Source organism: Cricetulus griseus (genome assembly GCF_003668045.3).
Source record: "Cricetulus griseus strain 17A/GY chromosome 1 unlocalized genomic scaffold, alternate assembly CriGri-PICRH-1.0 chr1_1, whole genome shotgun sequence".
In the NCBI taxonomy this organism is placed as follows: domain Eukaryota; kingdom Metazoa; phylum Chordata; class Mammalia; order Rodentia; family Cricetidae; genus Cricetulus; species Cricetulus griseus.
Genome location: NW_023276807.1, coordinates 154,376,360 through 154,446,734, shown reverse-complemented (window position 1 = coordinate 154,446,734; position 70,375 = coordinate 154,376,360). Strand labels below are relative to the sequence as shown.

Here is a 70,375-nt window from a genome sequence, read left to right as displayed (position 1 = left end):
TGGTTGTGGGAAGAATTTTGATCCCACTCTTTTAAAAATATCTTCTCTAGCGAGTAACCCAGGCAGACATTCACTGGATATTAACAACAGAATACAGTGTGGTGGTCTTCAGCAATCTCTGATATGGCCAAGACAGAAGCAGCCATAGGTGGGATACCGCATTGTATCCCATTGTGGTGCTCTTCAGTTTTTTTCGTAATAGTAATAAACCAGGAGAGCCACTTTCTAAGAGAGTGCTGACCAGAGACTGCATCAAGGAACAGACATAAAATGTCAGAATAATAAACAATCTGCTATTTACCTGTCCTGGAACTATCAGGGATGGAGAACCATAGGAAGTCTGGAAGCAAGTGGCCGGGAGCTCAGTCAGTAGACAGTGTGATGCCCGAAAGAGGGCCGTGTGCAATCCCTCAGACTTGGCATAATCAACCCATCTGAGGCAAAGCTTATTTATTTGACTCTGGTGTTGACTATTAAGTTGTATTGAGGTCCAGCTGGGGCATGTGCTGCTGGCTCTGGGCCAGGGAGATGAAGAACACGTGGCTCCCTGGGGAGTGAGCAGGGAAAGGTAGAGGGTGCTGTGCTTTCTCATTCAAAGACTACCCGAGAGAGGGTGGGTGGTATGCACTTGCAATTCCAGCACTCCTGTTCTGAGAACTCCTATGAGGAGCAATGTCACGTTGCCAGCACACATCCCACTGTGAAGGCTCAGATCTCCAGGAAATAACTTGCAGTTTTCAAGACCATTAGTCACGGACCACAACATAGTCTTCCCCTTGGGGACCAGACTGAATGGTGCTTCCTTTTTCTAGATTACTAGAGTTTGGTTTCTTTGAGGAGAGGTCTGTTATTTAGCTATCATGATTTTGATTCTTGTCTACATACTCACATTCCCTGGAAATTAGGTAAAAAGACCAATGTTAGAAGAGAAATTCTGAGCACCAAGCCCAGGCATCAGAGTTTCTTTAAACACTCTGAAGGGATTAACACACAGCTCTAGGTAAGAATCATTTCTTCAGGAAAAACACTGGAAAAAAAAACAAGCCTATCAAGACAGAGAGAGCTCATTACAATGCATAGGGTTAGGTTCACAGCCCTGAACTGTTACTGAGCACTGTGGTCAGTGCTCCAAAATTGGAGATGTTTTGGAATTTCTAATGAAGGGTGGCTTACTTACTCTCTTTGGCCAAAATCAAGGAAGTGCAAATCTTAGGAACACTCCCTCCCAACTTTCCCATTCCCTCCCTTCTCCCATTCTCTCACCCCTTCTCCTATTTTCTCTACCCCTCCCATCTGCATCCTCTTATCTCCTCCTCTCATTCTCTCTCAGGCCCTTTCCATCCTCCCCAATGGTCCTTAAGTACCAACAATTTCTGTGGGGAGAAGTACTGAGCTTTCTGTCTCTGTTCTGGTGGCTTCAAGTGGAGCTCAACAGGCCTGACAGGCAAATGGGTAAGTTCTGGGAGGTGTATGCTGTGGGGGGAAAGGGAGGGGCAGACACAGAAGGCTCAAGTCTCTCTTTTATTCTAGTAAGGAAATTTCTCTTCTGTTTTCTTTCAGCCTCATGGATGCCCTTTCATCTGAAAGGTATATTTCAGTTGGATGGGAAAAAAGAAAAAGAAGAAATCAATTTATTTTGTTCAACATCTTTGTTGGCATACAGGTTATAAAGCACAGGCCATTGCCAAAGCCCAATTGTGTACCAGATAAGTGTCTTTACAACTCACAGGGAACACTGTAGACAAGCTTTTAAGTGCTAGGCCTTCTGGGGTCAGCAGCCTAGCTTTGCTACTGTGAGCTCATAATTTCAAGTCTTTTCTTTCTCTTACATACTTGCCTTGGGTGAAATCAGAGCCCTTCCTTCTGTGCGACCAGAGACTATATTCTTTTGTGGTTTTATGTCTATTTAATTGAACCCTACACAATTTCAAGGTTCCATTCCATAGGGAATCTGATTCTCATTTCCCCTCTCATATAAGTATGGGCATTAAAAACTAAAAGGCTATCCCAAGAAGACTATACACAGAGAGGTTTGACTTTATGTGATTTGATCAGATTTGATCTGATCTCAGCTGTTGCTCATAACTCAATTCAGCCCAGGTTGCTTCTCTATTTCGTGCTCAGTATGGGGTTAGTTGGTGAGTGAAGGCCATCCAAGTTGTTACTCCATACATATTAAATCAACAAGCTTACCATTTCTCTGGAGAAAATGAGAAAAATCCATGGCACGATTAAGAAACAAGACATGGCAGCAGATAGTACAATCTTAATCTGCCTGCATTCACAAAACACAAGTTTGTGTCTAGAGGGAGACAAGACTCAGCTGGAATTTGAGCGTAGATGTGATTAGGCAAGAGAACCGGCAGGATGCTTCAAAAGGGACTTGTGAACCCACAGAGTATGTGCTCAGTGTGCACTAAGTTTAACCTTACAACAAGAATTAGGTTCCAAGCAAAGGGACACTCTCTTAGGGTATGTCATGGAAACCTAACAGCACTCACTAGATTAGTGAAGGGAAACTGCAGGGAAACACATTTTTTTTTTTCTGGAGATAAAGGACAGCAACTAAAAGGCAGTCCTGGCATCCTCTAACTGGTAGACACAGATGAAAATGCACTCACTACATGCAGCAAAGGCAATTTTCAGTGCTTTTACAAAAGAATTCAATACCAATATTAGTCTGTCTTTCAAAGCCCCAGAGGTCTGGCTTCACTCTAGACTGATAGGACACCCTGTCTACTCCACAATGACCTTCAGTCTAATTGTTTTCCTTTAATTGATTACACAGTACTTTCTGACAAAATGACTTTTTTTTATTTGCTTCCAGGGCAGAGCTTTGCACGATAGAATCTAAATCATGTCCTTCTGAAAATTAAAATGAACAGCTGAAGCTGTCTGTAGTGCCGCCCTGGAGTACCTTCCAATGTGGGAGATGACTGAGATAGCCCAGCTAGAAAGGGTGTAACCTACCACTCTCCTGCAGGCTTACTGTATTCACAGTAGAAGGGAACCCCAAATGCACATTCTTTGTAAACAAGGGCAGGGCAGCCATCTGGGCTTCCAAGAAAATACAATACTCTCTTTCCATTGAATTTATCACCAGAAGCACCCTGGCCCACAGTTACATTAAATGTGTTACTGTTTTGACTGTGAGATTTCTTTTTCTAAAAAATTCTTTGCTCAGAACATTGTTTTTAAAGGTTAAACTTTATATTTTATATAATGAAGCATTTCTAAAAATGTCTCAAGTCATTCAGAGGACGTATTCATATTTGCCTTACTTTTTTAAAGTCTCAATTTAAATATTTTCAGTCATTTACTTTTCTTTACCTTTCAACCTCCAAACCTTAAGTACTTCTCCTGCAGTTCAAGTGTGGCCTCTTTATTTGAATGATACCCACCCTACAGCAGTCACGAACTTCTTCCTTTATCCTGTACTGGTTCTTTGTCTGTAGCTTCTCTATTCAAGCTCTCATGACTGATCAGATGCTCACTCACTTTGACCAGAGCTCTGTAGAGGTAGTGGTCCCCACAAACCAAAGACTCATAAAGAACACCAGGAGGAGATGAAGCCCTGACTCCTGTTTAAAAACAAAACATAAAAACAAAAAAATAAACAACAATAACAACAACAACAACAAAAAACCCCAACTCCTGAGGATTTAGCTATAAGGTAAAACAGAAGAATTGGAAAGAAAGGGGAGAGGTCATGAACACATTTCTGTTTGTTTTTAGAGTTGTGAATTTTATGACATGCTCAGGACATACATAGTCCAATAAAGAACAGGGTAGGGAAAATCTAAGGGAGAGGAGTAAGTCCCAGAGGTAAAGTTCTCATAGAGCTAGTGAAGAGTTAATGACCCAAAATTCTCAAGCAAGCTGAGAAGCTCTCAATAGGAAAGTTTACATGCTGCTAACATCTGCAGGCTATTAGGAACTGATAGCCCCTGTCAAGAAAGTCAACATACTAAGTAGAATCCCTCTAGGTCTCTACAGCCCCCATCTCCCACCCCATCCCCTACTGCTGGGAACAATCTACAGATAGAGTTTTCCACCCCAAAAGTTTCCCTTTCTGTTTTATAAAGCTCTCACAGCCCTGACCTTGGTGCACATATTATTACATGTACAATCCAACTGATAGTCACAAATGAAAGCGTTCATATGAACAGTATGTAGGTAAGGAAATGGGATCCTACCAGTTTTCAGGAACCTCTCTGCACTTCCATAGTCATTTCTCAGTGCTTCTTCACCCAGTAACAGCCATTAAGGCGTCATTTCAGAATCACTTCCGCTTTTTAAATTCTTTTTAAATTGTAAACTAATGGACCTAAACACCTTACAGTTTTGCTTCATATTTCTGGATTAATCTAAAGATTGTGAGGGTTTGTTTTTATAATGTATGTAGCTACAATTCTTTCATTTTTTTCACTTCTACAAAGCAGAGTCAAGCAAGCTTTTTCTTTAAAGGGGCAGAGAGTGTGTATACTGCATTGTCTGGCACATACAGTCTCTCTAGCGACTATTCAACTCTCTCCTCCAGTATAAAAGCAATACTATACAATATAAAAAACAGTGAGTGGGCTGTATTCTGATAAAATTCATTTGAAAAAGCAGTCCATGGACTGAGTTGGGCCTGCTGGGTATTACCCTACATCTTTTTCATGAGGTATTTCTGTGGTGACACACTGGATCTATGGTAGGATTTGCTTTATTCTGATTTATTGGTTATTTCAAAGAAGGAAAGAAGTCTACTATGCATATTTTGTACGGTTTTGATGCACAAACACATATGTGTGTTGGACTTGAATCCAGGCATAAAATTGTTTGATTATAGTATAACTTTTAGTAAATACGACCAATTTTCACATATAACATTCCCATCATTCATCAATGACTGAGTAGTCTAGACATTCCATGTTCACTTCACACTTGTATCTTGAGACGTTAACATTCTGGTGAGTAGGCCATGGCAGCTTCTTAACTTGATTTTCTATGATCATGAATGAATTTTAGAATTGATCATTTGCATATTCTCTTCCAGTTTACGCTTCTCATTGCAGATCATCTTCCTTTTAACATCCATTTTGTTAACTTCTTTGTTCAGGTTGAAAGCCTTCCTTAGCTGGGCAGTGGTGGCACACGCCTTTCATTCCAGCACTCGGGAGGCAGAGGCAGGCAGACCTCTGAGTTTGCAGCCAGCCTGGCCCACAGAGCAAGTTCCAGGACAGCCAGAGCTATTCGGAGAAACCAAACCAAACAACAAAAATAAACAAAACAAAATAAAAGCTTTCCTTGTATATATGCAAATATCTTCTTCCTAAGAGTTTCTAAGTAATTTCTGGTTTTTTTTTTTTCCTTTTATAAATTCTCTGCTCAGCAGAGCATTTCAAGGGAAGGCTCCCTTTGGTGATTTGAATGCAAATTTGTGCCCCTGTATTTAATTGAAAGTGTAGAGTATTAAATTAGATTTCTGGTACTAATCCTTTGATAGATTGGCATGGAGTGATGAGGTTACCAAATGACAATGTTAAAAAAAAAACTATAGGTCATCTAAAAATCTGTGAATATAATTTTCTTTTATAAAACTATCATTAGAATATTTAAAATTTGTATGTAGAAGAAAATCTTGGTCTGTGCTGTTTATTTATTTATTCAACAAATACCCACTGCAAGTTGACTTTGGTGGCACTACTGAAGAAGTCCCATGATGGATGGATGTGTAAACAGAAGATTGACAACTGGGACTCTGGATGGATAATTAGTTCCTAGACCACACTTACAAGAGTGTTCACTCAAGTTTAGTAAAGGGCTGACCTACCAGTGTCCTGCAGAGACTGTACCTCCTCAGCATCTTAGATGATTAGGAAGACAGTAATGATGCAGAATCCAGCTTGATAATATCTGGGAAGGAGCTTTTGTAAGTGGAAACCTTCATAGAAGCATGGAGCAAGCCATGAAGCTCAGGGAGAGGCTTGGTGAAGACGAGAGTGGGGACGTGGAATTTTTCTTTCTTTCTAGAATGTCTTCTTAGCCAATAAGTAAACATTTTTGGATGCAAGCTTTGTGTGAGGGGAAATTATTAGGATTTGACTCTGTCAAGAGTCACTGATTGGAATCATGCTAAAGAGGACACCTAACCAGGAACCAAGGGATCTCAGAATATTAGGCTGGGGTGGAGGATCACAGGTTTAAGTGAGGTAGAATGAGAATGACCTAAGGGACAAGGGCCTCACTTTAGTCAGGGAGGGACAACTTGTATGCTATTGAGCATGAGTTAGCCAGGGACAGTCTAGCCATCTTAAGACTAGATTACAGTATCATCCAATAAGAAATTTCTTCTTTGCCACGAGATGTTCATACCTTTAATCCCAGAACTCTGGAGGCAGAAATCAGGCATAATTTTGTGAGTTCAAGGCTAGCCTGGTCTATACAAAGAAACCCTGTCTTGAAAAATTAATTAATCAAACAAACAAACAAACAAACAAAAACAAGGAGAGAGACAGAGACAGAGACAGAGAGACAGACAGACAGACAGAGAGAAAATGAAAAGAAGTAAGTTTTCTCATGTCTTTTGTATCATTAACAAGCCCCTCTTGACACTTGACCTTTTAATGAGCCTCAATTGCCAACCAGAGGAAAAACTGAGGGGCTTACCAGGCATCTTTGGCTACTGATTTCTCTGCCTTTATTACATCTGTGCAAGAAAAGCAGTGATTTTAATTTCAAAGCCATTTACATTTATATACCTCATACCCCAAATTACAGGTAATTTGTTATCTGAGAACCTGCTAGAGGGAACAGTTCACCTCTTAGAGACATTGCCAGCATAGAGGGCCTACAGGCTGAGTCAAGGCAACACTGGAAAAGCAAGTAGGATTCCTCTTCTTTGCATCCTGCTAAGCCCGCTCAGTAATTAAAGTTGCTTTCTTCTGACTGTCACTACTTGGTATGAATGCTGGTGATCATCTCTATAATGGGATGAGTCACAAAGTCCAAAAGAGAATCGTCAACGGTGGCTGGGCAAAGGCAGAAAGGGCTTTTACTTAATCAAACCCGTTTTCAACACAAAATGGAGTCCTGTGAACACTGACACTAAGCTTTTCCCTGGAAAGGTCTCAAGAGGAAGAGACAGGAAGGAGGCAGGAGGTAAAGCACATAGGATATATAAGAATAAATTAGTAATACAAAGATTAGAACAATACAGTTATATCAGGAAAATCTATACCTTTTAAAGGAGGTTACAAAAGACCACTCTGTTATGACTCTAACTTCCTTGCTTATGCTAATTTATCCATCTTCTTGACACAATCAACTCTCTCTTTTTTCCTGTTTTCTGTGTTACGTCATTGCTTACCATGGTCTCTGCAAACACTGCATCTCTCAGTGTGCTGATGGTTAAGCTTCAATGTCAGTTTGACTGTTTTTGAATCATCTAGGAGATACACTTCTGGGTGTACCTAGGAGGTTGTTTCCAGAGAGCTGCAATTTTGAGGGGAGACCCACCCTGAATGAGTGTGACACTGCCCCGTGGGTTGGAGTCTGAACCTGAATAAAAAGGAAAGATGCAAACAGAAAGTAATAGGAGAACCACCATTTATGTCTCTGCTTCCTGACCATGGGTGTATAGTGAGTGACCAGCCACTTGAGGCTCCTGCAGCCATGTGTCTCACCATTATCCACTGTATCCTGTCTTAAATCCCAAACCAGAATAAATCCTATTTCCTTGGGTTTGCATATGCCAAAATCTTTCTCACAGTGATGAGAAATATGACCGACATTCTCTGCCTCCACTACTGCCTTTAATGTTTAGGTTACCTGTCTCATTTTTGAAAACATTTGCAAGGGTGTTTCATGACTAGCGATGCAGAAATAACAGTACTGATGAAATCAATCTCCCTGTATATAATGGAAAACCATGTATTTCCAAATCATGGAAAATTCATATGGATACCTATCCTGCAACCAAGTTAAAAAAAATACAAGTTTTCTAATCTCCCTGGTGTTGATTATTCCTTTCTTATCCCACTCCTCTGCCCCACATTCTATCCCTTTTTACCACTGGAATGTCTCTCCCCATTGTCCCCATTTCCCCATCATATGACCTGTGTTCTAATAGCCCCCTTTCTTAAATTGTATGCCTACTCCTGACTCTGCCAGATTTTTAATGGATAATTATAACCCAAAGGTCACAAAGATGACCCTGGTTAAACTAAATGGGTCACAAGTCATGAATCTAGGAAAGGGATGGAGAGGTGGGGGTGGGGATAGGAGGGCAAAGACTTGAGGCAGATAAGAGAGAATGGGAAGACAGAGTAATCAAAATGGGTTACATAATGTGTGAAATTGTCCAAGAACAAACATCATCAAAAAAATCTAATTTTTAGAACATTCTCTTTAGGGGAATACTTTCAGACTTCCACTTTTTACTTTTCCCTCTTCCCATTTTTACTACAGGATTCATCTTTCTCTATCACTGTTTTTCTTGCTTTAAAATCAGAAATATTTTCCCCAAAGGATATAGATGCTTTAATTAGTGATAATAAAAAAATGCTACAAATATACCACTGTGCTGTGGGAAAGTAATTATGTTTAGAACTGTGGTCTTTGAGAATGAAGTACAAGTTAGTTATTTTCTTTTTAAAAACTGGGAATACTTACTTGTAACAGGAGTTCTAATAGGTCTAATGGTAATAATAAAAGCCTGGAGTCAGGTATATGGGTAAAAGCCGAAAGATCAGAGAGATGAAGGAGCAAGCCACGGACACACTTTACTTTGCTAGCTTCCCAAGTGACAAGAGAGTGAGTTCCTGTTTCCTCCTGCTATTTCCTCTCTCCACCCAGCCATCGCTCTTCCTGTCTGTCTATTAGCTAGTGGCAAGCTCTATCCTCTGATCTTCAGACATGCTTTATTTGTACAAACAAGGTATCTACCACACTTACTTGGGGCTGATTGCTTTAAAAACAAATTTGTTAAATTCCATCAGACACTGGGGTTTTGTCTGATTATGCGTAACTCTGGCAAGTGTACCTAAAGAACCAAATAAATCTGTCAAAAATTACAAAATTATCCGGACAACACTGAACTCTGAAGTCATAGATTTACTATGACATAATTTATCCTTAGCATATCATGAGAGACATTGTTGACATTTCTATTGTTCAGACCATTTTACTCAAATTTTTTCTAGTTATTCTGCATTTTGGTAAACAATGATCTAATCACTTTTTTAAATTAAAAAATTTATGTTTCCACATACATCTGACATTTAAAATGACATTTTTCCATAAAGAAATGTAAACACTTAAAATAAGACAATTATTAAACTTACTGAAAATAAATACCAATAAGGTTTATCCATTGTGAACTCTATGATGGCATGTTCAGTCTTTGAATGGTTGAATTAAGTTTGATTTCACCTAGCTGCTCTGAGAGGTGAATGTCTTCACATTTTCTAATTTTAGGAGCAATATCTTTTCCCTTAAAAATACTATGGGTTTTTACTATTTCAGAATTCTGAGTTCTAATAGTTTTTATAGTTTTATTTCTGATAGTTAAAGTTGGGCTGTGGTGGCACACCCCTTTAATCCCATCACTCAGGAGGCAGAGCCAGGCAGATCTCTGTTGAGTTCCAGGTCAGCCTGGTCTACAAAGCTACACAGAAAAACCCTATCTCAAAAAAAAAAAAAAAAGAAGAAGAAGAAGAAGAAGAAGAAGAAGAAGAAGAAGAAGAAATTAAATTTGATATTAAAGTATTTCCATAGTACTTATTTACTCGAAGAGTAATATTCAGCCTTTAGTAGAGCTGGCTTCATAAAGAATATTTATCAAATGACATAATTTTATAGTTTATGATAGAAATCTCAAGGTAACAATGGAATATAATATACTCTGTCCAAAGAAAACAAAGGATCAGCCAGTTATACAATGAGTCATTTCTTTTAGGAACCTGAAATTATATATCTAGGAAGGAAAAGATTTTCTATGCATAATTACTAAATTTCATGACCCTGCTCCAAATGTTATGACAGACTTTGAATATCCCCCCTGGAAGGGCTCACTCTCCTTGGGGAGCAGAAAGGGGATGGAATATGTGTTAGGTGGGGGGCAGGGGAGGAGGAGAGGGAGCGGGAACTGGAATTGACATGTGAAACAAGCTTGTTTCTAATTTAAATTAAAAAATTACTGAAAAAAGAAAGGTATAGGTCATAGACACTTAAACTTATTAAGGATTAAATGTACAAGGAATGTGAAATACTCATCACAGTGTGTTCTCATAGTAAGATCTTAATTCCTTAAAGTTATACTTCATATCAAGATGTGTTCTCTGAATGGTTTGAGCTAGAATCTTGGTGTGATGATAGGAGCCTGAATGACTTGATTGCATTGTTCTCTTCAGGAAGTACAAATCAGTTAATCTGAGCCACTTTGTGCATAATTAGGCCTTGTCTGTTATTTTAGATTTGGCTATTCTTATGTTGTAAGAATGTGCTGTTCTGAATTCTATTCCCTTTTTTCTTCAAATCTGTATGCTTTGGGAAAGAGCAAAATCAGATTATATACACTTATCCACTGCCCAGGGCATCAAAATCATCACTCCTGTTGGAAATGTGAAACCAGACAGGTGTGTTTTCATTAAGAACTATATCACTGGTGAGGTTATCATCCTTGTTTAAGTATCTGGATGATAAAATACAACATGGTTTGTGAGTAAATGCCTGTATGGAAACAAACAATACTATTTTACATAGTAGATTATTATGTACCAGTTTTACCTTCATCCACAATCTGTTATTATTCTAATGGGGGAATCACACTGAAAAAGCTGTATGTTAAAGACATCACTCATTTGCTCCTTCTCAGCATAAACTTTAACACCTAGTTTCCTACAAGTAAGACAACAGATTTGATGTGTGTTTATGTAATTTTATTTTAAGGTTGTGCAATAGATGTGGGAATATGAAGAATTAGGATGAAGCTATGTTCTGGGTTGTCAATATATTTTATCTCCTTAGAGAAGCTAATTTATCATAAGAAGTGTATGCACCTGGATTCAGTACAATAAGCTCCAATGTTCAGATTCCTATTAAAACTTTGAAGATGTATGGGCAGGAAAGTCTAAAACTAAAGACCCTTCAAAAAGGCATGGAAACCTACTATTATAGAAACTTACATACATTCGCACGGCACACACACACGAGAGAGAGAGAGAGAGAGAGAGAGAGAGAGAGAGAGAGAGAGAGAGAGAGATTTAAAATGGACTTACTTTATAACAGGGTAATGAAGCTCCTTCTCGAAAACAAACAAACAAACAAAAACAAAAAACACCAGTGCATGGAATTGGTTACCTCTTTTAAAGATATTATTAAGTGAAATCCCATAGACCTCCACACAAGAGAGGTTATTATTGCTCTTGGTTACCATCCAGAACTTGATGGTAAAAACTTATTACTGAATACACCACACACTTGAGTCATAGAATATGGTAAAATGAAACTGCTATGGACCTAGAAGCTTCACAACTTCTGCCTAGCTTTCATGGTGTCAGAAGGTTCTGTCATTACTGTCAGAGGAGAAAAATAATCATCAATACTACCAAGATGTGAACTCTGCAAGCTCCAATAAATCCTTGCCTAGCAAGACATACCCACTAGTGCAATAGTGGCATAAACATCATGGGAGTAACCAACGATTTTCTGATTAGATTTAATTCCTGTTACACAAGGTGAAACCTATATCTGGCACCATTATTGAGCCAAGCACCTATGGCTAGATAGGTCATGGGCCTAGAAGAAAACCTACTACTATTATTCTACTAAATAGACATAATATTAAACCAATTTATAATGGCTTATTATTATCTACATTGATCAATGCAACTTTCAACCCTTACCCGAGAAGCTTCTACTGTTTGCAGTAGATGGTGATTAACACAGACCAACAACAAGCCAAGGCACAAAGAGTAAAAACCTGTAGAAGCTCAACCACAAAAGGTTGTCCTTACCAGGACACAGGGGTCATGTGGAAAAGGGAGAAGAAAGAATATAAGAACCAGAAGTGGTAGATGACTACAAGGAAACATTATCTTCTGTACACAGTCAACAACATGCACAAACTTGTACAAATCCAAGCCAGATCAAATCCCAGCATGAGGATGGAAATTGGACACACAATCCCACCTAAGCTATGGAGCCATTGAAAAATGTTAGCTGCTGGGAGGAAAAAAGACAGTCTTTTCTAAGAGTGTAGACCCTGGTAAGTTGACCATTCTCCAGAGGTAGGTCACATATCCAAGAATATTTGAACAGCCCAAATTGTCCTTGAAGAGTTAAACAATAACAACAAAAAATCCAAAGTTGGATAGTAGGACTGGGGATGGATGTGGGAAAAGCTGGTAGAGGGAGGGTGAATATGAAAAAAAAAAACATGCTATACCAAACTTTCATAGAACTAATAAAAATATTAAAGCAAGAAAATCTATTAGGAAAATATGCTAAATTCCTTTTGAAGCTTTTAGGATAGGAATCATAGATTTTACAAGAGATTGTACCTGGGAATTCAGACTACCCAGGGGAAACTAGAGTCAAGAGATTGAAGAAGGCAGAATCCAATTCTTAAGTACTTGGGTAGAGTCATACCTCAGTTTCCTAACAGAGACTACTTAGGCTATATGAATTAATAACTGTGTTCATATAAAAAGCAAGTATGGAATGGAGACATAGCTCAGAGGGTAAGAGGACCCAGAATTGGTCCCTACCACCCACATGACTACTAGCAATTAACTGTAAGTCAGGTTCCAATGATCCAATACCTGGTTCTGGCCTTCACGGGCATTTCACTCACATGGTACACTTACACACATGAAGCAAAACATCCATACATGTAAAGTTAAAAATAGTTTTTAAAAGTAAGTTAAATTCAGATCCTATCTCTTGCAACCTAAAGAGGTGCAGCTGGGAAATATATTGGCAGGAGTGAGGTGTTGAAAAGAGTTCATTGAGCTCAGAGATAGCATAGAAAGAGATGAAAGGCCCAAGAATCTTGATTTGGAATACCTAAAGTTTTGGTAACTAGTGTGTGGAGTTTAAGGATATGAGTAGATAAAAACCTCATGTCAAATAAAGAGAGGCCAGAAATTGCTACTGACAGACATAATTTTCTGTTAGTTTCCCCAGCCATGTGGACAAGAGTTGAGCCATTTTCTTCACATACCCCCTTAATAAGTAAAATTCTCCAGATTTGCTAGAGATTACAGGGAAGACCAGAGATCATTGTATACCTTTTTGCCTTATCCATATGACAGTTTTGTTACAGTGATGTGTTTCTGTGTTTTCTGTTTGGAGAATGATTCAAGTTATCACTTGTCATGGTTATACACCACAAAGATGGATTTATCACACTTAGTAACATCACTGTGAGAGGACCTGGTAGTCAAATCATCAGCCTAGCATTGTAGGAGAAAACGCAGGTATGCCCTGGCAGCCAGTCTACTTAGCACACTGCACTTCTAAATAAGAGTAGATGGCTCACTATGGCCCTGAAGTCAGAACACTGAACTCTGAAGTAGCATGAGTAGAAGGTAGCTGCCTACAAATGAGTCTGTACTCTCCATCTCTCCTTTCACGTGCCTCTTCTGCATAGAAACCTGGTGGTCTGAGTCTTCACTGTCCAATCCAAGGTAATGTGCTACTCAATCACAGTTGGTAGGCTTCCACTATGCAAGTGGTTGCTCATGTGCAATAAAGCAGATGGTGTTCCTGACCCTGTCTCCAGAGTGGCTTATTCCCATGCCCTTTACCAACCCTCAGGGATTGCTGACTTGTCTACCCCCGTAACTAGGGCAGAACATGATTTATGTTGTCTTATTTTAGAAGTGGCTTGAAGGTGTCTTTTAGTGTGTGTGAAAACTGTGTTTTATGAGGTGGAAGAATTCCCCAAAGTCGAGCATTTGGAAAGAGGTTTTGTTTGTTGCATAGCCATGATAAAATGAGGAATTTGTGGAAATTTGTCTATTCAAAAATCTATTTCTCTACTTTAGATAACACATCAAATACTTCCGTTTACATTTTTGAATCCATTATCTAACTCATGTGGTGTGCATGAAACATTCTTTTGTTTTTCAGAGGTGGCCACTTCCTTCAGTGGCAAGCATGTGACTGATCTCTGGAGATCTGTTAAACTACTATTCTCAACTGTGAAGAGGTGAGCTACGGGCTCTTGGCAGCCATCTTGTCAACATGAAGCCCATCTGATTAAACAAAAAGAGAATGTGAAACATTTGGACTGCTACTAATAGAGAAAGGCAGATCTTATACGTAAAATGTTCATAATAATACTGCCACATATGGCATTATACATATCACTGTATCTTATCTGAATCAGTTCATTCTAAAAGTCTTTGGAACTGTAGGATTCAAGACAGCTTACTACTTCATAGTTAGTAAGAAAAAATGATATGGGTCTGCTAGCAAGGCACAGTCTCATCTAAATGTAAGAACCCAGAGCAATGTTCAGTCACCTTGGCTATATGCTTTTGGTTAGAAGAAAGTCATGGATCCTTTCTACACTCAGGAGGATACAATTATAGAAAAGTATGAATATGAATGGGTAAGAATCAAAGAAGCCATCTTGTCCACCATTTCTAAGAAAAGTTAAACACTCTAAATTTTTCAGAGGGAAAAGCTAATTCTAAGAAGTAACTATTTAATGGAAAGTAAACTTCATAGTACTATTAGAGTCTAGAAGTCAAAGGAAAAACACCTCCCAAACATTAGAAAACTGCATCCTTTCCTACAAAAATGGATCTGACTTTGTCAATCTAGAAACTAAGAGGAGGAATCTGCCAATTGCTAAGTATTTCAAAAAAATGCACTGAGGGATTAAAACCATAAAAACAACTGCAGAGTAATTACTTAGACGCATTAGGGTAACAATAATATGGACTCGGCCCAGCACTTTGTTAATCGTATTGCCTAAGTTTGCTTCAATGTTAATCAGGAAATGTAACCATATTTCTGCTTCCACTCCCAGAACAGTGTAGATTTAAGGTCTATATTTCATAGTGCATGAAATCCAGACATACTCTTTCCCTAGGGGAAATTTACTCTTTGGCTACAGGTCTCTCTTTGAAAAGAAATTGCACAATGTTTTTCTTACATATTTTTAGTGCTGCAAAACAATTCCTCTAGAAGACCTGATGTTCAATTCATGAACTTTGCATCTGAGAACTTTCTCATAATTCTATTTGGAAGTTAAATAATAATTTGCATTGGAGATCACTATAACCTTTTGCCCAACAGAAATGCATTTTTCTTGATTATAGGAGACAGGTAAAACCTCTACTGCCTTCCCATCTAACTTGTGTCTAGGAACCCCATGTTCCCTTAGCCAATGATACATGAACATTTATGTTTCATTGTTCTTTCCTACTTGATTTCCATTACCTTTATTCTAATCGCCGATAGTTAAGAACCAACACGTGGCTTTCTTCTTTGTGTATATGATTAGATCTTCAAGGTAAGATGGCCAGAATAGGTTATAGAGAAGAGTAATTGTTACAGGCTACATGGAGATAGCTAAAGTACTCTAGCCAGAAACGACTACAGATAAGTTGAATTCAGACTTGCTATAGAGACCTGGCAGGACACAAAAAATGTCTCTCTGGTATTAATGTACAATACTGAAGTCTAGAAGCACAACCGAAAACCATGCTAGGTGAATATGTTCTAAAGATCTGCCATGTGGTGCTTATAATTAACAATATGGTATTGTGTCTTGAAAATCTTTAATGGGAGTAGGTTTTATGTCGTATTTTCCTACAAGTAAAGAGACAAAAATGCATAGGAAGGACACAAAGAATCTCTTGGAGGCCTTGGAGGCTTCTATTACTGTGACTGTGGTGAGGGATCCACAGAGATTTGCCTGGGTTCAAGCTCATCACATGATGCACCTTCACTACCTGCAGCTCTTTGTCTATCAAATAAACCTCATGAGAACTATAAAAATGGGTCCAATCAACAATGCAAATAACAGGAATACTTAGGTAATGTCTGTTAGATGCTTCTTGTTGTAATGAAAAACACTACATTGAAAAAGAAACAACTGTTATACAAGAAACAATTCTGTTGTGTCTACAACATAATTTTCCAAAGGTTTTAAATATTTTTCAGTAAAATGAAATCCATACATAATTACTAAATGAAAATGGTAGTAATGTAATTCCTGGAAAAATTTCTTCACCAGAAATATTACTCATTTATTAGATTTTAGAGAATAAATAAAAAGAACCTGGGATACAGAGATAGCTCAGCATTTTACAGCCCTTACAGCCCTTGCAGCAGACGTGACTTGCAAGCCAGCCCCCACATCAGACCACTCACAAGCTCTAACTCTAGTTCCAAGATCTAACTCCCTCTTCAGTTTCTGCAGACACTGTACATACATAGAATACAGACAGAAAGGCAAGCACACACATATACACAGAAATAAAAATAAATGAAACATTTTCTTAAGTCATTCACTGTGCAGTAATTATATTTATTTGTAAGAATACTTCATAGAAAACCAAAATTTTATTTGAAAAGTATTTTATTTATTTCATTTTAGTTGGCAATCATGTATCATATTTTTTTATCCAAGGTGTAGTAAGGATATTACAGTATCATTTTGTGATTGATTTGGAAAAATTGACTTGTCCTACCAAAATACATGGAATGTCAGGCAAACTACTGATATTACTATAAGAAGACTAAACATTGTCCAGCACTTTGTCATAGAACTTATTTGTGAAGGAATGCTGCTATTCTTTTCACAGATTATTATATTAATGCTTAGAGAGATAAAGTCCCTCACATACCCATGCAACTAGCAATGAGCAGTATACACTGAATTTGATGGAGAGGTTGAGTTCCTTACACAACTATGCAATTGGCAGCAAATAAGCAATCTTGAATTTGATGGGGAAACTGAGTCTCTTGCACATAGCCAAGCAGCTAATAACAAGTCAATCCTGTTTTTAAGGGAGAGTTTGAGCCCTTTACATGTAAACCACATAGCTATCAATGAGGGACTAATCCTGGATTTGCGATTTGTATGGCCTCCAATTTTCCCAAAACATCAAGATGTGGTTCTGTTTTTCCCATTGTTTTTTTTTCCAACTGTCTTTGTATGGCAGTGTACACATGCTCCAAGGTGATATAAAGTTGTCTCTACCATGGAGGCCATTTCCTTCTGCTTCCTCCCACAAAGAATTGATGATATTTCTATTGAAATTTACAAGTCTGGGAGGTTTCTCAAGCAACCTAAGCTTTCCCTAATATTCTCTCACAATCTTTTCTATCTCTCACTTGTGGCTACATTTTTCCATATGAAGTTTCTATTGTAGATATATCAAATTACCACTAATTTTGTGCCTTAATGAATGCACAATTTTACTATCCTGTAGGATATATATCCAATAGAGATTTCACTGAGCTAAATCCAAGTAGCTTATGAGGGTGTTTTCCTTTCTGCTAGGAAACATACTTCCTTGCTATGGTCATTTGAATGAGAATGTGTCCCTTAGTCTCATATTTCTGCATTCTTAGTGCCTGATTGATGAGCCATGTAGTAGGATTGGGAGGTGTGTTGGAGTAGGTGTGTCCTTGTTGGAGGAAGTGTGTTGCTGGGAGTGAGCTTTAATGCTTCAAATCCCTTACCAGGCCTGTCTCTCTCTCTCTCTCTCTCTCTCTCTCTCTCTCTCTCTCTCTCTCTCTCTCTCTCCATCTCTCCATCTCTCTCCTTTCCCCCCTCTATTTCTCTGCCTGTGAATCAGGATGTAAAGTTCTGAGCTACTGCTCCAGTGCCATGCCTGCCACTATAATAGACTAAAATAATAAACCCTCTGAAACTATAAACAAGACTTCAATAAAATGCTTTTTTTATAGTTATGGTTTATCCTTACAGTGATAGAACAGTGGATAAGACACTTGCCTTTTCTGTCTTTTATGAGGTCACTCATGTGACTTAGTGTTTCCATCATCTATCTCCAATGACAAACTTTCCAAGCTTCTCACCTCAGATGGGTCTGCTCCAAGTCACCCCTGCCTCTCCTCACTGCATCACTACTGTGCTTATGCTGGCCACCTGGACAATTCAGGATGATAAACTATGTCTATATTGTTAAGTCTGTTACATCAAAGAAGTTCTTTTGGACCAACTGTAAGAAGAATGCAGTAACATTCAGAAGTACCAAGAATTCAGGCACAGGGATCTTTGGGGGAAGAATATATTTTTTCTAATAAATTCAGACATCTATAACTTATATAAAGACTTGAAAAGACTTCTTGAAGTCAAAACTAAGGTTAATATAAGACATGGAAAATTTGTTCATCACAACCATGTAAAAATGAAAAGACTATTCTGACTTTTTCTGAATAGCAGGAGAATTTCCTTTGTGAATGTCTGTGCTCATCTGAAGACTACAATTCCCACCTTGCCTTGAACCATGGTTTTGACCATGTAGACAACAGTGTGCATTCTAGCTTAATATCAACCAGCTAGCCAGGGGTTCCTCCATTCCCATTCCCAAGATCCTTCACATGGTCAGTAGTTACCCATGTAGTCATGAAGACAAGATAATACACTAAGCCTGAGTTTGCAGGATTTTCTTGATTTGTTCAGATAGCAACTAGTTTACCCTTTGTGAACTATATGGTATCACTCATAACTACCCAACTCTTCTATTATTGCACAAAAGAAAGCACAGAAAATATGTTAAACCATGTGCAGGCTGTGTTCCAATGTACTTTTATTTACCAAAACAGATGGCAGGCTAGCTTAGATGGTAATTTCCTGACCCCTGCTATAGGTAAAGAGGAGCAGTAAGGGAAGAAACCTGAGTTCCTGGATGACAGCCTTCAGGAAGAACTCTACAAAATAGATATGTAGTCAGACAGTGGTGGCATATGCCTTTAATCCCAGGGCTTGGGAGGCAGAGGCAGGCAGATCTCTATGAATTTTGGGCTAGCTGGTCCACAGAGTGAATTCCAGGACAGGTTCCAAAGCCATACAGAAAAACGCCATCTCAAATAACAAAAAAAGACAAAGTAAACAAAAGGATATGTACATCCATTCTTCTTAAAGCATCATGGTGGCGATGGTAAATGGAAAGCCTGAAGTAACTTAGTTACTGGGGCAGAAGCTTCAGTGTGACTCCATCATTCTTTGGCATTAGGGGAAGCAGGAAATTTCAAAAAGCAGAAGCAGATATCAATTTCAAGGCTGGAAGCCTTGACTTACTTTCAGCTAGCTAGGCCAGTCTCCAAAGTTCTATAACACCCCAAAACAGTACCACCAGCTGGGAACTAAGTGGAAAAACACATGAGCCCATAGGGGAAAATTTCAATTTCAAACCATAGCATTCCATCACTGGCCCCTAAAGGGTCATGTCATGCTCACAATGCAAAATACATTCAGTCAAACTTCAAAATGCTTTGTACAGTTAACCGTGCTAATGCCTTTCAAAAGTCCCAAGTCTTTGTTGAACCTCAAGTTAATTTCTTAATGGTGAGCCCCTGTGAAACCCAAAAGTAAGTTGTATAATTGCAGCAAACAATGGCTACAAGTAAACATTTCTATTCCAAAAGGAAGCAAGAGAATTATAACTAGGAATGAGCAGTTGGAAACTAAATTGAGCAGTGGGGTAGAAATTAATTCCTATAGATCTATGCCCAGCCTTCATGGCATGTGATGGCATTGTCTATTAGGCTTGTGTAACATTGTGCACACCATTCTGCCATTGGCAGGATAAATGGGCTCTCTCTTAAGCTGTCTCTATTCAGTGCCTCAGCCTTTCCTTGACTAACATCTCACAGTCCTAGTATCTTCCATTTCCTGGGGTCCCCACTGAAACTTAGGTTTTTGTCTACACAGCTTCACACTCTTGCTTCTTAGGAAATCTGATCAGCTGTACAGTACCTTGCTTTAAGATTCCTTTCCCCACCTCCACCCCAACATGCGTTGGATGCAAGCTTCTGTGACCCTATAGTATAAAGAACAATAAATTCTTCTGCTTGCTTAAAATTTAATGTCAGCCTTCCAAGGTTAGTACACAAATTCCCCCTTTATCAAATCTTTCCATATCATCCTGTTCTACTTTCTGCTCTATATTCTCACTATAAACATGGCTAACAGCACCAAGAAACAACTATACCATGGCTTGAATGTCATGTTGCCTTGAATTAAGCATCAGGCACATTTTGAAGATATGAACAGAATGGATCCAGGTTAATTGGCAGAATGTAACACTCATGCCTTTAGTTCCCAATATGGTCCTGTTCCTCTCTGACATCTCTTATTCTGTCTGCATTTCCCTCTAAATTCTGCTCTTTCAAGCTCTCATCAAAAATGGCTCTGTCCACTCTGCTTTCAACATTCTAGGTATTTTCTATTCCATAGCTTCTATAGGGAGTGGAGGAAACCCTGAGTGTGTGAGTGAAGTCCTGCATGAATATGTGTGGCACATGGACATGGCCCTGTTGAGGACTCCAGGGCTCAGACCTTTGGGACAATTGGCAAAGCCAGTTCCTTCTTTGGGTTAAGCTCAAGAGGGGCAGTAAAGCTCTCCTTGGAAGTCTGAATGTTTATGAACAATTGGCCAGTGTGTGCAAAGATGAACAACTGCAGTTTCCTCCTTCTGGATGTTTGTAGCCAGAGACTGCTTGCCTACAGAGTCCCCCTATACATACCTCCTACCAAGACTAGCCAACTCCTGCCCCTGTGCTATATCTAACATATTGAGGTTCCTAGTTGCAACTGTTAGAGAACCCCACCTGATCCTGGCTTTACTGTACCTGTGTTTATCCTCTCTTTGTCCCCTCCATGACCCTAGCCAGGGTTCTGGGACCCTAGCTGCATAAGTCCCCACAAACTTGAATCTGTTCCGAACTCTTACGTACCAGCTCCAAAGGCCTAAAACCACATGGCTGGGTTTATCACAATAGTTAACCTACTTCTCAGTGCTGTGTGTGTGTGTGTGTGTGTGTGTGTGTGTGTGTGTGTGTGTGTATGTGTGTGTGTGTGTGTTACTTTCCTCATCATTGTGATTAAAGTATCCAACTGTAGTGTGATATCCACCTTGCCCACACCTGTAGCACTCACCATGCCCATTTGGGTGTAGTCATAGGTGCAGATATGATTGAGGGTAGGACCAGTTCTGTGGTCCCAAACCCCAGTGTGCTGTCTTGCTTCCAGTCAGGTCACGGATTCTTGAAGCTGGAACCTGTGGCGGTCACTGGCCTCTTGTGTAAGTGATTTCTCCCCAAAATAAATTATATTTAGTATTTGAACCTAGTCCTGTGAATCATTATCCATGTCACTGCACCCAACAGAACATCTTAAGACAAGAAAGGCTTACTGGAATAACAGTTCCAAAGGTTTTAGTCCATCATGGGGAGAAAAGACACAGCACCTAGAACTGCTCATTTCACAGTAGCAGGGCCTGATTGTTCACACTTGGCAGGTCAGGCAGCAGACAGCCTGGGGCAAGAAGCAGTAGTGGATACATACCATCTTCAAGGCTGCTTCCCAGTGACCTGCTACTGCTACCTGGCATGCCACCCCAAGACTCTCCAAACTTTACAAGACATCATAAATAGCTTCATGGTACCAGTATTCAAAATATGAGCCAGTTGAAAACATTAAGCAGTCAAACCATACCACATGAGGTAATGCATTTTCATCAAATTGGTTAGAAAAAGTTTTTGAGAATTTGCAGTATTTTTGGTTGTGAGCCTAGCCTTTAAAGACTGAGCTATCCCTCCAGCCCAGAATATCCAGTCCAGAAAATTTGCATATGTGAGCAAATTTTCTTATACCTCAGCACTTCTAAAGAACTAAGCAGGATCTTATGATTAATATTAAGATGTTAATATTAATATGTTAAGAAACATATTTTAGCCAAGCAATTTCATTTCTTCCCAGTCTATTCTGAGATGTTGGAGTATGCTTAGTGTTAAGAGAATTTTACATAATTACACATTTTACAAAATAAAGACTTTGGTTACATTTCCAGTCACAGATAAGTTTAATGGAATGACACTGAAATTAATAAAATATTTGGAAATATCTGTGACATACTAAAACAGCTATAAAGCATATATCATAGAATCATATCCCTATTAATGAAAGCATGCACACAGGCCCCAAAGTGACAAAACGACTATTGCTACATGAAAGTGGGATAATGAATGATTTTCATTTTACTTAATTTGCATTTCAGTATTACCTAATACTTCTATTGAATTCTGGGTTTCTTTAACAATTGAAAATAAAATATGGCTCATACATAATTAATAAACTAAAACCAAAAATGTATTTGTAATTATTCAATTTATTTTTAACAAATATTTATCATGTGTCTATTGAGTGCCAAGTACCCTCTTAGGGAATGGGAATAAAATGAAATATGAGACATAATCTTTGCCTTACAGTTGATTTTTGGTAGGGGATATGGATATTACACAAGAACATAAGTGACATTTCAAGATATTAGAGATAATGAGATCTACTATGGAGGAAATGAGCAGGTGAGCTGAGCCCATGAGGAGGAGAAGGAGCCAGCATGCAAAGGGAATTGGGGAGAATATATCTGGCAGAAGAAAGATGAGAAATCCAGGATTTGCAAAGAACTTGGGAAGGGAGAGAGAAATTAGCTAGGTGGTCAAGGCGACAGACTGAGCAGGGATTTTAGAGGATGTCAAGAAGTTGGTAAGGACAGAAAAAGCAAAGACATGCAAGTATTAACAAACACTCTGGGTTTTTTCCAAGTTGAAAGCAACAACAAAAAATCAAAAATAAACTGTGATGTTTCGGATGCAATGAAGTGATATTTTCTGCCTGTTACTGAGAATGACATGCCTAAAGCACAAAACATCCATAGAAATAAAAGACAAAACAAGTCGGGAAGTGGTCAAAGAACTGGAAGAAGTAGAAATTAGAAACAAAGAATGGTGTTCAACTGTACTAGCTAGTAAGCAAAATGGTCAGTTCAGATGAGTTATCATTTCTTAAAGTAGCAAAGTTGAAGAAAGAAACTGAGTATGGTGTGAGGCTGCTCTGAGACAGCCAGTTACAAAGTGTGGGCTGTGCATTAATAACTTTGTGAAAAACAATAATAAAAGCCAAAAGTGTTTCCAAATTGTCTGTCTCATTACTTCCTGTATTATAGTTGTCTGTCCTACCATTCTTCGTCTTCTGAATAGAATAGCAAATGTGTAAAAACCACTGTGATTCTAGTCCTGTAAATGAGAAAATTTAGCTATGGAAAATGTATTTGTTTGAAGTCTTACCCTAGCAGGTACTCAAATTTCTATGGTTCCATAATCCAAATGCTAAGTACAAATGTTTGGACATTTTAGTGTCCTCCATCCTCCCCTCTGTTGCTCCAGTTTATTGAAACCAAAACCTCTTATCTATGCATCATTGATGCACTCGAATGATGATGGAGTTGTCTATACTAAGGATGCAGACAGGCTTCTTGATGGGACTTTTTGAACAGATGTTAAGGAATGGTAACACAGGAAGTTGAAACAGAAAAAATATAGTAAGTAAAAAGCACAAAGAGTTGAGCGGTAGTGGCGCATGCCTTTAATCCCAGCACTTGGGAGGCAGAGGTAGGCAGATCTCTGTGAGTTCCAGACTAACCTGGTCTACAAGAGCGAGTTCCAGGACAGCCTCCAAAGCTACAGAGAAACCCTGTCTCAGAAAACAAAACAAAAAAAAAAAAAAAAAAAAAAAACAAAAAAAACAAAACAAAAAAAAAAGCACCAACAATCTTGGCTGAGCATCTTAGTTCAATAAGAGTTTAGAATTTTTTTTTTGTCAGAGATATAAAGAGCAGATATGGGGCAGGCCTTGGTTAGCCTGGGGCCTGTAGGTGATTTAATAGAGCTTCCAAAAGCATTTTATACCAGAGAACAAATTCACTATCTACTTAAGGAAGACAATTCTGCCAACTGTAGAAAGATCTGAAAGTGTCAAGACCACAGCAGGACATAATTCAGTCATGAGAACCACAAGAATTAAGAAGGAGGCAATGAGGGAACACAACTGATTAAATGTAGAAAGAAGGGAACTGAGAGCTTTGGAAGAGTTCTGAGAACTAGTCAGATGTCTATTCAGTCCCAATGCCATGAGCAAGTCGTAGTCTCTAGTGAATAATTTATAATGTTCGACTTTACCAACTATCAGCAGAAAAGTTCAGGAAATCATGGATATAGGGAGGAATTCCTAACGTAAAGGTTCAGAGAGTTATACACCCTGATGGCATCGAGGAACATGCCATAACTCAGTTCAAATCAAACCTCAGTAATTAACTCTTGTTGGCCCGTTGAAAACTTTTAACTTGAACTACAGCAATGACTGCAACAACATGGCATCTCAATATCCAGGATTTATTCTTATCTGCCAAATAAACTATTTTGTTGTAATGTTTAACATTCTGGGAACCCCAGATAAACTTAGCACTTAAAATTATTACCCTAACATAATGATAACAGAGGTTTGTGAATTCTCTTTTATACCTTAGTGCTGACTTATTAAGCTGTGAGTGATATATTTAAATATTGGTTTCAGTAGGAAGTTTGGAAGAGTCCTTGCTCTGTCTATAGGTCAGGGAACTCTTGGGATGATGGCCAAGCAGCCGTGATGTCACTCTTAGAAGAAGGAATAAGTGGCACTCCCTGGCACCTGCTCCACTATGTAAAGATAGCTTCTTTTGCTTAGACCTTCTGTTAAAATGCAGATCTTAAACTCTGAAAATATTAAAAAGTCAACGGCAATTTCTTTTAAGAACTTTCTTAAAAGTATTTAACTTTTGCATGTATAAGCGTTTTGCCTGAAAGTGTGTATGTATCTGTCCCACATCTGTGCCTGATAGCTGCAGAAGTCTAAAGAGGATACAGATATCCTGGAATTTAGGTTTTGGGTGGTTGTGAACCACCCCATGGGTGATGAGAGTCAATCAACAAGATCTGAAACTGGTCTTAACCACTAAGCCAGTCTCTCCAGCCCCAGCAGAAACTTCTACGGATGACTATGATTTCTCTAACTTTGTACTTTTCAAAGAAAAATAAAACTTTACATTGAAGAAATCTGTGTTCTAGTACATAAAGTGAAGTGACCAGGGCCAATATTACTGATGGACCTTCGGCATCTTGCTTCAAGAGTAACCCAGATTAATTGACAGCAATGAGAAATCAGTAGCAAAGACTTCAGACAACCCAATAGTGTTCTTAAAAGCAGAGAACATTAGTAAGTCTAAAATCTCAAATCCAAAATCAATTGGAGAAATGACACAATGTACTTTCATGCACAGTACATTTATTACAGTTTAAAGAGATGTGTGTACTTCTAGTTCAGCAGTTCTCAACCTTCCTAATTCTTTGACCCTTTATAGAGTTCCTTGTGTTGGGATGAACCCCAACCATAAAATTTCTTTGCTACTTCATAGTTGTAATTTTGCTACTGTTGTAAATTGTAACATAAATATCTGTGTTTTCTGAGGGCCTTAAGCGACCCCCGTGAAATGGTCATTTTACTCCCTAAAGGGGTTGCAACCCACAGGTTGAGAACCACTGTTCTAGACAGATAGATGATAGAGGGCAAAAGAAAAGATAGATGGATAGACAGATAGATAAAATGACAGACTCACAAAACAAACACACTTGACTTTCTTGGCTCACATAAAATAAATGATTAAAATGGGAATGGTCAGACTTTGAAAAATTTCAAGCAAATATGAAAGTCACTAAATACTTCATGTACCAGACTGGTTAAGAAGGCCATTTTTATATTTTTAAATTTTTGACAAATGGGCTTTCAGTAAATGTTTTCTTCAGAATATTAGAACTGCAAAGCCACAATAAGCAACAGTATTTAAAGACATATCCACACTCATATACTACATAACACTGGGTAGCACTGGGGACCTGTACTCTTTTTTAAGCCACAGAACTGTTAGTTGCTTCTCCCATTTCTTCCATCAGGGATTCTTGTGTGGGATTTTCAGCACTTTTCTCACATAGCAAATGTTCCCCACCTGGGTTTTGACACGCAGGTTCCTGGACCAGCAGGCCAGATGTGTTCATTACCATGTTGCTTTTAGCTCTTAAGACATACGCTTCCTGGGGTTTTGTTTTCTTTTGGCAGACCTGGAATGCATCTTGGAAACCACTGCGAAAATTTTCATTAAAGAAACCGTAAATGATGGGGTTAACACTGCTATTGCAAAAGGCAAGCCAGTGGGCGAAAGGGTAGATATAGATGTTGATGACACGCAGTTTATTAGGTGACAGGTCAGCATAGTCTGAGAGCATCATCAGAGTCCACAGGGGCAGCCAGGAAAGGATGAAAAGGAGGGCCACAGTCAACAGCATCTTGATGACCTTCTGTTTCTTCTTGGACATATGCCACTGAACCTGGCGCTGCTTGCCCGTGCAGTGTGCTGAAGTCTTGAAGAGGGAAGCCCCGATCCTTGCATACATGACAACAATGAGGGAGAGGGGAGCCAGGTAGATGGTGGCAAACAGCACAGTGGTATAGATCCTCCTCATTTCCTGCTTTGGCCAGTCCTCCCGACACCAGTACACTGTGCTGGTTTTATTGTGGGAGCCGAGTCTCACACGGTAGTATTTTTCTTCTTGGACATGTAACATTACTGCAGATGGAGACATAATGGTTACGGCCAGGCCCCAGATGATCACAATAGTGACAAAGGCTGTCTTGACAGTGAGCTTTGGCTTAAAGGGGTAGACAACACACCGGAATCTGCAATGAGAGGCAAAGATCAGTGAGGCACTGCCTCAGCTTCCAAACCTGATGCAAACAAATGCAAACAAATGGGAGGATGTCTACCTATATTTCCCTCAAAAACAGAGAAAGTTAGCACCTGTGGTAGTGCAGCATGCATTGTCAACTTATGTAACTGACAGAATATATGTTTTAATTCAAAGTAAATGAATGAAACAGATCAGATGCTATTAATGAGAAAATGCTATTATGGTGCTAAGGGTGTTACATCAGAATACACCAAATTTGGTCCCTTAGAACACTGTCGTAGGCTTAATCCCATGGACTTGTATGAGCTGTTCCTGTAAGTGTGATAGATTAAAATATGAAGGTTAGAATTTAGGAAAGGTCATATCTTGCTTATTGTTATGCATGATTTCAACCCAAGCAGTTGGACTCCAGAACAGTAGGTTCAGTAGATGACCGCCAGTTCTACTATGCTGCAGGAGAGCTCATCAGGAGTAATCCATGAACCAGTTTCCCCTTAGGTTCTGAATATTCCCAATATATCATTTCCATGCTTGGCCATGGAATGTGTTCTGGCTAGTACACATTAACAAGCATGAACATCAGGCCTGTCCTTTTGGATGCTTCTTCTGAAAATGCAGCTTCCAGGTTCCAAGAAACTTGATTTAGATGAGAAGTACATGGGGAAAGGCCCAGGGGAACATCAGGCTGACCATCTTAGACATATCAGTCTCGATTTAATTCATAGAGTAACACTGCAACATGAGTGGTCCAGGGAGCAGAAGACTGAGAGAGATACTCACTCAACCCATTGAATCACAAGAGGAATAAATTATCATTTCTTATACCAAAAGGTAGTTTTAGATATTTTACAATTATACAGGTCTAAGAAGCATCATTGTAAGTTCTGATAAAGAACCCATCTTTATCCTCTGTTGAGCATGGCAATTCAAACTCTGCTGAGGAATTTTACCACTTTTGTTATTGTGACTTTTATTATTGTTAGATATGTGCTACAAATAATTATAACATGTATGTGCTATTATGCAACTCTATCATTTTAGGTATTATCACATATTTAATACTTTTTCTGTTTTTGTGATTACTCTGAAGCAGATTTTATTACCCAGAAGACAGATATACAGATGATGAAAGTAATGACTGAATAGAAACTCCAAATGAACTTCTGTGACACTCCTTTAGAGAATCACTAAAGAATGAGTTGATGAGACCCTATTGCTGAAGACACCACACACCTTGAATGCAAGACACAGAGAAATCAAGATGGAACTGAACTGGAAGATTTCTCCCTTTCGGCTGACTTACATCATCCCAGATGGTGTTCTGCAGTCTGCCAGGGGGGCAGAAAAGACACAAAAGTTCTTCCTTAGCTGTGAACTTTATTAAACAATCTGCCAAGCAAGATGTGTTCATTGGTGAAACAGTGATACAGCTGTTGTAGGGGAAACCAGTTCCTCTCTGGGACTGACTCTGAGGCCTGCTCTACAAAAGGGAACCCATGTCTACTACAGACAACCAAGTCAAAAACCCTGATTAAAGAGGGTGTAAGTCCAAGGAAGGAACCTACGACTGCTGCTTAGCAAAAGTCAAACGGCATCCAACTTTCTTCTGAATATCTTTGTTTACTCTCACAAAGGCTGTGCTCAGCCTTAACCAGAGAAGCCCCTCTTCAATGGATGTTGATGACTGCAGATAGCCATAGCTTCACAAGATGCTGAGAATAATAGATACTTGAGGACCCAGACCTAAACAAGACATTCATTCCATCCCCTTAAGGCTCAGGGAAAGTTAAGAATAGGGAGCAGAAAGAATATGAGAGCCAGAAGACAGGAAGAAGGAAAGAGAAAGGCCGTCTTCAAAGCATGATATTGCCACAGCAATCATGAACCCGCAGCTAGTAGAGCTGGGTCTGTACAAGTTCAGCCCACTCAACAGTCAGCTGTGAATGGAGAAGGGACTCTCAGGGCCATGCCACTTACTGTTGAACTATTAGCTACTAACAGATTCTGTGAGAGGAGCAAGTCGATGTCTACTTATGTACCCTCTAGCGAGCCCATCAGGCTCCAATAGTTCTAAAGACATAGTCACATAATCAGCTTCATTAAACTCTGTGTGACAAAAACAAAATAGCAAGTCATAAGTATTGGGAAGAGGTTGGAAGAAAGAAGGGATCTCTAGGTAGTGGCGGGAGCAGAGATAAGAGAGGTTGTGGGAGTCATCAGAATGAATCATATTCATGTAGGAAATTGTCAATTATAATTTATTAATAAGATAAGAATCATAATTTAATGTTATTTTGTATTATTGGTACTATCTCTGAATAATTAAAATGAAATGAATGAAACTAAAGTTATAACTATGGAGCAAAACTCAAACATATGGAGCCTTTGGGTCTATATTGCCATGATAAAGATAATGACCAAGACAGGGTGTGGTGGCACATGACTTTAATCCCAGCACTCAAAAGGCAGAGGATGGTGGATCTCTGTGAGTTTGAGACCAACCTAGTCTACAGAGTGAATGCCAGTCCAGCAGAGGATACCTACTGAAACCCTGTTTCAAAACAAAACAAAACACAGAAAACAAAAATATCACAAGCAAAATCAATTTGGGAGGAAATGGTATACTTCAGCTTATAATTCTCAAGTCACACTTCACTGAGGGAACTCAGGACAGGGACCCTGGAGGCAGAGGCCAAGGAAGAGTGCTGCTTACTGGCTTTCTCAATTTGTTTTCTTATTCATGCTAGCACCACCTACCCAGGGGAAGTATCACCTACAATGACCTGGGCCCTCCCATATCAATTATTAATCAAAAAATGCCCCCAGTCTTGCCTACATGCTGATCTTATGGAGGCATTTTTCAGTTGAGTTCCTTCTTCTCAGATGACTCTAGCATGTGTAGGGTTGACTAAACACTAGACAGGACACATGTAAAACATGCATACTAAAAGCCAATACCCTGATGAAGACTGAAGCATCATGACATACAAATAATAAAACAACTTTACATTCATTTATTAATTAAAGTCATTAAATTTTCAAACATGAAAAGCAAAAGAAAACACATGATGTCCTTTGGTGGTGTTGCTCTCCAGACCTGAATGCCATTTCTTGTCTCTACGCCATGCTGTCCTTAACACATTATTTCACATGCAGCTGCACTCCACACCTAGTCAGATATGGGGGGTAAATGCTGGGAGATCAAAGAAGCAGAGCAGCCAGCCACTAATTCTTGCCTCTACCGAGTCCTCAGACCAAATGCTCCATCTTATCTCTACAAATCCGCAGACTGAATGCTATGAACTCCTGTCTCTTCCCACCTTATATTCCTCTGTCTGCCCAGCCATATCCCTTCCTGTCTCTACTCCCTTAGTGCTGGGATTAAAGGTGTGAGCCATCACTGCCTGTCTCTGTTTCTCTTTTTGACTGGATCAATTTCATGTAGCACAGGGTGGCCTTGAACTAATAGAGATCCATCTTCCTGTCTCCCAAGTTCTGGCATTAAAGGTATGTGCCACCACTGTCTGGCCTCTATGGCTAACTAGTGTTGCTAGCTCTGCATTCTGATCACCAGACAAGCTTTATTTGTTATAGCACAAACAAAACATCAGCAAAGGTAGCCATACTCATTCATTTTCCTCTTGTGGAGACATTGAGAAGTTGCTAGTCATCCCTCCTGTACATGCACTTCTGCATTTTCCGAATTCCCCTACATCTGGAATGGTTTGGATTTCACATTGTGGTGCCATATCATGTGTGTCATTATGCAGTCTCTCTGGCAATGTTTGCTTTTGAACTTTACACATGTTGACTTATGCTGCTCTGTTTCATTCATTTGAGTCTCTTTAATACTACCCACTGGGAAAAAAAACAGCATTAATTGTTGATTTTAACCTCATTTACTTTGTAAAAGAAAGAGGGCCAATGTTTATTTTTAAGTCTTTTCCAAGTGTCACGTCAAAAACATTGGTCAAAGCTTTTAAGGACACTTAAGTACCAAATGAAAAGTGGAAGGAAACATGTTAAGCTTAAGAATGAAATAGAAATACAAAAGATAGGATAGATTTTGTTCATCGTGAAAAGCCCTAATTACTACACAGTGATGACTTGCAGGGCACCCTTGTATATAATGTGCGATGAGTATTTTTGAGTGCACACACAGAAAATGTATCTCTTACTCAAAAGTGATGTCATTTATCATTTTAAATGCTGAGGGTTCAACAGGCCTTGTTATGCAGTTATTGAAAAGAAGAACAATCTGTCAATAACTTCATAATTAAATACCTCAGTTCATACTCCCAAGCTGTAACTGCTTGGAAAATATTAACACTTAAGATCTGGATAAACACATATTATTGCATGGATTTTGCAATTTGTTATAAATATTCAGTGAAGCAATAATTTTGTGGTAATGCTGTATATTGTAGTAATATAAGCAGGTAGATAGCTATACAAGTATATTCAGTATTACTGACAATCCGCACTTTCTGGGACTAGGGGTTCGGAGCTGACTTACCTGTCCACAGCTATTGCAACCAAGGTGAAGACCGAAGCAGAAACTGAGATTCCTTGTACCAGCCCACTGATCTTGCACATGCTGCTTCCAAATGGCCATCCTGGATGGGAGATGGAACAGTCTTTTGAGAAGATGATTTTACCTCACTATATTGCAAATAGGAACAAGAACAAAACAAATGAAGGCAGCCACAAAACAATATGTCCTGGTGCTTTTGGTAATTTCTCCAGATGGAGTGTTTCATTAGTGCAGTATTCACAATGCAAAACCAACACAGTAACTATTACATCTGAGACACCATAAGAAGCACTTCACACCAGCCACTGTATTTAATCCCCAGGAGAAGATTTTGAATCTGTTTTCTAACTCATGGTATCTCCAGAGAAGGGAAAAAACAAAATATACATTGTCCCAGCCAGTTCTTAGCTTAGTAAGATTTAATACCAGGTAAGTTTCCAGAGTGTAAACCATCAAAATAGGTTGCAGGGCTTTAATATGAATAATGTGGTTTTTCGAGACAGGGTTTCTCTGTGGCTTCGGAGGCTGTCCTGGAACTAGCTCTTGTAGACCAGGCTGGTCTCAAACTCAGAGATCTGTCTGCCTCTGCCTCCCGAGTGCTGGGATTAAAGGCTTGCGCCACCACAGCTTGACACTAATTTGACCTTCTAAACATTCATTCATTATTAAAAAAAAAAAACATAGCTTCTCCTACAAACATTCTATATATGTTTTTCAGATTTCAAATTTTATTATTTAAAAATCCCATAGTTTCCTCTTTAAAAAACAAACCACTCTTATCTAATTTCTATTAGCCCACGGAGCACAAGTGAGTCTGTTTTAACAGGCTTCCCTACTTAGCATTGCCTTTCCTTTGTTTCACTTTGCTTTCTGAGACAAGGTTGTTCTATGCTGCTCAGATTGGACTCAAACTTGTGATTTCCCCACTTCAGCTCCCAGTAGTCTAGATCATAAACTAGATCCCTGGGTGAGTCTATTAAATACATAGGACCTCACATTAAAACACAAACCAAAAATGGTTCTTAATGCTAGAAAGTCTCAAACACAAAATAAAGGGACTATAGGAAAGGACTGTGTAATAGAAAATTCACACAAAAATAGAATAAACATGTTACTAGTAATCTTAGAATCCGAAAATGATAGTAAAGAAACATAACAGAAAACAAGCAAAAATGGGCCAAGTATTTAAGACAATGAAAATGAAGAACTCAAGATGAATGTTGAGAAAACCCTTCTCTGCCCTACAGTGTTGGGTATTGAGCCAGGGACCCTGTATAGGCTAGGTAATCAAACTGACAATGACCTATGTACTTAGTCCTTGGATTTAAAAAAGATTTATTTGTAATTTTAAAAACATGTGTATGTGTGTGTCTATGTATAAGTATTGAGTTCAGGTGCCCACAGAGGCCAGAAGGGGGCATCAAATACCCCAGAAGCTAGAGTTATAGTCAGTTTTGAGCCAACTAGCATGGGTGCTAGGAACTGCATTTAGGTCATTATCAACTTCTCTTAAGCATTAAACAATCTATCTAGTCCCAAACCCATGGATTTTGAGGATGGTATCTTTATGTTGACCAGCCTGAACTTTAACTTGCAATCTCCTGCCTGGATCTCCAAAGTGCTGATATTATATTATAGTTATATACCTCCATGTTTCTAGTGGGTGCCCGTGCATGGGCGGGCACACACACACACACACACACACACACACACACACACACACACACACACACACACACACACACTTTTGAAGACTAGAAAAATAAGAACTATAAACTGAGTGAGAAAAAAATGAAAAGGGACAGCATGACCTCCTACATGTGATTAACACATCCAAAAGAAGAGTAAAGACTTTGCCAAGAAAATTCTCCAGAATGAAGCCCATTGGTTTTCAAATTGAAAGGAGAAGTTTGTATCCAGTGCAATAAATAAACCACAGAAAACCAACTTCCAGCCCTAAATTCATAAAATTCAGAACACTGGGGATAAAGAAAACTCAAAAAGCTTTTAGGAAGAAAAAAATATACAACTCAAATAAAAGACAGCAAGAATCAACAACTCAACGTTTCTCAGAAATAACAAGAAAGCAATCCCCTTAAAGTTTTGAGAGGAAAATTTTCCAACCGAGAAATGTTCACAGAGCTAACTATAATCAAGTGTGAGAAGGAAAGAAAGACATTTAGAGACATGCAAGTTCTCAGAAATGTTTCACCACCATGTGCTTTCTTAGGAAGGAATAAAGTAGAAAGATGTGGTATCAGAAACCAGAGGGCCAAATACAAAGAGAAGTGGAGAAGATTGTGAGGGCATCAACGGGAGAGACAGCTAACAATCACTGGGTGATTCCTATCGTCACTCATAGAGGAGGTGAAGGGTGTGGATGCATGTTTGTGTTTACGTGGCGTAAGTGGATTATTAAAATGGAATCTCTGCCTTAAGCAGTTTAGAAAACAGAAAATGACATTAGTTTCATGTTACTTAGATATATGGTCATAATTACCAAAAATAAAGACAGGAAATGCTGCAAAGGGCTGCCTATTGGGAAACAAAATCAAGGGCACAGAGAAGTGATTCATGTGCAAAATATTAAATAATCATTTAGTTCAAAATAATTATGGCAGGAAACTGAGTGTCATGAGAGGATCAGAGCTTTGAAATAGCTTGAGGTACTGCAGATAACTTCAATATGTTGCAATTATTTCATTGTTTTTCCAATATAGGTTGGAATGTGAACACTGAAAGTGTTGTCCCTCAACTAATACAACAAACTATTAAATCAACACTCTGAATGAAAACACTACTGCAACCAGTAAATACACTGTTCCTGAGCCTCGAGAACAGGTGAGGTGACCCATGATGACATGGATTCAGAAGTGTGGGAGGGAAATTCTTCCCAAATGGCACATCTACTTGGTTATTACATGTTATGCTTAGAATATTCATCTTGTGAAGACAGATATCTGGAACACTTCTGGGAACCCAGTAAGTATGTGTGAATGAATTAATGATTCAGCACTGACTCTGAGTATTTGTGGAACCATTTTCTCAGGTCATATTTATACCGCACACAACTCAACATACCTGCTATGATGTTGTCCAGCAATGTGATAGGCATGCAGAATATTCCAACCAGCAAATCACTTATTGCCAGGTTTAAGATGAAGAAATTGGTGACAGTGTGCATGTGTTTGTTCCTTATTACAATAAAGCAAACTATAGTATTTCCCACCATGCACAGGAAAAAGATCAGGAAGTAGGAACTAATGAAGATTGCTGCCACTTGAGGCTGGTGAAGATAATAGTTCACATAGGTGATGTTGATATCGGAGTACCAATGATGCTGTGTGTCACTGCTACTCCAAGTGTGACTCCAGTTTTCTGAAGAGTTTGAGTCCCATTTCTTGCTCATGGTGGACCTTAACAAAGGTAGAACAGAAAAGATTAATGAGAGACTGGTAGACCGTAACTTCTGTGTTTAATAAGAGGGGCACTTTTTTCAACATCACTGAATTTCAATGAGCTCTCAGTAATCCACCAGTTTTAGATGAAGTTGAATTATAAATGAAGCAACCATCTTGTTGGGATTCAACTGGAAGCATTTGAAATTATCCGTTTGGGCAATACACAAAGATCATTACAGTTGATTCCCTGATGTACTTTCTATTTCACTTCTGAACATAGTTTATCTGTCAAAACCCACTTGCTCTTGTAAGACAGGGGTGTACCGAAGAGCTCCCGCCTGTCTAGTAATCTGACAAGGGATTATTTCTATGGGTGTTTGGCAGATGCAGACTCACCACTGTATTCAGATTATTAGACAAACTTACAAAATTAAACTCCTGTATTCACTATTTAAGAATAATGTTAGAAAATTTAAATTGGTAGATATCAATTTAAGTGGATCAACCACTGAGCTGGTAAGACCACACTTTGAAAAACTTTGAGGCAATTAGTGACTTCACAATCTCTTTTGGACCTTTGCCAACTGTACTTGTATCTCTGTAGAGAGTCATGGTTGTCCTGTAAAGATTACAGTACATACTGAGCTATGTACTACATAACTGATACTTGATTTTGGATGATATTCCTTTCGTATATTTGTTATCTAAGCAAACCCCCCCCAAAATAAAAGAAAAAAAGCCAGGTGGTGGTGGCTCAAGCTTTTAATCCCAGCACTTGGGAGGTAGAGGCAGGAAGAGCTCTGTGAGTTCAAGACCAGCCTGGTCTACAAGAGCTAGTTCCAGGACAGCCTCCAAAGCCACAGAGAAACCCTGTCTCGAAAATAAAAAAATTAAAATTAAAAAAATCTAAGCAACCCTCTAGTTTCACTTACTTCTACTTAACTTGAAATAGTACTAATTTGAGAGTTACACATCTGGGGAAGTCATTATTCATCTCTCTACTGAGCTTTGTTATAGCTGACACTTCTGAATGAAGTCACAGAATGGGTGAGATATTGTTGTTTTATTTCCTGGATCATCCAGAGAGACATAGCCTTTTACAGCTTTCCTCTGGGAAAGGATGCATTTGTAAATTAATCATTGAATGCACAATGAACTAGTCTTAAGAAAAGGACTAAAATACATGAGCAGTAACACTTTTTAAACAGTCATTTTTTTCTTTTACATTTATGAAAGCTTCGAATATCAGCTAAAGCATCAGAAGGGCAGAAAGCCTGACATCTGTAAATTGCACTGATGCCCATCTATTTATCGTAGTTCTGCATAGCTCCTGATGTAGACTTTGTTTCTGCAACCCAAAGGTAAGATAGAATCTGCTGATGAGTCTTTATCATCTTCAGTTTGCAAAATAAATCTTCTTTGCCCCAACAACTTGCCTTTGCATCACTGCTCTTAAGTGATGAGAAATGAATTCTGTTTCATGGCCACATTTTTTAGTAAAGAGAAAAGTAACTAGATATTAAGCCATTAAAATAAATGGAAGGGGGGATTAATTTTAATAGCATATATCATGTTTGTTTAGGTGAAAGCTCTACAGGCATCTGTATCTATCCAAAAAGGTTAGGATGTTTGGAATCTCCAGCTCAGGACTCTATTGCAAACCGGCCGTCAGGGTGCCAAGTGGTGGGTCCCTCCCCTGGAGTTGCCTCAGTCTAGAGTCTGCTCCTGAGGAAGCTTGCCATCAGTGCTCCACCCTGGAAGGCATTAAAAGCCCCCTGCCTCATGGGTTCCCCTCATGGTCTTCCCCTTTGCCTTGGGGCCACCTGGGAATGCTTTGTTCAGATTAAACCTGGATTTATTAATTGTGCTTGATTGCCTTATTACATCATCGGTGGTGGGTTTCCAACAACCAGGATTCAAAACTTATCAATATCTGCCAATTAGAATTCCAGTAAAGAAGCTGTGTGTGCAAAGACTGACTGGCTGATAGAATTAAAATGATGTGGAGAGGTTGGAATGTTGCAAGTGCAGAGATTAATTAATCTTGGGCTAGGTTTAGCCCCATGAAGAGCCATCCCTTTCCCATAAAAGTTAAAAGCCTTTTGAAATGTTTTAACTGAGACCCTTAGCTTCCACCAATCCAAAAGCTAAGGATGTTTTAAATAGCATCTGAGGCCTATCAGAAAAACTTCTCCCACCTTGCTGTACTCTGTACCTTTCTGTGTTTTAAACATGCACTGATTTATTACTTTGTTCTGTAAAACTATAAAACTCCATGAAACACCCTCACAGTTGGAACAATTAATTTTCAGTAACCTAAATCTATGTTCTCAGGGCCATAGTCATCCAAATTTGGCTCTAGGATAAACTTTCTTTGTTCCCTAAAGGTGAGAGCTCTGCTTTTTGTATCTTCACACTTAGCAAGAGCAGTGATTCTAAAGCAGGAACAAAGGCAGTAGGAAAAATTCATTGCTACATATAGTCTGTGCTGGTGTTATTTCTTTCCTGTTTAATAGATGTGTAAGTAAACTTAAAATAGTAATTATGTATGATTGTAATAGTACAGCTTTATTACCCATATAAATATTGAGACTTATCCCATACTAAAATGATCAACTTCAGTAACCTGTTTGAACACAGAATCACTTTATGTATTTTAATTGCATGCATTCTGTGTCCCACAAATGCCCCAACCCTGAGACTATTGGTGGCTATGAAGCTCCTGGGACTACAGGCTTTTTGAGAACCAGGGAAACACTGTTCAATTACTGTTCCTGACTAGGATAATAGAAGATGTTGTAATCAGGAGGGGCTATGACTCCTGGTCTCTTAATGTAATCTAACTCCTGGGAAGACAAGACGATAATATTCAGGAGACATAAATGGAATTGCAGGCTCCAGAAAACATAAGGGGTTCTTAATGGCCAGAACAGAGAGAGTGTATGGGTGTATGTGTGTATGTATGTATTGAGAGAGAGAGAGAGAGAGAGAGAGAGAGAGAGAGAGAGAGAGAGAGAGAGAGAAACGCCATGTCAAATACACCTCTAATAAGTTGGTGTAATAATATTAACATTTGGAGGGCAAGGTATTGTTTTGACCTTCCCATCCATCCCTCTTAAATAGTCACTGCAAGTCTATAAAGATTGTAATCTAGAAGATATCAAATCTAATAACAAGAGCCACAAACAGAAAGTACTTGAACACCAGCCTGAATTTGTTTCTCTGGATAAGCCAGAGTAAATATGAATAACACTGAGGGAGAGCTGAACAATGCTAAAACCGTGCTAAAGGAAGATCATGGGCTTTGTGAGAGCATTAGGTAATAGTCCTGGGACTGGCTGGCATAGTTCCCTAAAATTACTATACTAGAGAGAAGTATTCAATATTCTGTAGCACTCATGGGAGATAGCAGTGCTCTGAAAGAGCCATAAGGAAAGTAGGAAGACTGGGAGATGCCATGTGGAAGGACCAACAACAGGTTGAGGTTAGAAGTAGAGGGTAAGAGTAGAAGGATTTCCATATTTAGTTGCCTTTAAATGACTTTATCCTTGTAGTAGACAGTCTGTGTTATTAGAGAATACAGCCCAGGTCTTTCTATCATGTAGAAATATACTGCCTACGTCACCTTCGTGGAGTTTTAACTGGTAATGCTGGGTAGGAGCTTTTGTTAATTCCCTACATATTTTAAGGCAACAAACTGTAAATAACACAGAATACCAATATGGTAGAGAGACTGGCCCATGTGTGATCATTGGTTCCCAGAAGTTCACTGTTAATGGAGCTCACCAGTGCAAAAAGCTTGTTACCTGTAATTGTTAAAGCCTTGACTAGGTAATGTCTTTCCTGTAGGGGTGTACCCAGGCCATAGGATCCCCCTTGTCATCAGAAATGAGTCTAGTTTTCTCCTCTTTGTTGCAGCTTCTGTGAACAAGTCAGCATAATTTGATCTCTTGTTGCAGATAAGTCGGTGTGAATGTACTGGATTTCTGGAGTGTATTTGAATTTGCCAACCTAACTGGTGCAGTTTCATGAGATGAGACTTTGATTCAATAAGCATTCAAAGCAAGTCAGGAAATTGCATTGACTCTTATTATGAGAACTCCTCCTCTGAGGAAAAGATCAGAGGAGTTAAGGACTATGGTGGCTCACATAACAAATAAAGGCAAGATAATAAGTTCAGCTAAAATTCGAAGACCTCAGAATTACATGGACTAGAGCAACTAATGGCAGCCCTGAAGCCATACAAATACATAGCTTACAGGTACTGCCAAGGAGCAAATGAATCTGGTCACTTTGGCTTTGTCATGGGGTCTTTATTTTATTTTTTTAATCCAAGAATCATATTGGCTCCTATTTACAAAATCACCACCAAAATTATTTGAATTTGAATACAGCCAAGTGGAAACAGTTGCTAAAGGACTGTCAAAGCATGGCGATCTACAATGACTAACTAGGATTCTAATTTGGTTGCTCAGACAACATTGGATATATCTGAGACCAGAAATACAGGCTTTTGCTAATGACAGGAATGAAATAGTTCAATTAGTACTTTATTGGAAGTCATTTGCTAGCATCTCACTGAGTACTGGCCTAGCCCACACAAAAGAAAGATATCAGGCAATTCTGAACCTAGGACACCAAGGTAAAGTCAGAGGTGTTTAAATATTAATCAAGTCTCACAGCACCATTTATTCATGAATTAAAGAGTAATGCACTGAGAAACAGTGGGAGGCGAGCAAGTTCAGGGGAGGCAATCACTACACAAAAGCAATTTTGCTTTTAGGGCTATAGGATCAACAATGAAACACCCAGAGAAACTCTCCAACCCCATTTCTGCATATTTTTTGTCTAAAAATTGACTCACAGCTAAGTACAAGAAGCCACATGGCTTTGTTGCTGAACGTTTCTGGGTGTGTCATCATGTGGCTATAAGTCACCAGTGACATACAATGCACATGACAAAAGTTTAAACAGAAGCAGCTCAAATACCCTTCATCTGCAGCCAGTGGCCTTGCTATATATTCAAGGAAATGGGCATTCAATGAAAAGAGTTCTCCTTATAATCGAGAAGATTTAAACTATATCACTGACACAACCGATTGCAGTCTTAAGATTAGGCTTAGAATAAGGCACATGCTTTAGCCAGATTTCCAGAATTCATTATATGGCTCCTGCAGAGAGCAGCCATGTAGACCTTCAAGCTTGCTGTTGTTGGGTTAATGAGAAAAGAAGGGACACCCCAAGGAAAAGAATCTGCCTTCCACCTGTGGATATGCTCCATGAGAATCTGCTTGCTTTTGGAGACATTTCCCTTGACTTTCAGGTACAGGCTGTGATACATATGGCAGGCCATCTTAGATTAACAGTATCTCCTGAGAAGTTGACACAGGAGTCGCATCCTTCTCATCCAGGTCACCTTCTCCGGCATTATGCCCGTATGCCTGCCCTTCCATCAAGCCAAAGTGGTTTTCTGGCATCAGGCCAGGAATGGACAGCCACTGGCTTCTGGATGTTCATTTTTGATCAGTTTCCGGATCTCTTGACTGGAGTTGGCATTGACTATTTCATTGGTCCCACTGGGGTCCAACCTGACCTTTTTACCACAGGGAGGATACTACACTTTTGTAGCCTTGGCATACCCATGGCTGTGGACGCAGCAGTGAAAGAAAAGGAGGAAATGACTTTTAAGAGTTAAATATATATGCACATATATATGCATATGTATTCTGGAATATATTGTATTAAGACAAGAGCAAGGGAAGTCAATGGTAAGAAACTTCCTAATGTGGACCGTGACTGGCCTGAGTTTTCTTTCAGTCAACTCTTTTCTACTCTTCCCCAAAATGTGATTTAGGGCTATGATATTTTGAAGTTGTTGCGAGCCAAACATAGGAGTATTTAAGACAGGTATTTTGTTACTCTTTAAAAACATGAGAGACATTTTATTCTGTAACCAGGCTTTCTCCATACATCATGTACCCATCTAAGGAAAGGAAGTCTGCAGCATATAGTTGTGCTGGCAGCTTTAAGAAACAGACATCTCCCACCCCTTACTATGAAATAAAATTCTATATCTGCAAGAAGATAACTAAATGCTAAAAATGAAAAACTTATCAAGGAAGTTCAGATTTGGTGGGCACCATGCTGGTTTATTTCAATAAGCAATTTAATAGGACCTGGAATAACCTGTGAGGAAGAGACAGGCAGGTAAACTCTGGCATTCTTCGCTTTGGTCTTAATGTGACCAGCTGCCTCAAGTTCCTGCTTGAGGATGGCCACACTGTGATGGACTGCATCTTTGAACTGTGAACCAGAATAAAGTCCCCCGGCCTTAAGTTGTTTTTGTCAAATATATTGCCATAGCCCTAAGGAGAGTAACTAATACAGGCAGCCAAGACGTACTATATTAGCTCTTCGAGTTTTCTGAAGAAGTAAAAGAATCAGCTATGGCTGATGGCTCTCAGGGCTGTGTCAGAGATGGAGCTAAGCAAGAAATGTGAATTTTACCTTCTTACAACATTTTACAATTTATCTTCTTACAGCATTTATCATTCCTAAGCCTCTTCATTATTCCTACAGTATTTTGTATTCCTAAGCCACTTCATCCTCCCAGGGAACCAAATAGGTTATTAAATAGTACATCAAGAATGCTAGTCCCCAAAAACATTATTACTTTTTGAATTCAGTGCTATTTGAATACAATTTCAGAACACTGTGTGATGCTTTCCTTAGAAGACAAGTGATAAAGTCAACATTTGGTGCTTACAAAGCTTTGCATGCTTTAATTTCTTATATAAAAGGCACTGTATTCCTCGAATGATTTTTATAAGATTGATTTGTAAAAGATGGAAACAAGTCAATATAGATACTGTAATAGATGATATCATTTATTCCATAGGTTAGAAGTTATGTGGCATTGTAATTTAATTTCCCTTTTATTTCCCTCATTCCTACAGCTGTCACAGAGTTTTCCTTCTTTGACTATGATTGTGAGAGCTCTAAGGGGATGAGCCCTCTGATCTTTGAGAAATAGAAAAGATGGAAGATCCTAAACATTTTTGTAGATTACAGCATAGACTGGCTCATAAATTGATGTAGCTACCTAAGTAGCTTATTGCTTATGCAGTCCATCAACATCCTAATTAAGGCTTAATTAAAGGTCTACACCTTTTAATTTCAAAATGGTAGTCTTTTATTTTTCAAAGATTTATTTATTATGTATATAGTGTTTTTGCCTGCATGTATGCCTGCATACCAGAAGAGGGCACCAGATCTCATAACAGAGAGTTATAAGCCACCATGTGGTTGCTGGGAATTGAACTCAGGACCTCTGGAAGAACAGACAGTGCTATTAACCTCTGAGCCATCTCTCCAGCCCCCCAAGATGGTAGTCTTTAACAACAAAACCACACAAACATCTGTCTTCCCCTAAACACCTAAACATTTTAGTCTAGTCTTCTATGTATGCTTTATATCCAATTTTAATTTTAGGTTGGGTACATGGAGTTATAGGCTTAAGTATATGCTATTTAAGAAATCATGTTCATATAGAGACACAAAATACCTAAATAGGTCAGAGCTGGTTGTGATAGAGCAAACCTATAATCTCACCAATCAAAAGGCTGGAGCAGAGGTTTGGAGAGTTCAGCACAGCCTGGATTCATCCTGAGGCTCTGTCTCAAAATTAAGAAAGAATGGAATAAGGGGCAAAACAAAGACAGATTTTCACAACCAGGTATTTGAAGTTAGAATGAAATTTTGTTTTTAGTATGTGAGTATAAATAGCATAGCTTTTTCCCCTCTAAAATGAAATTTAGTTCAAACTGCTTTTTTCAAGTACATTTCAGCAACTGGACAGTATTGCAGCAAGAAGATAGAGTTATTTCTCTCAATAAGAAATTAAATCCTGGAAAACACAAAGATAGTCCTTAGATCTTCTACCAAGGTGATTTCGAAAGATAAGAACTCTTAAATAAGTCAACTTTTTCTTTCTATTCATTTATTCAAAAGTAGTTTTTGAACATAAAATTTTGAAAGTCTACCGCATTTCTACCTTTTAGTTCTGATGATGTCACTAGACATCATCAGCTCGGACCTCAGAGGACATTTTTATTATTTTTTATCCACATTCAAAAAGTTATATCCATTTTGGTTCTATACTACTAACCAGTCTACCAATAATGGTAGACAAAGAAAGGGGTCTTTGCCTGGCTGTACTGTCCGAGTCTGCACGTGTTTTCTTCTGGATACTATTACAAATAAATAGATTGTTCCATGTCAACAGACATTGATAGAATCTTTGAATAGAGATTGATGAGCAGATGAGACAACGAGATTCCAGAAGTAATGAGATGTGTACTTTGTGCAGTATGTTAACTTATTTGAAAAGAGTCTTTCATACTGAAAATTTACTGATACATTCAATGTTTTTAAGTATAATGATAAATAACGAGGAGCAGCACAAACAAAATATTTTAAATTGCTGACCTATAGTGATTTATTTCTTTCTGTGTGAAATACTATATGACAGGATCACTTTTGTTCTCTTCTGTGTAGGTAGGAAGAATGGATTTCTAAACTCATGCATCCAGAAGAGTATATTGGTAGAAGGAATGTGGCTACGGGAGTGTCTCTTTCAAACTTCGGCCCCACCCACTCTCATTTCACACATCTTCTCTCCCGTCCCTCTTTGGAATCAAAGACTCTGAGAGTAGTTGAGTCACACAAACAGTGAGCCCAGATTCAGGTGTCGAGTTTGGTAAGAGACAATGAAGTCGCCAGACCCACATCAAATATAAGTAGGAAGTAAAATCCTACAGTGTTCAGCGGGTGAAATTTGAGGATAAGGTTGTCACACGGGCTGGCTTGTCCCTCTAGTGCAGAACTACAGTTATTAGTTTACCTTCTCATCTCTTTTTACACACTACCATGGTTTGGATTGTAAACATCAGTCTAAAGACCATATTCTAAAGGCCTGTGGCACTACTGGGGCATGTTGGAAGCTGTGGAGAGGAGAACTAATGGGAGGAAGTGACATCACAGGATGTGCCCTTCAAGAGGGTATTGGGAACTCTAGCTCCTTCCTGTTTCTGTCTTTGCTTCTCAGCCAGCACAAAGGAAATAACTTTGCTTCAGTTTTCTCCCTCATCTCTGGTGACTACAGACTGGAACTTCCTTCCTACGGTAATTTGCCTCAGGTATTTTGACACAGCAACGGAAAACAGACACACATATGATGCAGCTTTTTTTTTTTTTTTCAGTAAGAACCTACCTATATCATGCTCATTTGTCCTTCAACACACAAAATTTTTCTTAAATCTTTGCTTAAATTAATCCCATAGATTTGCTACAATGTCAGGTAATTTCCATCATTGTAGAGAAAATACTCATATATTCAATATGAAATTATTGAGTGCCTAGTTTACGTTATCACAAGCATAGTTGGGATTAATAAATAAGCCACACACTTTTAAATCAGGAAATTTAAGAAGGGACTTTGAGAGCCCATCCCATGTGAAGGGATGCACTCTTGGCCTGGACACAAGGGGAAGGGCCTAGGCCTGACCCAGGATGATGTGGTATACCTTTGGGGAGCCCCCGTGGAGGGCCCTACCCTGCCTGGGGAGTGGAGGGTGGATGGGGTGGGGGGTAAGTCGGGGTGGGGGAGGAGGGATGGAGGTGAGGGGAGGGAGAGGGAGAAAGGATTGATATGTGAAACAAGCTTGTTCCTAATTTGGACTAATAAAAAATGCAAAAATAAATAAATAAATAAATGTGTGTAAATGTATAGCGTTTCCTGATATGTTACATATAAACGAATATTATAAATATAAATATATATATATATATATATATATATATATATATATATATAACAAAGAATTGAGACAGAGGTCAAGAAGAATATAAAAATAATTTGTCAGCTCTATCTGAAAAGTGAAATGACTGGTGGGAACATCAGTTGTTCAGGGCTGACCCTAAGGTTATATTGGGGAGAGAGTAGAGCAATTTGGAAGTAGAATTCCCATGTGTATATCTGGGGAACTGTATATTTTACATCTGCTTTGAGAGCTAAGTGCCTATTAGAAACACATCAGAGGTGTAGTATTATTCTTCAGATGAAGGTTTTATTATCTGAACATTGTATGTAATTTATAAAGGAGATTTTATTTCCAAGTGTGAAACTGCTATTTAGATGTGAAATTTCAGAGATCAACTTCTATCCAAAAACCTAAGAGCAGAAAGAAAAGGAATAAAGCTGAAAGGCTGAAGATCCTGTTAATTAATTGATTGATTAATTAATTAATTTGTTGGGTTTTGGAGGTGGGATTTCTTTGTGTAGCTTTGGAACCAGTCCTGGAACTTGATTTTTAGACCAGACTGGCCTCGAACTCACAGAGATCCACCTGCCTCTGCCTCCCAAGTGCTGGGATTAAAGGCATCCGTCACCACCACCCGGCTGGCTGAGGATTTTATTATAGAAATCTGTCTTCTACCATCTATTTTATTATAGAAATCTGTTTTCTCCCATCATTCAGAAACAATTATTAATTTCAGTATTCAAATTATCTAAGTCACATTATGAGTTGGTCTACACTAGACTATAATCTTAGGAAGGAAAGTTGATGAGGCAGAGTTGTCAGAGAATTGGGAATGGGTAATGGGAAAGCCTGAGAATAAAGGAACGGAAAGGATGGTGGAAAACACTGACACATACACAAAGGAACAAAAGCAGGGAAAGTGTCATAGGAACCATCTGGACCTAATATGTTGCTAATGAAATGAGTGTATTATGAATATGGAAATAGCACTTGATACTTTGTGGTTGGTCTTTACATTCTACGGAAATCCTGTATGCCTTATTTATAATATACATCCATCATAAAAGTGTTCAATATATTGTAGATATTTAGAAAACTGTAAATGTATAGTTATATTACACCGTATTTAGTTTATGTAAGCATTGTATATAAAATATATACAGTTAATATACATTGCTGATGTCATACAGATTTAAGTATAATTAATTAAATTTCTTTTTGAGCACCCACTTTTAATATGATATAAGGAATCACAGCAATATAAACCAAATCTCATTTCTTTAGAAATATATTATTTTAATAAAGTTTACCAATCTGGGAACTGGAGGAGAACTAATTAGTAGAATCTTGTTTATACATATCAGAAATTTGAATTTACTCCATATGTTAATACATTTAGCAAGTCTTAGATGTAATAAAACTGTGGTTTTGTCACAAGTAGTATCCTTTTCTTCCATCAGTTCTTGGTTTTTTTGTTTTTTTGTTTTTTTTTTTTGTTTTTTCGAGATAGGGTTTCTCTGTGTAGCTTTGGAGCCTATCCTGGCACTCGCTCTGGAGACCAGGCTGGCCTCGAACTCACAGAGATCTGCCTGCCTCTGCCTCCCGAGTGCTGGGATTAAAAGCGTGCGCCACCAACGCCCGGCTTTCCATCAGTTCTTGCCAGTATGAAATATATACCTGACTCCATTTTAACTTCATCCTTGTCTGGGGAGAGCTCAGATTCCTACAAGCGCCCTCCTTGGGAAGGTAGCCCACTCCAGATCTTTCACAAGGTCCCTACCCATTAGCTGAAAAGATGTGGCCCACACAATAGAATGGTCTACCAATACTCACAATCCTGAGCAACCTAAACAGCTGGCAAATTTTCAAGCTTTGCTTTTTCCTTGTGTTATGTTTTCTTCAGATCTACCTTTCTTGTATCCATCTCTGTACATGAGCCATGGGAGGTTGTATGAGTGCTCTTCTGGAGAAAGTACTGGAGTTTATTATTTGCTTCTGGATTTTTTCTTTAGGTTTTTGTTCCAGAAAGTTAGCAATAATGTCAAACTACCATGCTTTTGGAAAGCAATTCCTACAAACTCTTTTGAATGTTAACTACATTCTTAGCAGCTTGTTGTATTGAACCAAACTTGGAGGGTTTTCTTTGTGTGGGGTACAAAGGTCACTGTAAATATACCCTCAGAGTACAAGCCTCATACCTACATAGCAACAAACATCACTGAAACAATTTTATCATAAAATATCTTTCCTGTCAATCCAGTTGTAGTTTTGATAGAGATAAATACTCCCTTACTATTAATTTCTAAAAAAATAATGTATTGTCTTTTCTTTTTTCTTTAAACTGTTTCAGGAAAATTATAGGCTTTTAAATTCCAAAATTTTATTATCTTTACACATGCATATCAAATTTTATAAATAACTAAGTCATTTATAATATACATTTTGTCTTCTGACATGCTATGTAACTATTAAAGTCTGTACCATCTTATAGTGTTTGTAGTAAACTCACTATGTTGGCAGTCAGTTTTATTTATTTCCTATTCACAATAAACACTAATATTAATTTAAAACATTCTTTTAAAGCAGATCAACTCAAGAATAAACACAAGTAGTATAATTCTTTTAAAAATTAAGGTAATAAACATAACTAATACATTTAAGATAAAATTACATCCTCCCATTTAACCAGTTAAAATATTTATGACAAACATGAGATTATTCTCTCACAATCAGTAAAAATCTAGAAGAAACACCTAAGCTATATATCTAAAATCTGAATTTCTAGAAGCCTTTATCAGATTTAATAATATTCATGTTCTAATGATCAGATTATTATCTCCTTGGGAGACTGAGGGCTTCAAAAAGCTGAAACATATACCACAACACAAAGCCAAAATGTCAAAGCCTTTGTCTCCTGCTTAAACTATTCCTTAGGTTATTTTTTTAAATTATTTTTAGTTTCTGATATGTGGTAATGATTGCTCAGTGGATCATCAAACAAGAACAGAAGACATTAAGGAAAACATAGTTATTTATACTATGTGCTTGGCACAGAGTAAATTTCATATCCACAATTCAATAAGAAAAACTGCCCACAGTGATATTGTCAGAGCACAGCAGTAACCGTAGTCATGACAGAACATCTACTTGGTATCTATTAAACAAAGTAGGTTATTACCCAGCATCTATCAGTGTATAAGATTGAAAACAAAATCCGCATTTCCATCTCGTTGGTTCTTTTAGATTTTGCATTATTGTGAAAGCAAGTATATGTAAGTAACAAACGTATACTATGAGAATTACTGACAGACAATTTAAACTTTAGATAATAATTTCACTTCAGAAGTTTGGTTTATTGAAAAGTTGAGAACTTCGGAGTAGGTGGCATGGCAGTCAGTGTAAGACTTCAGGAGCTTTTGGAATTAGACATTTCCTTATGATTATATTTGAGATTTCTCTCTTCCCAGAAACCTAATAATTAAACAAGATATAAATAATTCCCTCTTTAATCAACACAGATGCCAATACAAACAAAAACAAGTTGATCATCAATCATCACTTTCTCAGGCAGCTACCACAATCGACTCTAAAATGAAATGCTTTGTGCTGTGATAGATATGAAAATGTTCATGTTTAGTCAAATAAAAGAAAAAATAGGTTAAGGTCTGTTACAATTTAAATGTGAGGCAGCCCCTGTAGGCTCATGTGTATGACAATTGGTTCCTAGCTGGTGGTGCAGTGTTGGAAAACTCTGGAACCCTGAGTTAGAGCCTTGCTCTGAGAACCCTCCTCCACCCCCCACCCTCCCACCTCCCACCCCTGCTTGAGGTTTTATACCCTGACTCCAATTCTGTTCATTCTCTAACATCTGAATGTGGGTTTAATGTGAACATTCCTGCCACCATGACTGTTGCCATATCTTCCCCACCAAGCTGAACTATATCTGGAACTGTGATACAGAATAAGCCCTTCCCCTATTAAGTTGCTTCTGACAGGGTATTTTATCACAGCAAGAAGGATGCAATTAAGACAAGGCATATAAGAAGAAAAGAATCAACAACAGTCACAGGGGAAAGTGGCTTAATTTTAAAACAAAAACCTACATTTTTAGTCTTTGGTTCTAACAGACTTTCCTTCTCTTCACAGGTGAAGATTATCTCACAGAAGTTTGAGATAGCAGTGACATAAACTATAAGATCAAATAATGTCATCAACTCTTTAGTTTCCCTTCGAGCCACCTTTTATCACTTATAATAAATGAGGAAATAAATACCACGGTTGCAGAATGTTGTAAAGTATCCACAATTGTTGGTGTCATTTTCTATCTCACAGATTTCTAATTGTCTTCCTAGGATTTTAATCTCTCTCCTTTTTATGATGAAATGTCTGAGTTGTGTGTGTGTGTGTTTGTGTCCATACTATGTTCAAACCTATAATGTTTTATTTTCATCTTAAAATAATGACTCTATTTTAAGCATGTCGCACAATGTTCTTAACTTTGAAAAAAGGAATGCATATTTGTCTCTTTTAAGTTCTACCCATAAGAGAAACAAACAAGGACTTTGATGCAAATACTTGAGTGGAAGTTCTAGGAAGAAAGAGGCAGTAAGCATGATGAACAGGCAAAGGAATAAATCTGAGTTGGGTAAGGGGGGCTTCTGAGTAATATCTCAAGACATCAATGTGAGAGTATGACATTTACCTGATGACTCCAGACACCCACTGATCTGCACCTTTCAGGAAATCACTAAAAGAGGGAAGAACTGAGCTGCCTCCCTTTCTCTTTGACACAGAAAATGCCATTGCACTTGGGGATGGTCTACAGTAATATTTATGAAAGCACAGCATTTCCCAAGATGAGCAGGTCACCTAAAATATCTGCTAATGAAATGAACTTCAACTATGCTTAAAATATTTTTTTTCGAAGCAAAACAAATGTAGTTACAATCCATTGTCTTTTAAAATACTTTCATAGCTTTTGACCTAGTTATTTTATTGATCAAATTCTTTGATGAAGAGCCAAGTTTCTAGTTCTTGGGCCTTCTCAGTTTGATCCTTTCTACTCTTTAGTCTCATCATCCCTCACATTTTCCAACACAAACCATTGTCCTCAGCCACACTGAAGCCTCCCTTCTCCTACTCATGTTCCACTGTTTCCTGATTTTATTGGAACTGAAGCCAAAGATCAAATCAGGTAAATTCTTATATACTATGTTAAAGAGAGTAAATTTTATTCTGATAGAAAATATTTGAAATGAGGAAGATATTTTCTGCTCTTATATTTTAATAATATTTTCCTGGTTGTTTCACTTAAACTACATTGAGCAGGGATAGAGGACAGGGGTAAAAGTGGGAAAGTCACTCTGTGTTATTTCTAGTAACTCACATGGAAAATGGCAACAACTTAGATTCAGTGATACTGCTGTGACCGTAGAGAGAAAAATGCACTGGGGACCTAAAGTAGTGGCAGTATGAATTTCATTTGCTAATGCAATGGGGGTGTTGTTTAATTAGAAGAGAAGAAAACAAACGCCATCTGGGTCATGAGAACTAAATGGGATGTAGCAACATTTACTTACATTAGAAATTTTGTTGTACTTGATACATGCATATATATACGTACATATGATGCCTTTTAGAAGGCTGAATAGAGCTACTAAGTACTTGGGTTTATGAACTGGGACAGGGAGAAAAGACAAAGGTTGATGAGAACAATTTAGGAAATATTACTATGATGATGGTATTTTAAGCTATAAAAACAGATCATATGCATATAGGATCAAGGTATATAGGGAGGAGATAGTTGAGACTCAATCCCAGTGTCCCATGAGTTTTACAGTTAGGTAGAGGATGAAGAACCAGCAAAGGAGGTTGAAGTCAGCGATACACAAAATCTAAAGAGAAGCCAGGGTTTCTAAAACCTGCAAGCTATTCTGAACAGTAGTCAGTTATGTCAAATAATGAATGAGTAAGAGAGGATGAGGAGGAGTCATTGGATGTAAGGACCAGGTTATCTTTGCCAGTGAGCTGGTCAATTTGAATTATCACTCTAACTTTCTTTAGAATAGGGTATGTCTGTGAGGGTGTTTACAAAGTTTAACAGAGAAGGGAAGACCCACCTTCAGTGTGTATGACATCATATAAGAGCTGGGATCCTAGACTAAATTAAAAGGGCAGAATGCAAACTGAATACCAGCATCCAACTCTTTTTGGTACCTGATATTAGATTGTCAGTCATTTGTTTCTCTGAGGACAGAGTTAAGCATTCCCATATATTAGATTTGTAGCTTGAAATATCTTCTAATTTGTGGAGAGTTTTTCCATTTCTACACTAGCTTTGGAAGAATCAAAGAACCTTAGGATGTTTTCTCTCTTTTTTTTTCCTATTTATCTTAATTTTCTATGTATTTGCATGTGAGTACACAATGTGTGCAGTGCCTTCACAGGCCAGAAGGAACAAGATTTCCTGTAACTAGAGTTACAGAGAGTTGTGAGCCACCATGTGTGTGATGAGAACTGAACCCAAGTCCACTGTAAGAGAAGTCAGGGCTCAGAAAGGCTGAATCATTTCATCTCTATAAACATCAACTCTATCTTCTCTTACCTAAGGTCATAAGGATTTTTCAGTTTATTTTTCTCTATACAGTTTGTTTGATTTACATTTAGGTCTCTAATAACATTCAGAATTAATTTTAGCATAGACTAAGATTTGTGTCTTAATCCATATCATACTGACTCAGCATTATTTGTTGTAAAGACTGGGTTGCAAGCTTTCATACAGTTAAAGAATCAGTAGAGTGATATGAAAAAACAACTGGACTGGGTACTAAAAGAATGTCTCCTTAAAAGTAAGGCCTTTAAGGGCACAGCAATTGTATTTTCTTGTTATCTAAGTAGGTTACATGCTTAAAATTATTGATATAAGATATAAAAGTGACATAGCTGGGCGCTGAAGAGATGCTCAGCCTTTAAGAGTGCCTCCCACTCTTCCAGGAGACACTAGTTTGCCTCCCAGTACTAACATGGGGGGGTCTCATAGCCATCAGATAGGAATCTGACACCCTTTTCTGGTCTCTGTGGGTATATGCACACACACAGACATATATATACACACATAATAATAAAGATAAATCTTAAAAGAAAATGTGCAGGAGGTGAGTGAGATCCTGAGTGAATGTGTGTTGTTGACATAGGCATGGCATGTCAAAGACCAATGCCTCAGACCTCTGGGAATAGAAAAGCCTTCCCACAGTGAAGTATGGAGGAGCAGAAAATGATTTCTTGGGTCTGAGTGCTAATACTGACAGTTTGTGCAGAAAATTCACCCCAAGATGTTCTGCCCCTAGATGTTCATGGCATAAAGACTGTTCTCTTACTGAGAATGCACTGTTGCAGAATAGTATTTTAACTAGGCAAAGCTGTGTTACATTTGTTTATTCTGTGGAATATTACTTCAACTGTGCAAAGGTGTGTTACTTTTGTTTATGTTGCATTTGTTTAATGATGTAAGGATGTATGTTTAATTATGTAATGATGTGTTGCACTTGTTTCACCTTGCCTGCCTAAGGCACCTGAATAGTCTAATAAAGAGCTGAACAGATAGGCAAGAGAAAGCATAGGTGGAGCTAGCAGGTAGAGAGAAAAAATGGAGTAGAAATCTAGGCTCAAGAATAAAAAAGGAGGAACTAGAAGAGAAGAAAAAGCAGAGAACAAGGGAGATTCCCTGGGGCAAGAAGTCAGGTAGATTCCAGACAGACAGACAGACAGACATAGAGAAGCAGTGAAGGTAAGATGTACTGAAGGAAGGTAAAAAGCCCCAAGACAAAAGGTAGATAAAGAGAAACCTGGAAATTAGTTGAAACAGCTAGCTAGAAAGGAACCTAAGCTAGGTCGAGCATTCAAAACTAATAAGAAGTCTCTGTGTCATGATTTGGGAGCTGGTTGGTGGACTAAAAAAAAAAAAAAGCCTGGCGCCAAGATTAGCTAAAGCTACTTCCTTGTTCAGCTGTACTAAAAGGGGAATTGTAGGGGAAGCTGTAGCCACGCCTACTTAGGGGCTGGCTACAGCTTCCCCTACAATATACCACAAACCTGGTCGCCTTGTTCAATTTGTATGCAAGAATCTCACTTCCCAATGTTCAACTGTATATAATAAACACACTGAACTTCTGGGGTGTTTGTGCTTTCTCTGTCAGAGAGCCCAGTCTACCTGATCTCAGCTTTTCTGTATTGATGTTTGCCATTTCTTCATTCCCTCACTACCCTAGTCAGGCCAATCACTGGAACTGTGCAAGTACAGGCAAGAGTGGCTTAACAACATACAGAAAAAGTGGTCCTATGAATTGAGTGAATAACACCCTCTCAAAATAAAAAAAAAAAATTGAAAGGATCAGAATGACACCAGGACTAAAGTTATTAATGAGTTTTATAAGGTATGGGCCTTTAAGAAGACTGTAGACTAGTTAGATCTAGGGTCTAATATGATATCAATCAAAATCCATAAGTTAATTTTTGTGGATATAGAAGCCTTATTTTAAGTGTTATAGGTAAAGCACAGACTCAGTCAGCTAAGACATTAATAAAAATGAACAATATGGAAAGAATTACTCTGTGCAACACTAAGACTTATTGTAGGGCTACATTCATAAGGTCAAGGTAGTATTGGTGAAGGGAAATAACTAGAAAAGACCAGAAAAAAACAGAAATAGAGCCACATAAATATATCCCAAAATTTTTGAGATATCAATACAAGAAATTCAATAAAATTATGTTAAAGGAAAAGTTTAATGTCAATTTTTTCCTTACAGTACTTCATTTATAACACACTATTAAAATAATGAAATTATAAAAATGTAAAATAGGCTAATGCTTGTGACTTAGGAAGGTGGCTCTTTTTTGTGTGTGGAAGTATAGCTCAGAAGATTCTGATATGTAACTGTATTTCTTTGTGATGATGGTCTGACAGTCACATTGTTATAAAAACTGCATAGAAGCAGTGTATCTGGAGATTTGGCTCAGGTACAGAACATTTGCGGAGTGTTGCAAGTCCCTCAGTTGGGTCTCCAGCACTGGAAGAAACACACGAGAAACAAAAACCTAACATAACATAGATCACACACACACACACACACACACACACACACACACACACACACACACAAACACAGTGGGGGGCTTATAAAACTAGGAAAATCTGCAGAGGGTCACTAGGTTGCATTAATGTCAAGCTTTTTATGTGAGTGTCCTATAGTTAACCCTGCTGTGCTCTCTTGTCACTCCCTGTGGATTTATAGTTGTCTAAAGTAAAATGTTTTTCACATGAGGAGAATAGATGCTTTAGCCTTCATCACCTTTGGTTGACTTTTTTGGTGATAGTGCTGAAAGCTTCTGAAAGCCACAGTGTGGAAGGTCACATGATGAAAGTGCTAGTGATATTATGGATGCAAGTTATTGCTGTAAAGTATATATCCAGTTAATCAAAATAAACAACTTCCATTACTGATCTTCAGCTACATTTATTATCTAAGAAGATTATTTTTAATCATGTTTTAAGAGAGTCTAATACTTAAGAACCCTATCAAACTAAAGCATGAGACTTTGTGGGTAATAATAACCCATGACATCTTTGTGAAATAAACACGAAGTCATAATACAGAAATTGTAGATTATTAGTGATATTTCTAGCAACTTTTAAAATGTAAGAATCCACACAACTTTTAAAATGTAAGAATAGTTCTAGCAACGAAAATGGGAAATGATCCCAGCTCAATGCATACACACACACCATAAATTGCATTTGAAATCTCTACATGAGAACTGAAAATTGAACCTAATTTTCATTCCCTCTGAGTTAAAAGCATACTGGGAGGAAAAACCAATTTTTATAAGAACATATTGCAGTAAATACCAGCTCCCTACTTGCTAAAGTGTCTAAGGGGTCGATGTGACAAAATAGAGAAGTGCACTTGAGAAGTCTGATGTAAGAAACAAGACATACCTTATAGATTTGATGGGCTTCCTGTTGGAGGAGTGATAGGTGCCAATGCCTTTCAAGATTTGTGATAATTCTATTCTCACTATTAAAGACTAGAAAACTAAACATTCTTTAAAGGATATTTGTAATTTATTACCTTTAAGCTGGGACTGTAATCATGAATGAGTTAGAAACTGTGTTCCCTTCATTTTAAGGTCATCTGAAAGGAAGGGAGAGAATTCAGGTATCCCTAGATCAGAGTGATTGTACATGCCTTCTTCTAGCCAATCCTACCTTTCTTTAGAGTTAGCGGTTGACTTTTCATATTCCTGATTGACCCACAGCTCTGAAGAAGTGGGCAGGGCTAGCATCCAGTATTTCTGTAAGAGTCACATAGGGATATTTTCTTATGATGAACTTATGCCACCAAACAACCACCAATAAGTGTAGAGCATTTGGTCTACCATGCACAGGTTACACTGGAGAATGCCTGGCATGGGGGAACTTCAGAAGACAAGTTGGTTAATTACAAGCATTAATAAAGTGGTACAAAATAGAAAGGTAGAACATACACAAAAGTATTTTTTGTTATGTTAAGTCCAGGTTGGTCTCAAACTCATGCTTATACTCCTGTCTTAGCCTCCTGAATTATGGGATCACAGTCTTGAGCCACTACAGGAGCCACAACAGATATTTTAACATACCTGAATTGTTATCAAAGGGGAGTGTACTGTCTAATTCTGAGTAACAGATGGAGAATATGCATTTGAATCATTTGTTCTGCAAATAAAATAACAATTTTTTACATTCTTTCGAAATCATTATGGTTGTCCACACTAAATGTTATGATAATACACACTATTTATGTAGATATTATCTTCTAATAGCATATCACAGATGCACTAAATGTGCAGCACAAAGTGAGAGATAGAAGGCCAACCTCAAAAGGTGACTAGTGCATGGACCTTCACTTTCTTATGGCTTGTCTGCGCTATGTTGAATTGATGCCCAAATGATCTGTCACCCTCAAGCTGCCCCCTGCTATTCATATTTTATATTAATACACTATTTCTTTCCTCCAACTAAAGGTACTTTATCAATAAAGCATGAAGAAGATCTTTAGAACAAGATCCAGCCTGAAGAAAGAGCTTGAAAAACATAATTTTCTGATAATTTGTGGAACCATCAAATAGCTTATCACCTCAAGGCCTCTGGGTATTCTTCCCTTCATTTTCTGTCTTATGTATCCTATCAACAAGGGAGGGGGTAATTCAGACCAAGAACTATTACCTGATTCAAATTTTTGAAATTAAGTTTGTATGGCTAGCTCATAATATAAGGAAACATCTTAATCAGTTATGACATTAAGATGAACACCTTGACTCCTTTCTTAAAATTAATAATGCATTTCTTTCTACTTCCAACTGAGTGAGTGTAAGCTATGTTTTGCTAATTATTTATAAGAATAGGAGACAGTCTTTGCCGAAAACCTGATTCAATTTTAGTTGAAAAATGTTTTCAGTGATAGCATTTCTACATTAGGTTGACCTTTAATCCTGTCAGTGATGGACAGACCCCTTCTGCTGGCCTATGAAAATGAGTCAATGTATTTTACTGTACAAATGTTCTCATCATCTTTTGCAAAGCACAAAGTTATGGGAAGAAGAAATAAACATTTAAATATATTTAAATAAAATTTTTAATTTTTAAATGTTTTAAACAAAGGAACTAAACTTGTAACAGCAGATGTTTAAATTTTGAATTTTTACCTGTTTGTGTATACAGGGTGCAAGGGCTACAACAGAGAAAAAACAATAGCCCTAGGTCTTCAGGCTTACAACACAGGCAAGTAGCAATACCACACACTGCTAAAACCTTGTTCTTTTAGCCTTATGAGCCTTCCTACAGAAGTTCCCCAACCTTTATGTAGGAATTTGATCATCCTACCCAAATTATGCCTATGAAAACCCCAGATTCCCTCAGGGTTCCAAATACTTATAACAATTGTCAGTCGTAACAATGCCAAGAACATGGGCACACATCTCCCACTGACACAGGCCTCTTTTGGCAATTGGTAACACAGCATCATCTTTAAAAGCATATGACTCCACCACCATAGGTCCACGTTATAAGGTATCTTCAGACATAACACCAATTAAGTGAAATAAGAAGATCCACATATCCAGTTAGTCATCTTCAGTAACTGAGATGTTAGGTCTCAGTGACCCATGCTATCAGCCACCCAAAGACTTGTTTTTCTATTGATTTGGTCCTTGGACTCTGAAGTAATCAAGTTTAACTGCTTAGTAGAGGTGATCTTTGTCAAAATAGATGAAACCCTAAATAGAGAACTCAAATAACAGAATTAAAATAATAAACAATGAAAATGTTTGCATTAATTTTTTTCTCTAAGCCTGTGCACAGGCTGACACAGGCTGTACAGAAGTACAATTATAAAATTTTCTAACCACTGCTACTCTAGAAACTGTCAAATTGCTAGATCTACAGCCAGAGGCCATTGTCACACAGGTAAGGACACAAATCACTTGAGTGTCACAGTCACAGAAGCTTCCTAAGCTGATTCCACTAAGATAACAAGGGTTTTTTTTTTCCCCACAGCTTTTATATTCTAAACTTATTCTCCTTGCTTAGATATATTTTTTACTTTTGTTTATTGTATGTCTGTGTATGCCATGTATGTTCAGGAGTCTGCAGACATTAGAAGAGGGCATCAAATCTCCTGGAACTGGAGTTACAGGCAGTTGTGAGTCATATGATACACCCATGTGGTGTGTGTGTGTGTGTGTGTGTGTGTATGTGTACGAGTGCATGGACATGGTGCGAATTTGGATTCTTGGAAGAGCATTGAGCACTCTTACACACTGAGCCATCCATCTATCCCCTTATTATCTTGTAGTAATTCTGGACCTAGAGAAATTATAGAGCAATAATATAAGAGCAATAATATACAAAACTGTACCTACACCGTTCTAATACAATCTCATAGTATTTTCCAAATATGAATACCTCAACAAATTTAGCCTATCTTCTTTTTGTCTGCATAGTTGCAGTAGCAGTTTCTAACGGTAATAGTTATTGATGCAAGATTTCTGTGCCCCTAAATACTTCAGCATTGTCCTTCCCATAACATAAAGACATTGGAATTTTCAGAAAGTTTAACAGAATGACAGTGACCATGCTTTCCCACGTTTCTGTGAAGTTTCCCCTTTTCCCTTAGAAGTTAATGTAAATCTTTTAAGATACACTCTGAGACAATGTAACTGATTTTCCTTGTAGTGGATTAAATTAACTCACTGACAGTTCTCTCAAACATGTTGCAGATAGGAATGTGACCTTATTTAATAAGAGGATCATTGAAAACAAGAATAAGGATTCAAAAGTAAAGTCATCTCACTTTCATGGTTAGCCCTAAATACAAGGTCAAGGGTGCTCAAGAGAAAGGATGATGAAGTTCAGACACAAGCACCAGGGAAAGCCTGTGTGATGACCTAGGCAGAGGCTGGAGCCCTACCATCCAAGTTGCAGAATGAATGGAATCACAGACAATAGACAGAATAAGAAGGACTCTCACCTGTGGTTTCTGGAGGCACCATGACCATGTCTATACCTTCCACTCATATTTCTGAACTCCATGCTATGGGAAAATAAATTTCAGTTTTTTTTTATTTTTTTTAAGTCTCCAGGTTTGTTATTCCAGCCCTAGGATGTGTAAAGTCAGCAAAAACATTTCAGCCTTCAACTGAGTCAATTAGGGTATTAGTCACAAAATAGTGACTTTTTTCTACACTTATAAACTGGCAATCTACCAAGAGGAAGAACATTTCTGGTTTGGATTTACAGCTTATACTACTATTCATTTACAATTAATTGTTTTTTAAAAGCTCTAGTTAGGTATAGTTTCCATACAAATATTCACTCATTTTTTTAAATGTGTATGTGTGATATAATTGCTCATATTCATGATAGATTGGCAATTATTATCTGTCCAAGTCCTCATCTACAGGTTCCACCAATCATGAATCTAAAGAACATATTTTTAAAAATGTTTTTGCCTGCTCTAGACATGTAAAGACTCTTACTGTTGTCATTATTCCCTAGACAATATGGTGTAACAATGGTTTTCAGATTACTCACACTGTATTAATATAAGTAACTGACACACTACATAAAGTATATGGGAAGATATTATTGGATGCAACACACCATTTTATAGAAGAGATTTGAGCATCTATAGACTTTAGTATTTGTCACTCACCTTAGTCTCCTGTAGACACTGAATAATGACTGGACAATCGTTTACTTCCTATACACATACCTGTGATAGTGCTTAATTTATATATCAAAAAAGTATGGGGTAAGTGACAATTATAAAATAAATCATAACAAAAGTATAAAATTTATTAAAAAACTTGCTTCTTCTCTTTTCCACTAAATGTCTTTAGACCATGGTTGACTCCAGTTAACTGAAGGCATGGCTGACTCCATGAGAGCATGGAAGAGAAGAATAGAGATAGGGGAACTGATGCATTATGCAAGATCATGACACTCCATTTCCAAGTTTGAAAATCATCCCTTGGGTCTTTTCATGAGCTTTTGCTTGAATTAGGGGAGTGTGTCGGTGTTAACTTGTGTGTGCTAGTGTGCATGGCCACTTGCATGTGGCAGCCAGAGTTTGACACTGTGTGTCTCCTCAGTTATTCTCCACCTTATATTTTGAGTCAGGGTCTCTCACTGAAGTGGAGTTCTCTGATCAGTAAACTAGCTGGCCAGCAAGACCCCAGGATCTGCCTGTCTCCCCTCCCAGTGCTGGGACTCTAGGCACATGTTGCCATACTTGGCTGCTTTACATGGGTTCAGACATCAAACTCATGACCCTTTGTCTGTATTTCAAGTACTTTACCAAGTAACCCATATCCATGGTCCCCTCTTATGAACTTTCAACAAAAACACCACTCTCAAAAAAATCATATAATCTTGGCAAGATAAAAAATTCTGCTCACACTAAATGAACTGAAATACGTGTGTCATTTTTATGGGGATGCTAAATTAAGACTCCAACTCAGCCTTGAAATTGAGTGCAAACTATTTCATTTGATAACTGCACTTAAGGTTCTGCATCCAAATAAATCTGTAAGAGGACCTACTCAGAGTTCAAACACTTTTGTAAAGTTTTATTCATTCTACCTGCACAGAATAACGCAATTAGGGTGTGCAATCGAGCATGGAAACTACTGAGTGCTAGGTTGAAAGGGTAGGTTGTTTGAAAGTATTTGAACATAATAGATAACTGTTTTCAACATGAGAAATGTGCTGAATAGAGAACAAGTGAGTTGGACAGCAGAGCTAATGCTTTGCTCCGATGAGATTTTTAGGAGAATGAAGACTTTCCTCTTTATTGCTACACTGGTTGTTACAGACTTTCTTAGATTTCTCCTTTACAGGATTTTCAGACATCATGAACTATATCGTAACTTGCAACTCTCTGAACAGCAAATACATCAACCAGATGGCTGACTTTGTACATTTTGTTGATAAATCTACTGAATTTGGAAGAAAGATCAATTTTATATGAAGGGACCAGCTCCCCATTTCAGCAGCCATGACAGCCGAACACGTGCTTGTCTGACCTTGCCTTGGTCACTAAGAGGTCAGATGCCTGCCTCGTGGCAAGGAATCAATCAGAAGTTAGCTGGTGGCTCTATGCTTTACGGCTCTGGTGTGCTTTATGGACAAGTGCACAGCAATGACGCGCAGAGCATAGCAGAGGGCCTATGGGCCATACAACCAGTTGGCCAATCAACACAGGACAAGCCCTCCAAGCCCTCCAAGCCAAGCCCTCCAAGCCCCAAGCCCTCCAAGCCCTCCAAGCCCTCCAAGCCCTCCAAGCCCTCCAAGCCCTCCAAGCCCTCCAAGCCCTCCAAGCCCTCCAAGCCCTCCAAGCCTGGAGGCACACTAATTCTGAGCCTGTGCGTACCCCTAGACACTCCCCTTATGCTGCACTACAAGATCTCTCTGCAGTGGGTTCCAGCTGTCTTTGCTAGTCATCCGCCATGGCAGGTGGGTGAAAGACCTGAGCTAACATGGGGTTAGCTCCTTAAACAACAATAAAGCCTCATGCAGTTTGCAGCAAGTTTTCGAATCCACCTGGTGATTGGGGTGACCTAGGTCCTGGGCTGAGATCCTGGAGGCCTGAGCTTTACGGGGGTCTTACATTATACCTTCTAGCTCTATAACTTTACAAGAAAGCTAACAACACTCAAGCTTCTTGACTATTAACAGGAAAACCTTGTAAAAAAAAAAAAAAAAAGCAATAAAAACAGAGGTCATTGTTATGTTGAAAACTTTGCCCCAGTCCCTGGCATCCATATACCCAAAGACTCTGGAATGTTATGGTGGAGGCTCCAACCAGGCTCCCCTCCCCCATCTCCTCCCAAACCCTGCTGCATCCAGAAAGTCTGCCAAATGATGACCCCTCCCCCAGAGATACTTAAGACCACTCCCCCACCGTATTTAAACTGGTTTTTCCAGTCTCACTTTCTTGTCTCTTCTCTGGGGGACTGGAAGGCTGTCCAGGAACACTATACCCACTAACCCAGGGCTTTTTCTAATTTGGTTTGATTTTGTCTGGTTTGGATTGCTGCATTGGTGGAAACGTTTCAGTCATATTATCAAAATATCACCTGGTACTCACAGCTTTTGGAACCAGTCACTTTATTTAAACCTTCTCATTCAAGTGGTTGTTCCTAGGTAGTTGTAAGTAGTCAGTGTGATTTTTTTTCCGTATTTTAAGCAACTTGTTTATTTTCAATTCTATTAGGTGTTTATTTCCCTTGTGTGGATCTATTGTAAACTGGCTGAACTGATCTGTGACAACAGAAATAGTCAAGAAAAAAAATGTACTTACAACATGTTTTAGCAATCTTTTCTAAAAAATATGCCATAATTATTGCAAAATATATACTACGTGAATGAAAATTAAAACCCAAATTACTACCTTTAGAGAGAACACATTCCCCACCTACTGTTCCCACAGTAAGAAAGCTGCAGGTACTGGCCCTGGCTCTCCATTCTCTCTTCTGTGTCAGGAAGTGTGAGAGAAGAAACTGAACTTGAACATCAGGGCCTTTGCATTGTTCCCTTTTATACCCTTCTGCCTGTAAAGTACATTTCCTTTCTAATCCAATCACTTACAAAAGGAAAAAAGAATTCATTGTCTCCCTGTAATTATGAGATTGTGCAAGAAATTCTATTCCATACAGAAGTAGCATAATTGCAAATCCCCCTGCCCATACCTTCCAGTTACAGTTTCAAATGGCAGTTTTATTCATAATAAAGCTCACATTTTTATGTCTCTATACCTGTGTCTATCCTTAAATGTACCTATCTCTGGGTTTTCCCAAAGTTGGGTGATAGAAAGGACATTAATATAAATAATATAAATATTTAATATGTTTATATTAAATATAAAACAAGCTATTATTCATAAAGTATATATGCATCTTTGAGTTTTATTTATTTACTCCTTCAGCATTTTTTGCTGTGAATTCATCACACTATTCAAGCTCATTGACTTGCCTCAGGTTAAAAGGTTTGCAAAAAGGGCAACCATCCAAGTAAATATTCATAAGGATGACAAGCTCCATGATTGGCAAAACTGGACAGAGAGGAACACACTATATTTACAAGTCCTAACTTCTCAGGCTCATGAGAAAAGGTTAGTCAAAGGGCAAGTTGGGTGGAAGCAGAGTATGAATTAATGGGGAGGGGAGGTTAGGGAGGATATTAAGCATCTTCATGCAGCAAGCTAGGTTTGAGGAAGGAACCCGACAGAGGTCACCAGTGGCTACAGCCTGGAGATGGACAGACCATGGTGTGTTGAAAGGAAGGCAGGAATGTAGGTGTTGACCAAACTGAAAAGTGCCTATGAGACGTAATAAAAACATGGTAGTATCCTGTGGGCAACGAGCTTTAAATCTGTACTAACAAGACCCAACATATTTTTAATCTGGCACTTTTTAATTTGCTAGCAATGACATAAATGTCATTCTGTGCTCAGGTATGAGAAGTATTCATTGAACTATTGCATTCCTGTTGTAAGCTATAGTTTGTATATCTGGTATCAGATATATACAGTTATATCTGAGCAACCAAAATAAATTCTGGTCAGCCATTGTAGATCACCATCTTTTTTTCTTACTAATTTTATAAGATCTTTAGTTTAATTCTTTTTATATGTTTATAAAACTTTTCTCTACATCTGTTATTTGGCTTCATTTTCAGTTCTAAATTTCTAACTTTTAGAAAAAATTAAATTTAATGATTACAATGCAAAGTGCTTATTAAAGACAAAGCCCTCCTGGGCTATACGTAAAGACATCATCTCAAAATACTATCAGTGAATAAGCAAAACGAAACACGAGATAATAGTAGAAGAGGAACTACATATGTTGGTGGTATCACACTTTAAATTTATAGGTGTTTTGAAACAATTTGCTAAAATAAAAATAACTTGGTAAAATATAATAGCATTTGATCATTAGGAGAAATTCCTGCTGGTAGTATTTATAATATAGATCCCTACATTTATATCACTTGTAGCAAATGGAAAGTGCTGAATTGGTTTATATGTTGTGAGACTATTATATTTATGAAAGAAAGACAATATGATAGGATAAGGCCTATCATTGAACAATATTACAGTGCAGTGTTTCAATTCTCTCTACAGATACCCACAATCTTAAAAATGCAGTCACTTGTTTTATTATTGTAATAAGCATTCAATTCACTATACTTTAAAGCTCTTATTAATATTTCTGTATCGCTGGAGACATATCATTCTTATTCTCAGTAATAACAGTGATATTCAGCTTCCTGACAGTTTGTTCTGCCAAGCCATGGTTCTAAATGCTTTATGTGCAATAATTTCTTCTATACGCAACCTCTGAAAGTACTATTAACTATACATTACATAACAGACAAAGAAGGAATAAGTAACTAACCCAGGTTATGACAGAGCTATGACATAAGTCCATCCAAGGACTTTACATTCAGCCCAGGCAGCTTTCATCCTCACTGCAATACTGGCCATGTAAAGCCACCACACAGGAAGTGCTCTTTCTTTAACTCTTTGCTCCCATTATTGTGTTAGAAATAATGTTTTATGGAGCATGTATGCCATTTACATTTTTAATCATCCACCATTAGTTTTCCTTCCAGAAGGATCACACCAAGTAAGTTCTGTGTGTTCCACACTGTCACCTGTACTTAACCAGTATAAAATTTATACTGGTTTATACTTAACCAGTCCAAAAATTTCTCAGCACCATAGTGACAATACTTTATTTTAATTTAAATGGCTAGCCACATAATCTATTTTTGCATATTTGTCATTTGATAATCAAAGAACTAAATAATAAAATATAAAATAGTACATCCTAATCACTTAAACATTAGCAAAACTGGCTCAGCAGTTAAGAGAACTGGCTGTTCTTCCTGAGTTCAATTCCCAGCAACCATATGGTGAGTCACAACCATCGGTAATGAGATCCACTTCCCTCTTCTGGCTTGCAGGCAGAACACTATACATAGTAAAATAAATATTAGCAAAACTTTTGTCGATCAACCTTTGACCAAACAAAATATCAAAAAGAAAAAAAATGAAACTATTTATGGCAATGAAAATAAGAACATCAAAATTGAAGAAAATATGAAATATTTCACAAAAAATATGTGCAGGTTTATGAATCTTATTTTTAAAACAATAGCCTAATACAGATTTGAATATATTTAAAACTTACCAATAAATTTGTAAAAATTATAAAACAGAACTGAACTTAGTAATCTCTTAATGCTTCTAGATAAAGATCCATCTAAATAACTAGAAGGGTGAGCACCTATGTGAATACATATGCATAAATATACACATATGCTTGTGATTAGATTAACCATTCTGAGTCTGAAGAGACTTTCATTAAAATCTAGAAAACTGTATGTCCAATGAAAATTCAAAACTTATATTAATACTGAAATTTCCAATCATATTGAAACTAACTAAATTGATCATGATAGTATTTTGAATGTGCATAGCAAGTTATGGAAAAGACAACAAATAAATAAATAGCTACATTATCAGAATAAATACAGGCAATATGCAAAGAACACAAAATCACTAGAGAAGGTAGGTAAAGGTAGAAATGAAGACTGTAATTGTTAAATAAGACATGATGTCTGTGACCAAAATTAATATAACGACTGCAAACAAAGTCATAACACTGGTCCTTTATAGAAATACAAATAGTCTTGCAATCTTCTGGTGAACATTTTGGTTGGTATTACTTTGGAAAATATGACCACATATATTAAATTTGGAAATTTTTGTTCCTTGAACTAATTATTTAATTCATATATAAATACATACATACATGCATACACACACACACACACATATATATATATATATACATATATATATATATATGCCTAAAATGTCAGAAAACACCTATTTACATTATGGTTCACAACAGTAAAGCAAAATTACAGTTATGCAGTAGTAACACAATAATTTTATGGTTGGAGGTCACCACATAAGGAAGTATGTTAACAGGATGCAGCATCAGGAGGGTTGAGACACACTAGAGTCTCACTTGGGAAAGCAAAACCAAAAACAAGTTAACACATTTGGGAGGCAGTTGCAATGATCTTTAACACACACCAGACAATAATGTGATAACCTGCAGCATGAAGCAGGTGTCAAAAAATTGTCATTGAGGTGATCTGGAGGCTAGATTTCTGAGTCAGGGAACACAATAAGCCCAAAGGCTGTAAGTAGGAATGGCCTTGGTTGACCCAGGATGAAGTTACCCCTGGTAAGAGGTAACTTAGACAAGAGTAGCTATAGCTAAGGATGCCCCCCTAAGTTTGCAGCTCTTTGAAAGTTGTGGAAGCACTGAGCCAGTCCTGATTCCATAGGACATTATGACGGAAGAAGTTACTAAAACCTCCATAATCAAACTACCAAAGAAAGCAAGCTCAGGGTTGGGGTCCCTGATTGAACCGTGGCTTCTCTGAGCTCCTTCAGTACTTGGGAACCAGCCCAGGGCTACTACAGTGTAGGTCGGAAAGATTTAAGGAAGCTTCTCCATTTGAGGAAAATTGTCAAGACTCTGATGCGTGAAGGAGAACCATGACAAAATGAAGAAAGAGGCTGCCTAGAGACAAAACCCCCTGTAACTGTGGTAGACAGGTTCCAGATAAAAGTTCTATTTTATGTCAGTGGTAAGACCCCAAGGGAAATGCTGAGGCAGCAGTCCATTACATGTAACACACTTTCTTCACATGGAGTAGAAGCTGTGTTCCCAGACTCAGTGTTCTCAATCACCTTAGTGCCCATGTGCACTAACTGCATAGAAAGGAAAAGGTAGAGAAACATTAAATGAGGTCAAAATTTCAATTAAAACAATGTCTCTACCTTAAGGGAAAGTGAAAACCTTCAGGTGAGTGCTCTGGGCTCCTGTTTACTTGTCCATATTTAACAAGGTGGTTGAGAGAAGTCTCTAAAATTATAAGTAATCTGTTAAGAGTCCTTCTGAATCCCCAGGGCACAAGACTCACAAGGTCATGATCAAACTCTTAATTTGAAAGTTGTACTCCATAGAGTTTTTGGTTCTTACGGTGTAAACTCTAATACAGACAACTATTAGGTTTTACTGGATTTCTGGTGGGGCTAAATAATAGAAATGTTCATCCCAGTTTTAGCTTTCCTCTAAATGAATAGCCCCTTGTCCAGTGTTAGAAGGAAAATTCCTTAAACCAATTAAATTTGTAGAGCTTACTTGAACAAAACAAAACAATTCCTCCTAGAGAAAGAGCCAGTGATAGAATTCCAGCCAAGGAAATAAACAGTAGAAAAACAGAAGTGAGGAACACACAGAAAACAAACCTCATTGGCTAGAGCCTAGTCAATCGACCAGCTAATTAATTACAGCTAACCTAGTTGTTAGAGCATACCCAGTTGGCATATTACTGTCTACAATCAACCAAAACTGGTTACTGTGATTAAACTGGATATTGCTTTAGTACATTGAGCCTGATGTACTTGCCCAATTCCCATCCAAGGCTTCCCAGAAAGTATCAACATCAGACAGCATTTAGGAGTCTTCTGTGAATGGCTACAAATCAACCATGTGGACTGGAACAGTAAGATTTCAATGTAGGAAAATCATGAAAGTTCATATGGTCAGTCTCAACTTCCAGCCCACTCCATCCATGTGTGAATGAGGTGAGTGTTTGCAAAGGCAGAACAAAGGAATCTGATGTTCTCTCTTAACAAGAACATGATTAGGACAATTTAATTCCCTCTTAGCCATACAGTTTTTACTTAGAAATGCCTGCCAGACACATCCAGAAATCAGTACTTGGATTATAAGCAATTAGATTCTGTAAACTCTGCCTGGCAGAATTTAAACGTGGCTGGAATACATGACTTCATTATTGTGGTCCCTTTACCGAGGAAACATGTTAACTCTGGGCAATCTACTTTGAAACCTTGGTTTCTTTGTCAAAAAAGAAGTATGTTTATATACAATCTCTAAAATCTCGAGACTGAAATGAGATTATATACAGAGTCATTCACTATCATTGACTATTACCACTTCATTTGAGTTTGGGCAATTGCTGGTATCTTATGACTTTTGGAAGATTACAAACAGCTGTGACATGTGGGTGTGTTTGGTAAATAAGATGTCTGGTGAGTGAAAACACAGCATCTGAGATGATGAGTGATGAGAGGAAGGAGCATCAGATCAAATGGAAAGAGGTTTAGTCCAGAAATGCCCAGAGGCAGCCCAGACACAGCAGATGCCCACATGAGGCCCCTTCTGTAGCTGAAGGAGAAAATAAGGAATGGTCTTCATAATACTTAGACATTAAAATTTTCAGTGGCAACTATTACTTAAAGGAAACTTCCCCCTGCCCCCAGACTGTTGAAGAGCACTGCTCTTTGTACTATCCTTTCTTCATTTGCTGGTGTGTGTGGTTTGGGCTGTGTTTTTACTCCTGATGGCCATTATTGGTCCTATCTGGTTTGCTTAGAGGGAATAGAAGCTGAACTTGGTATGAGACCTGACTAAGACATGTTTTCTCAATCTTGTGCATCAGTAAAATCAATTTCAGTTTTCGTTTTTATTTGAGGGAGGCAGGGGAGGAACTTCTGAGTAAGGTAACAGAAACACACTCAGAACACAACAAGGCACTGGATGGCTCCTCTCTGAGACCCAGTGCTCACTGTATTAGCTAGTGACTATCGTGGACATGAGTCACCTGAACATGTAGGGCCTCACCTTTTGCCACAGCCTGAGATCTCTTCAGATTTCTCAGAGATTGGCTCTTGAGAAAAGACCATAAGGCATTTGACATGTACCAGAGGCTCCATCCAGATAGACAAATAGATCACCATTCTATATAGAAATTATATCTTTTCCTGGGTCATTCTAGAGAAAAACTTAGGAATTTCAGGACCTCAGCTAAGGGCATTAACTCTTTAGTGGCAAGGCAAGGTCAAGGTAGCCTTCTCATTCTGGATTCTCTGTCTTTCTCCGATGGGAAACTAGGGATTTCTAAAGTCTGAAAGGGTTGTAATGGTTTGATTTTGGCATCCTTTTATGTTTAAACAGTATTAGAGACAGCAAATGACTTGCTTGGGGGGCAGAAAGCCAACAGGGCAGGATGGAGGCAGGGGTGCAACTGAAATAAGAGCTTGTCTTACCTCTGGATGTGTGCGTTTCAGACTTTAGAGGGCACATGAATGATATGGAAGTCTATCTGCTGTGGAAAACACTACAACTCATGCAAACAGGAGAAAATAGAAATCGGCTTTTATCATCAAGTTACTACTAAGCATGGAATTCTTCCAAGGACAATCTGTCAAGACTACTAATGTACGATATACAAGGGTAAAGAATGTGGAATCCTATTTGATATTTTCAAATGTGCAGGACAGTCGTCATCCAAAATCAATTCCACTTCTCACTAAAGGAGTGTACTACAAAATGAATCCTTGCTGATTTATGAAGCTTTGAGGGACAAAGGTCTTATTTGGTTCTGAAATACAGCTGGAAATCCTTAATGCAATACAGATACATTTGCAAGCATGCCCACTCCCCACCCCCACACCTCCACCCCACTCCACTCCAGAAGCCAAGTACAATAACAAGTACAGCAAACACAGAATCTTCCAGACAAAACCATTTCCTTGCTTTTGTGAATTTGTACCTGTATATTCTAGAGTTTTGACACCTATAGGAGATAGCATGGCTGAACAGTGGTAAACAAAACTATGAATCAAAAGAATCATAAAAATAGATTTCCATTATACACACAGTATGCACACACTTGTAAATTCTCCAGAGTACATGTGCAAAATGCAAAAAAGAAACCCCCCAGAGGAAAGCAGATGAAGGAAAAGTAACAGGAACTTTTAATTATCCCTGAAGTTGACTATTGACATAAAAGGAGGATATGGTAGAAATATAGGAAAACAACAAGAAGCAAAGGATAATGGTGTTTGTAACTGTTTGTTAAGCAATAACTAGGACATGTTTCAGACTAATAACATCTAGTTTTTAGTGTTAACATGTGCCTCTAAAGATAATAAAGTGAGCGGCGAGATGTCGATATTTAATTAAACCAGGCTTCTTAATAGGAAGACTTGAAGTTTGCAACACTGTTGTCACTCAGCTTTCCTATTGATCCATACCATCTTTGAACAGTTGCAAGTTCAGCAGAAACTTAAGATGTCATTAATTTTACCCAACCTATTTTTAATTGGGAGTCCACCGGCCAACAAAAATAGATCCTTCACCGCTTATAACACATTGACTTGTTCATTCTTTCTCTTCTGATGAAAATGAAATTTAGTCAAGTGATGGATGGAAAGAGATTTTGGATACCTGGTTCCAAGAAATTTGAGTATTTTGATTAAAAAGAAACCCTTTCATTGTTCACGTTATATTTAATATTGTTTAAAATAAGTGTTGAAAAATAGCGCCTACCTGGCTGAAGAGAAATGGGAAGTAAATGCATTCAATGCATTTTTGTTGCTCGGTTTGTTTGTGGTTCTAGTTAAAGGAAAGCATTTTCCTCTTCTTCAACACCTCAGTGTCCCAGGGATGCACTGGCACTGCCTGCTTCTGACACAAAAGAAATCCCATCTCCAGAGTCTTCTTTGAGAGCTGGGTGTTGTCCTAGCCACATTTTAGTCGCCGCCCCCACCCCCCAAAAAAAAAACCCTGATGCACAAGTCCAATTCTGGTCCACAAATGCCATTGCTAAGAAACATTCGGATGCATCAAGCAAGCGAACCGTGTGGGAAAACTTTTGCTAACGATCCACTTACCTTCCTAAAGAAATTCAACTGAGTTTACCAGAGTTCACCTGGAGAGGGGTCGGGGGACTTTGAGGGTAAGAGAACATCGCCATCACAACCGCCTATAAACAGAAGAGCGCAGGCGCCCACTGGGTGGAGTCCCCCCCCCCGCCCCCGCCCCAGGGCAAACTTCGGCCAGGGACCAGACTAAAGCTCTTGGGACAATACCCAGAGAGCCTAGGGAGCAGAAAGCCTCTGGGGAAAGGTCAAGAGAAAAACTGCAGAATCCAAGCTACCCTGTTTCTTGTGTCACCGAGGCCAGCGGCGACCCTGGGAAAGGGTCTCCCACCCACGCTGAAAACCCAGGCAGTCTCCCATAGCCCTCACCTGCTCTTGGCCAAGAGTCCCAGCCGCGGGTTGAAGGCACAAACCGGTCCTGAGCAACAGGTT

The 70,375-nt window shown here is 38.3% G+C and overlaps 1 protein-coding gene across 1 annotated transcript; it reads right to left on the bottom strand.

Annotated features, from left to right (window-relative positions):
- Nucleotides 1-25,977: 25,977 nt before the first annotated feature.
- On the bottom strand, nt 25,978-34,757 carry Npffr2 (neuropeptide FF receptor 2). The gene is made up of 3 exons (XM_027388357.2): nt 34,430-34,757; nt 31,331-31,430; nt 25,978-26,803 (listed from the first exon to the last, which is right to left on the bottom strand). The coding sequence occupies exons 1-3, from the start codon at nt 34,755-34,757 to the stop codon at nt 25,978-25,980; spliced, it is 1,254 nt and encodes a 417-aa protein (XP_027244158.1).
- Between the last annotated feature and the right edge of the window lie 35,618 nt (nt 34,758-70,375).

Bases quoted from the DNA above. Each gene is read 5' to 3' on its own strand.
- Npffr2 (XM_027388357.2), bottom strand. From the start codon at position 34,757: ATGAGCAAGAAATGGGACTCAAACTCTTCAGAAAACTGGAGTCACACT. The intron at 31,431-34,429 runs GTATGTTGAGTT...TCTCCCATCCAG, and splicing joins GCTGGACAACATCATAGCAG to GATGGCCATTTGGAAGCAGC. The intron at 26,804-31,330 runs GTAAGTCAGCTC...CTCTCATTGCAG, and splicing joins GTTGCAATAGCTGTGGACAG to ATTCCGGTGTGTTGTCTACC.